At 31.8% G+C, this 63,980-nt stretch overlaps 1 protein-coding gene across 1 annotated transcript; it reads left to right on the plus strand.

Annotated features, from left to right (window-relative positions):
* The first annotated feature begins 10,983 nt into the window (after nucleotides 1-10,983).
* LOC134711677 (muscarinic acetylcholine receptor M2-like) lies at nucleotides 10,984-53,028 on the plus strand. The gene is made up of 3 exons (XM_063572440.1): nucleotides 10,984-11,401; nucleotides 39,572-41,660; nucleotides 52,476-53,028. The coding sequence occupies exons 2-3, from the start codon at nucleotides 39,857-39,859 to the stop codon at nucleotides 52,640-52,642; spliced, it is 1,971 nt and encodes a 656-aa protein (XP_063428510.1). The 5' UTR covers nucleotides 10,984-11,401; nucleotides 39,572-39,856; the 3' UTR covers nucleotides 52,643-53,028.
* Nucleotides 53,029-63,980: the final 10,952 nt, after the last annotated feature.

Below are 63,980 nucleotides of genomic sequence, written 5' to 3' on the forward strand. Positions count from 1 at the left end.
TGTAGTTTTTGCGTGCAGACGAACAAAATAAAAAAAATCGCAAGTTAGTTATAGGGAACTAATCGTTTTCTCAGTTCCTATGGAAATGAAAGTAAAAATTCTTTAAACCAATTTAAGGCAATAATTTATGACAGCATTAATGAAGCAATCTGATGTCTTCGACTATAATATGTTTTATAATTAAAATCTCTAATGATTAAGCTAAAACTGAACGGCAATAAATGCATCAACATCAAATCTTTCTTGACATCAGAATATTGTAATTATAATGGTATGGTTAACCATGACTTAATTAGGACGCCAAAAAAACTAGCACAGTAGTTTAAATTTGAAAACTGAACCAGATAATAATTCATGTGTTTCCTCTTTTTTGGGGATTACATAAATCTTCAATTTCTATGTGGAATTTGGTTTGTCATTTTTGTTATCTTTCGACAGTAAAACATTATTTACTAGTATATAAATAAAAAAGAAGATGTGGTACGATTGCCAATGAGACAACTTTTCACAAGAGACCAAATAAACTCATCATAGATACCAGGATTAAATTTTGTAATAACGCCAGACGCGCGTTTCGTCTACAAAAGACTCACCAGTGACAATCCAATCCAAAAATGACACATACATTAACAACGAGATATTAAAGTCCCTGAAATGACAAATGTAAAACAATTCAAACGAGAAAACTACCGGCCTAACTTATGTACTAAAGAAATTTAGCAAAAACAATAATGTCAACCAGCAAACTACAACCACTGGATTAAAGGTTCCTGACTTGAGACAGGCATAAACATACAGAACGTTACGGGGATAAACATGTTACCTGGATATCAGTCTTCCCCTTACCAACCTGGAACAGTGTGTAACAGTAGAACATAAGAAAATTATTGCGTGTATTAATTATTGCAATTTTGTCATTTCAGACTGAAATTCGATTTTGATGTTTGCGATGTTGAGAAAAACTCTGTTTAATTCATATTAAAATTTCAAAATGAGAGTATAAATTAAAAGACATCGCAATAATTTCTGGATTTACAGTAATCAGTTGAAAAAGGCTTAACTCATCAGATGGATACAAATAGAAATTACATCTTACAAAACCACAAAGTGGACGTGGCCGAGGACCTGTACTGTGACTGTACATCCCAACAACTAAAAAAACACTAAATCTATAATGAGTCTTGTGAAGGAGAAACGTGCATCCCATGGAAAAAATAAGTCTTAATGTACCTCTAATGAGTTTTATAATACCCTGATATTTTAGCTCCCTTTTATTCCAGCTCACAATCTATTGTGTAGCCATGTTATGATATTTCCGGGTTCTGCAAAAGATTCTTGTTTGGTTCATCAAGAACAAATCATTCTTATATAACAATTTAATTCTATTTAGTTAATAAGATAAATTTATTGGGATTTAGTTAGATGCAAGACCGGGATAATGCATACAAAGTTTCTTTATCAATAGTTTTTAAAATGTAATATAAACTTAATGAATCGTACGCTGTACGTTAGTATTACTTATACTGATTTAATTCAAGGTTATTGCAAATGCTTAAAACATTAAGCATGTTCTATACATACAAGTTTAAGACAATACAAAAGAAGTCTAGGCATTCATTAAAAACTTCATGGTAAACTGTTCATCAATTAAAGGATCAAGGTTACATTACTTTGCTACGTTCATCAATTAAAGGATCAAGGTTACATTACTTTGCTACATTCATCAATTAAAGGATCAAGGTTACATTACTTTGCTACATTCATCAAATAAATAATCAAGGTTACATTACTTTGCTACGTTCATCAAATAAAGGATCAAGGTTACATTACTTTGCTACGTTCATCAAATAAAGGATCAAGGTTACATACTTTGCTACGTTCATCAATTAAAGGATCAAGGTTACATTACTTTGCTACATTCATCAATTAAAGGATCAAGGTTACATTACTTTGCTACATTCATCAAATAAATAATCAAGGTTACATTATTTTGTATCGTTCATCAATTAAAGAATCAAGGTTACATATTTTGTTACGTTAATCAAATAAAGGATCAAGGTTACATTATTTTGTATCGTTCATCAAATAAAGGATCAAGGTTACATTATTTTGCTACGTTCATCAAATAAAGGATCAAGGTTACATTATTTTGTATCGTTCATCAATTAAAGAATCAAGGTTACATTATTTTGTATCGTTCATCAAATAAAGGATCAAGGTTACATTATTTTGTATCGTTCATCAAATAAAGAATCAAGGTTACATTATTTTGTATCGTTCATCAAATAAAGGATCAAGGTTACATTATTTTGTATCGTTCATCAATTAAAGAATTAAGGTTACATATTTTGTTACGTTCATCAAATAAAGGATCAAGGTTACATTATTTTGTATCGTTCATCAATTAAAAAGACCAAGGTAACATTACTTTGCTACGTTCATCAATTAAAGGATCAAGGTTACATTTTTTTGTATCGTTCATCAATTAAAGAATCAAGGTTACATTATTTTGTTTCGTTCACAATTATAGGCTCAATATTACATTATTTTGTTACGTTCACAATTAAAGGATCAAGGTTATATTATTTTGTTACGTTCAATTAAAGGATCAACATTACTTTATCAAAGAGAGTCGAAAACGACCAAAGGAACATTCACACATGATATCGGATATGTTCCTTATGTTGTAACTACAATACCCCTACCTTTTCACGATTGTGACCTACCGAATTAGACTTTTTATCGGATTTGCAATAACATGAGCAACCCTAACGGATTACCTAAGATCATCCCAGTTTTTGGTAGGGTTCATGTTGCTTATTCTTTAGTTTTTTATGTTTTGTCTTCTGTACTATTATTTGTCTGTTTGTCTTTTTAGTTTTAGCTATGGCGTTGTCAGTTTATTTTCAATCTATAAGTTTGACTGTACCTCTGGTATCTTTCGTCTCTCTTTTTCATACTCATAAATCGAAAATAAACTGATTACGCCATGTCAAAAACAAAAAGACAAAAATATTTGAACACAGCGTTTCTATCACGTAAAGTAATCAGTTTCTCATGGTCATGACTAAACAGTCTTCCAAAATATTCAGTATACTGGTTGTTTAAGAAAGATTTAATATTAAATAAAATGTTCATGTTTTTTTTTTAACTTTTGAAAAGCTTCACATAAAATCTTAAGAGAAATACTTGTTTGTGTCAAAAGGCAAATATTATATAAATTTGTGTGCGCAATTTTCTCCTTTTTTAAGAGTTATTCTTAGTTAATAGGATAAGACGATTATCAAGCACACAGCAGTCCTTATACAGTAAATGTATCTAATCGTTTGATCAAATATGCGTGTTGGGATTACTTCATTAATAAATATTTCTTATTTCAATTTTTCTAGACTCTGAATAATTGACTTACATATCATTGTTTTTAGATGTTACAAATTTTAAGATAGAGAAAATAACATACACACACATATTCTAATACATACATGTTGTTAATGTTGAAAATAACCGATAGCTATTATGATAGTTTTCAAATTTTATTCAAAGAAAAAGGGATAACAAATCTAGACCTATAGATATGAAGTTGTAAATTAAAAAATCAATTTCCATTTATATAAAGACTTAAGGAATAATCTCTTAAAATGCACAAATAAAACAGAAGAAGTAAATATGGTTATTCAAATCAAAGGCCTCGCTCTTTATTTAAGTTATGATGAAGTAGATAAATGGTCGATGGCATTGATTTTTTTTAATTTACTGAAAATTGAAATATTTCTTTTATTTGCTTTATTGGATATAGGAAAATGAGGTATGAGTGCCAATGAGACCACTCTCCAACCAAATAACAATTTATAAAAGTAAACCATTATAGGTCAAGGTACGGCCTTCAACACGGAGCCTTGGCTCACACCGAACAGCAATCTATGCCCAAAAAATAACTAATGTTAAACCATTCAAAAGGGAAAACCAACGGTCTAATTTATATAATAACGAGAAACGGGAAACACGTAGGACTGAACTACATAAACAAACGACAACTACTGGACAGGAGCAATCATTTGCAGCGGGATTAAACGTTTTAATGGTACCAAACCTTCTCCCTTTTCTGCAACAATAGTATAACATCACAACATAGAAAAACACACTATAACATATCAATCAAAAAAATTCATTTAATAAAATGTAAAACTTTAAAGAGACACCAACCCAAACAAAATATGAAAAAAAACTCTCATCAGATATTCCCGTGACCAAAAAATAATATCAATAAGTAACTGATGGGCTGATTGCATGCTCGGTGACTGCCAGTCCACCAACGTCGGTAAAGCGGTAAAAAACAAGTGGTAGTAGAAATTTATGCCAATTTCCCTGGATATTTGTCTACGTTGAGTTATCTAATCTGGTTAAATGGTTTGATATCGCGTATTTGTAAAACTAGCTTATGTATATGAGAACAAAAAAACAACCTTTATTTCATGAACTTTTTCTACCATATTTCTTTCCTGTGTTTTATTTTTTACTGGTACTTGATTTGACAAGACTGATGCTGCATGAGTAGATTAATCTATAAACTAAAGTTGTGCATGCTCAATGCATTTCATGAGTATATATGACATTTATGTGTTTGACAATTTTATCAACATTGCAAGACTTTCGTAAGAATCACCTTTTGTTCATTTACTAACAAATTTTTACTCTGAACAATCCATTATCGTTATTTAAATGTATAAATGCTAATTAGATAAGGAAAAAAGCGCTATTTGTCTATCGATTATAAAAAAAAAGAGATTTATGAAAATCAACTGTATTTTGTAAGGTATCTAGTTGACTCATTTCATCTGACTAAATACCAATAAAAAAGCTCGGAGTCATCCATTTTGTTTTTCGGGGTAGTTAAACGATCATTTTCTCAATATTATTTCCTATTCAATAAACTATCAGCAAATCACAGATGTATTTTGTTACATTATCCAATATAGTCACGACAAAATCCGATTTAAAAATGCACAAGTCAATCTCAAAAAGTTTATGACTATTAAATAGTGTTTTATGTCAAACTGTAGTTCTTTGAGCTGACAGTATCAAGATCATGTTGATATATGCCACTAGTTCTTCTAACAGGAATGACACGCTTCTGGGACGTTGGATAGAGGGGGTTATAAAAGGGCGCAGGTGTGGAATAAAGGATTTAAAATGTGGAAAAGCAAGATATAGGTGGTTAAAAAGTGGAATCTTGGTAAAAAAAAGGGATAAAAGTGAAAAGTGAGATAAAAAAAAATGATTATGGAAATGGACTACCCATGTCAACCCCTCTTTTCTATGTCGCCTTGATTTTATCTTGATTTTTTTTTCAGACTTTGAATTACGATGTTTTTCTGAAGTTGATACGTGCTTAAATCAAATTGCGTTAGTCATATCGGTTACATGTTATCGAAAATATCAAAATTAGTTCTGGATAGAAATTTATCCTCATTCATCATTATAATTCAAATATATTAATAGGGATATTGATTTTAGATTGATGTATTTAACAAATTATTAAAATAAAACCTTAGAAACATTACGTGAATTACGTAAGGCACTTATCAGATGATTTTCATGAATAACACAAGTCAAATAGCATGCCAATAATTTAACAATTATTTCTATAGACTCTCTCTTTCCTCAAAATTCCCTTTAAAAATACAAATTTAGTGATATTTAAGTATGTCTTCGAAACTGTAAAGAAGTGACAATGATAAATCGGATTGAAATTAGGTGTATGATTCAATTGTTATTATGTTTTTTTACATTCATTTGATTTACCTCAAATGCATTATTTCAATTATGGGTAATCAATTGTCAGTCCCTCGGTCAGTCCAGATGTATAAGTCGATATTACAGCCAGTGCCCAGTGCATGTCGAACAATTGTAAAACAGAAATCTGTGTCCTCTGTCAACAACAGGATTATAATACTAGTTAGCTGTGCTTTAGGTTATGATTATGAATAAAAGCCAGCGCTTTTTGGTACTTTCATGTTGAACAAGATCTGCTTCATAACAGAAGATAAATAAAGGCAACAGTAGTATACCGCTGTTCAAACTCATAAATCCATGGACAAAAAACAAAATCGGGGTAACAAACTAAAACCGAGGGAAAACCCGTTACTTCTGATTTCTTCATAAATGATGTGATATAAATCACACCATGTTTGTGATAATATTTATTTTTCTTTTAAAGTCATAATCTTAGTCTGTTCTTATAGAAATACATTTTTTTTGCTATAAAGTCATTTCGGACGGATAACGTCTAGTATGAGACGAATTGAATTATGGAGGTCATAAAATGATTATAAATCTGATCGTGAATTCGATTTATTGAAGGTCCTGAAATGTTTGCGGAGTTTATGGAATACAATAATTTGACTAGATAGTGCCCTATAGTTTAGTGTTCCTTTATCAAAATCTAGAATGGTGTCAAAGTTTCCCTCCCTACCCTTTTTATGATTTTCTTCATTATAACTTTTCCTGACAAAAAAAACCTCTTCTTTTCTTGACGAAAAAAAAATAATTATCTGACAGATTAATATTGGATTTGGAATAGAAAAAAAACTTGTTATATGGTGTCAACTGCATTGAAAACTGGATTATATTGATTAAAAATTGACCATTTGTTCATCATGTAGAAAAGCACACATTAATACGACCTCCGATAATTTAAATGAATTAGATCGGTTTGTCTTTTTTTATCTAACTAAGACATTTCAGTAAAAACATAAGCAATAAATACGTTTTATTTATATTATATAGTGTTATTGATGAATGACGAGGTTTATTGCTTTAAGTGCCTCGTAATGTGCTTCGTAGATGTCCAATGAACCTGATGTCTGTCTTAGCAAAATGTTTTTCACTCTCCTATATTTGCCATATAGAATTATGTCCTGATCGTGGGATATAGAATAAAGTATGTTATTCATTTCAATGTAGTAGTGGGCATAATCGTAAACGATTTGATTAACTATTTCATTTCAGTTAGCAATTTATGATAGCCTTTGAAACTGTCAATTTGTTTGTGTCTCATCGATTCTTTTCACGATAATTGATATTACTAGTTAATCGGTTTGTTTTTTTCTAACATTGTACTCTCCTAGACACCTTAAATTTCGCTTTCTTCAAACTTAACAAAACGAATGTCCTTGCAACCGGTGATACTAATCGTTGTAAATGTGTTGGCGCAAGCCATTGCAATGTTGTGTTGGGAAAAAAAAACACTTTTCAACTTACACAAGATAAAAATTGCAAGATGTAGGCTCATATATGTTCATACTAAAGGAAATAATCATTGAATACGCTTGCATTCTATTGAAGACTTATCGTATTAGCTGACGACCTTTGCACTTTGGTTTGGGAGCTTAATTCTTTTTAAGAAATATTGCAAATAGGGTTTTAAAATTTTCAATTTGGTTTAGTAAGAGCGAGCGTGATAACAAGTTGGCAATTAAAAAACACAAGTTGACGCTAATCAAACCATGGTCAAACGAAAAATATAGACTAGATAGCAAAAGACCAGATATATTACACAGAAAACAAGATAATGAAAGATGAACCTTACTATTGAAACTGGGGATGAACACCAGTTTTTTCGAAAGGTTCAGCAGTTCCTGCTCCATTAGTGATACCTTAGTTAATCCTGTTGAAATTATTTAATGAGTTTTAATTGATGATAAGGAATTAAATAAGAGAAGATTGAAAAATGAATATTGTCTCAATTAAAGAGATAATAATTATCAAAGGTACCAGGCTTATAATTTTATACCCCAGACGCGTGTTTCGTCTACATAAGACTCATCAGTGATGCTCAGATCAAAATAGTTATAAAGCCGAAGAAGTAACCAGTGTTTCAAACACTTTTATACATTTGTATTATCTAATCCTTATTTATGGCCGAATGTTCACATTTGAAATGGAAACCCCGTTTTAAAGACTTAATAAATATGAAATGAAACGCAAGCCAATGAATATCGTTATCAGCTATACAATATTACACAGGTGCTACCGAAAAGTTGCTACATAGAAATAAAAGGTTCACAATGCGAAAACTTGAAAAAATTTCTCTCTTTTGCGTTTAGTGTAGTTTTTGGAACGACCTTTACAGTTAATTTCTAAACGATGTCAAGATATGAATCAGAATTAACAGTATTGGTTGTGTCTCTTATTTCAAGTTCAATTGGATAGACGTTAAGGGTATCAAATTTCAAACCTAAAATAATCAATTACAGGTAATAATTTTATGCTTGTTAATTTATCTGTAATGTTTTAGCATTGACCGTCTGACCCAATTTGTCCATAAGATTTCATCAATGAGTTTTAAAATAAAAGAAGCAGAGCAATTTACAACATTCAACTGTATGCAGGACATCAAATCAATGAAGGGACGTTAGGCAAAACGCAATCAATCAATTGAATTCACTAACTTTATCGAAACACTGAGTAAGAATGTCCATTGTGGCGTAATCATGAGTTGATCACTTTCTATGCATTGTAATGGAAAGAGGTAATTTAAAAATTGTTATTTCGTTTGTTTCTTGGGTGTTTGAATTACTGCTTTACCATCTACCCCTCGATTTTTAGAATTTTGGATAAAAGAGTGTCAATATTTGGTGAAAGATTTACGATTGGGTTTTTTTCGATTATGACTGCACTTTATCTTTACATTTTATTTTGTATATTTGTGTTTTAGTTTGTAAACCTTGATTTGTTTTCGCTCAATCGATTTATGACTTGAACAGCCTTATCGTATACACTTATTGCCTTTATCAATGTGTACAAGAGGCATCAGTCACAGTGGCAACTGTCATATTTGTAACAGTCACAGTAGCAACGGTAGTTTATCGATGTTTAAATCTTGTAAAACAATTTTGTTATCCATTCGTTTGATGTGTTTGAGCTTTTCATTTTGCCATGTGATTAGGGAATTTCCTTTTTGAATTTTCATCGGAGTTCAGTATTTTTGTGCTTTTACATATTTATTTTTTTTAATATACAAATCAATAAAATTAAGCTGGAGAATAGCAACTCCAAACGGAGCAAGACCTGGCCTTGCGGTCTTAAAACTTTCGAGTGTTTTTTTTGTTGTACTCGTACTCGAAAATCAACCAATCAAAATGTTGGATTTCATGTTTCGGGCATAGTTTATATGCTCGGAGCACTGAGCAAAGTGTTATACCTTCAAGAACGTGTCTCCTGCTATGCTTACAGCACCCGCCATGCTAGAATCAAGATAGGTAATAGGAGAGAATTGGTAAATTTGCAGATAAGACGACACAGACACGTCGTATCAGTATACCAGTAACGATGTTGTGGTCGTAAAATTTAAGGGATAGACCTTGGTTCAGGGAGATAACTCTTTAAGTCAGTTACACGCCTGCAAGTTTCATCAATGTATTTTAATCATTTACCTGAACCAGATTGGAAATATTCTATGTAACCTTGGAGCTTAGAATATATTTATGAAAATGTTGGACACAAACGTAAGTTTAAGAGTTATTTCCCTTAATCTAGACCTACCGTCTTAAACAGTGTCGCTTTCAGTCTTATTTCTCATAGCCCAACTGGAGAAGTTTTGCGTTAGGAGCACATATCAATTGAGACATTGAAATGCCAAAAGGCGGATTTGCTTTTACTAAAAACGGAGAGTTGACAATGAGAACATTGAAACCATCTCCTTGATTAACTTTAACTATAAGATACCATAACAAGTCTTGAGTCTGTATTTGGTTTTGTGATATATTATTTTTTCTTTATTTCATTTTAACGTATATAAAGGTATGCAATACGATTTTTGAATGTTTATATGTATATCGGTCACATGTAAGATTAGACTGGAGTTACCCAATTTACTTTTGGCATCTTATGACTATCATGTATTCAACAGTTGCTTATTCTTTAGTTTTCTATGTTGTGTCATGTGTACTATTGTTAGTATGTTTGTCTTATTAATTTTTAGCCATGGCGTTGTCAGTTTACTTTCGATTTCTGAGTTTTACTATCCCTCTAGTATCTTTCGTCCCTCTTTTTTAATCGATGAGCGCAAAATAATTCAAAAAAGGAATCTGATGTACAGTAGTTGTCGTTTGTTTATGTAAATATATACGTGTTTCTCGTTTCTCGTTTTGTTTATATAGATTAGACTGTTGGTTTTCCCGTTTGAATGGTTTTATACTAGTAATTTTGGGGCCCTTTATAGCTTGTTGTTCGGTGTGAGCCAAGGCTCCGTGTTGAAGGCCGTACTTTAACATATAATGGTTTACTTTTTAAATTGTTATTTGGATAGAGAGTTGTCTCATTGGCACTCACACCACATCTTCCTTTATCTATCAAAAGACTATTTAATGAAATCTAAAAAGCCTACTGATTAGTTCTTAAAAATAGAATCTCAAATACAATTATTAAATGCTTAAATTGATATTATTTCAAAACTTGTCCATTCATATACCTTAATTTACACTTAAAGTTTGCTAATCCCCAAATGGTGACGATTTTCAAAATGCGTCCCATATTTCGACCCTTCGTTCAAATCACTTCTCTCTATTACAAAAAGTGTAAAATTTTAGTAGTGTATGATAAAAAAATCACTGTTATGTATTATTGGTATGCATTTATATAATGCTCTTATGTCATAAATCATAATGTTGATATAATTCTACGTGCTTACAAAAATAAAGATAATTCACTCACACAATTTGTCATTCTTGAAAGTCACGCATAGAACTATTTCATTATATACACAATAATTTAATGTTAAGTATTGTTGATATATACATGTACAAGAACATTAGGTATTTTATAACTCTTCACAAGTTTTATTTGCTTTCTGATTAAATAAACTTTCATTCAATACTTTTTCAAAGTACATTGTGCTTACTAATTGTCCATAAAATTTATTTGCTTAAAATTTAATTTAGGTAGAGAAAGTTTATTTTAGAATCACTTTCTTTTCACCTTTAATCCCATTAGTATTTGTATGTTTGAGATAAACTATAATTAACCGTTACGGTCAGACAAAAACGCTGGTTTATTCTTTTGAGAAAAACTATGATAAATTACATGTGATTATAACCAGAAAGTGTTTAAGATTTCATTTAGATATCAATTATAGTCACAATAATTTTGAAGTTAAGATTTTTAACGCGTTTTTATTTCGATTTTCATAGTTAAGGATGCTAGTATTCATAGTCCAGGTATTTAGTTTTAATTAACATTTTTGAGCTGTAATACACTGATGAACTAAGACGGAGTAAAATCAATGTGTATCGGCGATCAGTCGTTGTTGTGCAGTGATGAACAATTATCACATATTGGAACCATCTATCTGGCTACTCTCAATCATACAATTGTATTATTTAGCTGCTATTCATTACTACAGGTAAGAGATTATTTTTCTTTTATTACTTATCAATTTTAGCATTGTCCTAACCTTGTTCTGTATCTTAGTAATGTTTTTTTACTTATCAATTTTAGCATTATTTCAAACATTTGCCCTTATTTCGTTCTGTACCTTACTAATGATTTTTTTATTATTCATTATTTGTAAAATTTGCTTTTCTTTAAAACAAATCGTTGACATAATATGGAAATAACATGACATCTGTTTTAATAGTATGATTGATAGCATAATAAATAATCTTACTCTTAAGTTTGACGACAGCGGTCCACTTTTTTAAGGAGATTGTTCTTTAACAGCAAAAGAAAAAAATGATTTACATATTTTTACTACAGTTGGAAAAAATATAATTTTGTTATGTATTAGCGCTTTATTTCATTGTCGGATTGAGTACTTATTGGTTGAGTTACATTCCAAACTGCATGTCTTTCAGTGATGCAAAATTTTAATACGAAAATTTGTGAATTTCAAAAATCTATCAAAATGTCGTGAATTAATAAGAAATTTAATGTTTCTAAATATTTGAAGAAGTCAGGTTTTTTTTTTAAAGAATCGAGCAAATAAGAAAAGACATTTACCGTCAGGAAATATCAATTCCTCACTTTTTCCCTATTTTCATTTACAGACCAACAATAGTTTTTTCTTCAATTTTACCCTGGAAATGTCCTGGTCTTTAAGATTTAAAACCATTTTAATTCAAATAGGATGCAAATTTCCCAAATGTAATGTATACAACTCAACTGTTTGGTTCTCTAACTTATTCAGCAGATATACATGGCAGTAGTGTTAAAGTATTTGCTTATATAAAAGTTTGTGTTTTTTTTTATCTAAAATTGTAATCTAACAATCCGTAAAACAACACTGTTATTGAACTCGACCTATTTACATCAACACGACTTAATCCGATTGTAGTGAATAAATCTGAGTGTAAATGAAAATGGATTGAAAAAATGTAAAATGAAGCAAACCTTTGCATTCTAAGATTTATGCAATTTGATGAAGTAATATTCAAGGTTTTTTTCACCATGGCTGGTGGACCGTAAGTTGCCAGCGGTAGTATCAGCTCAGTGGTCTGTGTTTTGGTACTTACATGATTTTAAATATAGTTGTTGTAAATGAAAAATAATAACTTTCCAACTTCCTAGTACAGTGTTGTCAATGACATAAGAGGAATTTGGCTATTTTTTTTTTATTTTTCTTCTGGTCATACAGCTTTAACGTGTCTGGCTTTCAAATGAATAGGTTTGATTGTTTATAATGAAGGTTATTCTAGAAAAGCGCTTATGACGTCAAAACTTATGTTAGCCATGGCGTTGTCAGTTTAATTTCTATCTATGAGTAAGACTGTCCCTCTGGTATCTTTCGTCCCTCTTTTATAAAGATCTCTTTTCATTAAATATTTTAAAACGATATGTTTTTTTCTAAATTTTCGATACAGTCTAGCTTTTGTTTAAAAACATTGCGTAGTAAATCTATTGTATACATATTGCGTAACAATAACACAGGGTTAAGTCTAAAATGAGATTGGAAATTAGAATAACAATATAACCTGGTATTACTAATTATTCCTATACTCTTGTAAAAATCTTGCATCTTGAAGACTTGACAGAGACAATTATTATTGCTTATAATTGTAGTACGTATGCACATTAATGACATTGTTGTACATGTAAACAGTATAAATACTGTAGAAAATGTATTCGTTATAAATCATAGCGTAAATCTTAAGTGTGCTTCTTTATTGCGATGGGGCCAAAGTTATCAACTTGTCAAGATAAAAATAAGGAGATGTGTTATGATTGCCAATGAGACAATCCGTCACAGCTCAAATGAAGTGGATGTAAGCAACTATACGGCCTTCAACACCGAGAAAACCCATACCGTATAGTCGGCTGTTTTACTATGGTTTTGTTAATTCAATCTACATAGTTATAGTCCAGTACTCGTACTAAGGTCTACGGTTAACCACGAGGAACAGCTTTTTGTCCCTGTACAGAGCCAAACAACACTGAAAGAAAATGTCATAATTAAGGAGACATGATTATGGTCGATGATATATTTATTTATTTATTTATTTATTTTTTTTTTTTTTGGGGGGGGGGGGGGGGGTCATATTGCATTTTCCAACGGGACTGTATGTTTTTGGTAAAGATAACACTAACATATATTATTTAACATTTTTCGTTTTGAATAATCATGGTAAACAAAAAATAAATCTATTCTTTTATTCTGATAAAAAAAAACTGCAACCTTAAACTATTATAAGTAGGCACTCTTAAATTTCTCGTTCGGAAAAATGTATTGCACGAAACTACGATCCAGGGGGTAGCTTGTTCCAACTCCGGGGGTAATTTAATATTGGCTTAAACAAGTGTTAAAATCTTTTATTTATTTCAAAGAAGTTTAGTTACATAACATTTTGTATGCATATATGTCTTATACTCAAAAAAAAATTCTAACAAGTACATATAGCCTAACTAAAAATATATTTAAGAATTTCAAGGAGACTTTGTTGGCAAATTAAGATCTGTAAATCTTTAGTTTGTAACCCGTATTTGTTTTTCTCTATCGATTTATGAGTTTTGAACATCGGTATACTACTGTTACCTTTATAGGGACATACAATCGACCAAAAGCGCAGTTCTTAAATTTCTCATTTATTTAACGCCTTCTAGAGTGCAACTATACGTACAATCAATTTGACCAAGATTTTAAACTAAAGCTATATCCTATACAAAAATTACTTTGTGTTACACGTTTCATCTTTTCGTCGCTTTTTTTTACTGGCATTGAAACCATAAAGAGATCATTACCAAACAATGCTTCAAGTTTGTTTAAGGATGTGTCAATCATTTAAAGTTTTTAATGCTAACCCCTTCTTTTCTTTACATATAAATTTAATATCATAAAGTTCAAAAATTATTTTTGAATATGTCAATCCTCGTTATTTTTTCATGGATTTTGAAAGAAAAAATGTGCCCATGTTAAATTATGAAAAAATCATTTCCCGACAAATTTTCGATGATCTTCGATAGCTTATATCTCATCTGAAAAATGAGGACAATGACTTATAGTTTCATTTTGTTTTTTAAGTTCCATTTTTCATATGCTATAAATTATTTTCAAATAGTTTATAAAAAGCTTGTTATTTTAAAACTTATAATAACAAACTTCCTATAACATTAATGTAAGACATAAGTTCTGGTATTGATAACGGTTGGTAAAACGGATTAAAATATTACTTTAATTTGAAACTTTCATGAATATAATAACTAATGAATGAAATGTCTTGAATGAAAAACAAATGGTCCAAAGCTAACAAAACAAATTAATAAATACCCATCTACAGTTACTCGTTTGTTAATTCATCTCTGATGGTAGGGTTACTCGATTGATCAGATACCGCGGTATTCTGACAGGAAGAAATTAGCACAGTTACACTTAAGGATTGCAAATTGACATTTACAAGCTTTATGAAGATGAATGTCTGTATAATGTTTTGTTTATTTGTTTTTCTAAACAGTTTTACTGTAGGTTTTTTGTTCAACCTATTAATGTAACGTAAGATTTTGAGAAAATAATCATTACAAGAGGCAAAATCAGATACACATCCAACAATTTTAAAGTGTGAAGAGAGTTAATCGGTCTATTATGCCGTCCAACATAGCAGCTCTATCATGTGTGTTACAACTTGCTACTTCAGGGTTAAAATGCATTGCTTTGCTCATTGTTGAAGGCCGTACAGTGACCTATAGTTGTTAATTTCTGTGTCATTTTTGGTCTCTTGTGGACAGTTGTCTCGTTGGCAATCATACCACATCTTCTTTTTTATAGTGTATCTTCTTAAATGCTATAAAACTAAATATTAGTGCTGATACTGTCAAAATAGTTTAGAGATACGACTACCTAATTTCTGTCTTACTGATCATTTAACTATGTAAGCGATATATAAATATGTGTTTGGTTAAGATATTTGTGTTTTAGATAAATGTTTAAAAAATAGATGGACTTCCTTTGTAAGTGATTAACAAGTAGAATCCTACTAAAAACTAAGACTCTAAGTGTGTGCGTGGTATTGGGGAAAGGTTTACCTCTTAAACGGTATAGACTTACTGAATTTTTGACTTTCATGCTCTTTTAAAAATATTTTACATTTTTGGCTCCGATTGTACCCTGATGTGGTTTCCCCAAAACTCTTAAATCAGGTATCATACTTTTCTTATTTATCTAGTTTGATTAATTGATTGATTGATTAATTAATTATTTATTGTTGTCTGAATAACCTACAGATGTTAAAATTTCATTCTTTAGTCTGTACGAGGACACGAGAGTAATAAATCAAATAGGTCCACTCGATGAAGAATTGAGGGATTTTTACTTCCACTTTAGTATTAGACTGTGTTGGTTGTGGGTAGATATTTTGATGAAAGTAATCTTTAACCTGTAGAGACATATGCACTTTCCTTAAACAAGGTTTCTGATTGAATGTCCCCATTCCGACAATGCGTGGCTGAGTATTAATACATCCAGAAGCCCAATACGGGGAAATCATTTTCCTAGGCTATTTATTTGAATAAATAAAGTCTTTGGATACAGACTATGCGAAGAAAAGCAATGTTCACGTTTTTATTTGGAGAATATTAGTGAGTCGAAGAGGCTCTTGGAAGTTTTGATACCATAAACCAAGTTTAAATTACTTCTGTGCTTTAGCTATACTAAATCTGAAGTTATTATGTATTTTGATAAGCAGTAAAAGTTTTTTAAAGTTCAGTTCAAGACGTCTGTTTCTATGTAATTCAATTTAGGTTTATACAAGTACGTTTCCCCCATTATTTTAGTTTTTGTATCATTTTTAATAATACATGGATTATCGCTTATTCTGTAGGATGGAAAGTACGAGCAGCTTAACCCCGCGAACATCTGTAAAACACATGATCTTATAATAATTATTGTGCTCCTTACCATGGTTTATCGTTCTATCAAAACATCGAACTGCCTAAGTAGAAACATCTTTTCATACATAGAGCTCTTTGCTAGACTGATTAACAAATAAGAAGTAGTATGTCGATAATTTACTAGATGGTCATTCTAGCGTTCATGATTTTTATCTGATGACCCATGTTTGCAACAACTGCACCCACTTAAATAAATATCCGCTGTCTATCTTAAAAAGGGTCGTTTTTGTAAACAGTCTATATTTGTAGATACACTTTTCAAATGCTATATACTCTTTTGAATACATTTGTAACAAGATAAACGTCGATGAGATAACAACCCTAACAACACGTCAAGGTCACCAAAATAGAAACCCAGAGGTCAGTACCCGGTTTACCATTATAGACAAGAACACATACAATCGATTGTTATCATTAACTGTTCCATTATATATTTTGCGCAGTGTTATAATAATATCTCCCGCATTGTATAAATAAAGTGATATCTCATAAATTAGCAATGGTGTATAGACAACCTCCATCTTATCTATCTTAGTGATCCATTCATTGAATTTTGAGATAGTTTAAAATATTTTGGTGTTTCCGAAATTAAAAAAAAAAAGTGTTTGCCCTTAATCTAGTAAAACGTCCAGCTACATATAGTATATACTGTACTTTTAGTATTATATAATAGAATAAACTTCTATTTATAGAACGTGTGAGAAAAAATGAAATTGAGGATGTATCTCCCTTTAATATGTATATTTTCATTTCTTGTTCTGGTTTGGCTATACTTTTGATTTCTTTATTGTGTAATTTTAACTTTTCCGCATTTGTATTAGGAAAGTACTGGCCCGGCCATTCCCGAAGGCTTAATTAACCGATATGTGCATCTGGTGCATTTAAATTGTTATATTTGGATTTTATAAAAAGAAATTGCTCTGTTTATCTTATCACATGAAACTCATGGACCATCTGACCTGGCTGAATTCAAGACATTTACCCTCACCGAGTTTTTAAACGCATTATATGATTGCCTTAGTAAAGAAGGTAGTAAAACCCCACACGAAGTGAGTGATATATACATTTTGTGCACAGCTACGTTTCACTTTTTTGCTAATACAATTTAAATATTGAAGGACTTTAAATTTGCAAATCAATACTTAAGATACTAAATATTAAACAGTTTTAAATTAATTAACTTAATTATAAGTTTCATCTTGGGAGATGACTTAATGTATATTTGATACATTGCAGAAAATTTACATTTCATAATGCTTGATGCATCAAAGTGAGTTTTTTTTTTAACTTTAACTTCATTGTTGTATGTGGTATGGAAATTATTTACCAAACGTTAGCCTATTTGGTAAGATTTTTATTTTTATTTATAATAACTCTATTCTGATGTACACCGAATATTGTCAATGTCATTGAATGGAAAATGTAACCATAAGCGACAACAAATCTGTCTTTACAACAAATTTCACAACCAATTGTCTGTTTCAGATGTATAAGAACATATTCATGCCCGGTCATTAGATATAAGAAGATTTGGTATGAATGCCGCAATCAGGCAACTCTTCATCCAAGTCACAATTCATAAACGTAAACCATTAAAGGTCAAAGTACGGTCTTCAACACGGCTCTCACCGAACATCAAGCTATAAAGGACCCAAACAAATACTAGTGAAAAAACATTCAAATGGGAAAATCAACGGTATAATCTATATAAAAACAAGAACGAGAAACACTTATGAATTATTAGATAAAGTTGACTTAAAGTCATTTAAAGAGAGAATGGGTGTAAAAATCCGTCAAAAAAAAACACGTCCTGTTACTGAGTCCTTATGCAAGTGGTATTTAAGACCTTGATTGTTATGTTCTGTCATGGCGACCCTCAGATTTTTGTAAATTTATTATAAGTACAGTACCATTATTGCAATCATTCCAAAACACTAAAAATGAATGAATTTATAGTTTTGCTGAAAAAATGCATTGTTACTAATTTTGTGTGAAAGAAACTCATTGAAAGTGCTTCTGAGCTCTTCATAAGTGTTCTTGTAATATATGATAGGTAGTATAATTAGTTTACGGACGTCAAGGTTTTCTATTAATGCACACAGATGAAGTCGTGATCTTATAACATCTTCAACAGATAATAGACATAGCTATCTTTATCTCGATTATCAGAGAACACACACACGAAATCTATACTGGAGATCAACTTGTGATGCATTCTGGACTGTCCGTGATAAGGAAACCTTTTGTATCAGGTGTTGACATCACAAAACGTGCAGACATGTCGACTCGTTCTATATAGTATACACGCGTGTCGAACTAGACCCACAAAGAACATTTGTGTACAATTTGGAGTTAAGTATGGCGTTCATTATCACTGAACTAGTAATTATATTTGTTTGGGGGCCAGCTGAAGGACGCGTTCGGGTGTAGGAGTTTCTCGATGCTTGAAGACCTGTTGGTGACCTTCTGCTGTTGTTTTTTCTATGGTCGGGTTGTTGTCTCTTTGACACATTCCCCATTTCCATTATCAATTGTATTGTGATATATTGTGTTCATTGTCTTCCTATTGTTGGTTGTTGGCATTTTTTCGATTTATGTAGACAGGCAGAGGTCGAGATTTCTTTTATATATACCAGCTTAGAAAAGAGCTACTTTAACTCTTTTAATTTACTCTTTAGGGTACTAATAATGTAAATAATTATACGTCATCAAGGATCGCCAAATAAGGGGACACTGAAGTCATGTGCTTCAATTGACTAGTAGGTTAAAGTTTTAATAACTATATATGATAGATGGATCAAAACTTGGGGTTACTTAAAAAAATAAAACAGTAAATATACTTATTGATTTATTGACAAGGCCATATGCTTTGATTGTTGCGAAAATGGGGCTGCATTTGTACTTGAATGAAATATGAATGCTTCTAATTTCTATGTATAAATTTAATTCATTCAAAAAACAGATTTGCATGCAGTCAATGTGATTTATTTTACTGAAGTTGTCCGTTTACGAAGAAGATGAAAAGAGCTAGATATTTCTATATGTTATGACAAAAAACATCGTGTAATGATAAACTTTGAGTTTATCTGTATTGTACTTTGGTTTATCTTTAATCAAGATAGAAGGGTTTACTTGTATTACTTATGAATGAATGAAGGCGGTGTATCTGATCACTATAGTTAGCCAGTGCTTTTTACGAATGACCAATAAAACCAATAAATACAATAATGCATGTTCGTTAGATTTATTTCTTATTATAACAAGATTGATCGTTTATATAAATATACAGCGTTAATTCCCATAGTTTAACGCGAGCGTACATTTTAAATGAATAAAATGAATGAAAACTACGGTTCCTTATTTGTGCATTGTGATTAAAAGTTCGTATGTATAATTACTTTCATTTGTTTCTTACTCTGTCGTGTATTGTTCTCTTCGTAATATTGCAACTATTTAATTTCGTGACTGCATCAAGTGTTTCTATCAGTTTACCATAGTGCTATCACATGGTAAGGTTAGAAATCAATGGTAAACCCTAGTTTTAAGTGTTTTCATGTCCTATCTTACCGTTTTGATTTATTGACATAACTGCACGATCAGATTTTCAGTTAACAGTGGTAAGACGGTTTTAACTTTGAATCGTTGCGAGAGTTTATGTTCTATGTTGAAGACATTTGTATATAGATGGAATACAAGTACTTTTCCATTGAGTTTAGATACATGTCTTCTGTTTCTGTCCCTGACTCATGTTTTCTTTATTCGGGATGTGTAGTGCATCATGCCATGAGACATTGTTACTTGTACAGTGATGAACTTTCGTGCAGGACTGCTTTATGTTTTTTTTTTGGCATGGAACTCCTGACCAGACTATGACTTTTTGACTCTTGACCTATGCACTTTGGGTGTGTCATCATGATACAGTGTGTTCCTTTGTATATTACCTTGACATAGAAGTATAATTAAGAGATAACTGTATTGTATTTGAAGCTTTAAGGACGTCCATCGGTAGTTTTACTATCGCAAAATGTAGCATGAAGATGTATTGTCATAAGATGGCTAGTCTTGTGGCACGAGAAACTTTATATGATCTTGACATTTGCCCTCATTGTACAACTTGTATATTTTGTTTGAAGTATATGGAAAATCGTCTGATTGCACTCATATCCCATTTTCTTATATCTGTATTAAATATATAGATATATTTGTATGTTTTTGATTGTAAGATCGGTTTTATGTATTGGAGTTTGAACTAGTACACATTTTGTTAAGGGGCCATCTGAAGTCCGCCATCGAGCGAGGGATTTTCTCACTTTGTTAAAAACCCATTGGTGACCTTTGACTCCTTTTTGATTTTTTTGTCATTTTACTGTCTCTTAAACACATATCACATTTCCATTCTCAATTTTTGATATGAAGAATGTTTGAATCAATCTTTTCATTGCCGTGAAAAATTAGAAAGAATATTTACTGCTCTAGTAGCACGATGTGCTGCCAGTTGTGATAGCTAGATAATTCAAAATGGTTCAATCACTTTACCTTGGATTTCATGTCATGGACATGTTGATGTGGATAGTCTGTTTAAGCATCTTAAAAATCACATGAAGGTATACGCATATCAATAAACTGAACTCAGTGCGAAGAACCTTTAAAGTACACTTAGACAAAGAGCTCAATCTAGTGAAACACTTTTTTATGCTGGTCACTGTCTGTTATCAAACTGAACCGCAATCCTAAAAAAAATAAACAGCTGCGCCATGAGCGCATGATACACCCGACGTCTTGTGTGGAAGTTTTATGCAATAATCATAAAAAGTTTCTGAGAAAGTTTTAAGCAATAACCATATATTGTTTTTGAGACACGGCGGGACTAAATACTCAATAACTCAAAAATGAAATTTTTAATCATCACCAAAAAGTATACAGATCTTTAGATTAATATAAAAAAGACATGTGTAAAGTTTTAAGCAATAATAATAAATCGTTTTTGAGATATGGTGCGACATGTAAAAAAAAACCTCCCCCTTTTTTACAAAATACTCTATAACTCAAAAATAAAATGTTGAATCATCACCAAAAAGTATACAGATATTAACATTAATATAACTAAGAAGTGTTCAAAGTTTTAAGCCATAATCAAGAATCGGTTTTGAGATACGGTGCGACACGTGAAAAAAAAACACACCCCTGTTTTAGTAACAAAGTTCCGTAACTCAAAAAGTTTTAATCTTATTTTCACCAAAAAGTATACAGATCATTTGACCATCATAAGAAACAACTTTTTAAGTTTCATGAAATTTGGATAAGTCGTTCTCAAGTTACGGTGCGACATGTTTACGCCGGACAGACAGACGGACGGACGGACGGACACCGGACATTTGTATACCATAATACGTCCCGTCAATAATTTTGACGGGCGTATAACAAATGCAAGTGAATTCTAATAGAAGTAGAATCCAGAAGAAGTAAATAAACCGTTTACTGAAATAAATGAGCAATATGTCTATGGGCCACAGATGCCCCTGCTTGTGAAAAAAATGTAAACTTCCACATATAGAAACAGGATTCATGTAATTTTGACTGTTTAGTGACCATAAGCAGTGTGTATAAGTTTCAAAACATTTGGTTGAGGCAAACTAAAGTTAAAGAACAGAAACAACAGATTAAGCATCTTTCCTATCTTTAGTCTACGTGTTGATATTTGTATCATTAGTACTAGTACCAACTTCATATATATCTAATAACTCTTGAACAGTAACACCATCCAACATCGAACTTGATAGAGCTGTGTTATGGGGTAATAAGCATTACGTTTAAGGTTTATAAAATTTGATTGAGTCAAACTTATTTAAAAGAACGAAAACGCAAATTCAGCATTTTCTATGTTTTTTAAGGAACATGATAACTCTTGAACGGTAACGCTACCAAATTTCAAATTCAATTTTTTGTATGTGGAAATAACCATTGTCCCAGGTTAGGGGAGATGATGGAGACCCCGCTAACATGTTCAACACCGCCTTATTCAGTAAACATGTGCCTGTCGCAAGTCAGTGGCTAACATGTTTAACCCCGCAACATTATTTATATATATGTGACTGTCCCAAGTCAGGATCCTGTAATTCAGTGGTTGTCGTTTGTTTATGTGTTACATAATTGTTTTTCGTTCATTTTTTTTACATAAATAAGTTTAGTTTTCTCGCTTGAATTGTTTTACATTGTCTTATCGGGGCCTTTTATAGCTGACTATATGCGGTATGGGATTTGCTCATTGTTGAAGGCCGTACGGTGACCTATAATTGTTAATGTTTGTGTCATTTTGGTATTTTATGGATAGCTGTCTCATTGGCAATTATACCACATCTTCTTTTTTTTATACATTTGTCCATTTCTATCCTCGTTTGAATTTCGTTTTATCGTGGTTTTTTTCTATGTTGCGATGTTATAATATTGTTTCATCCGGCTGTAAATGTTTGAACCTGTCCTAAGTCAGGAATCTGATGTACAGAAGTTATCGTTTGTTTGTGTAATTTATACGTTTTTTCTCGTTTCTCGTTTTTTATTTAGATTATACTGTTGGTTTTCTCGATTGAATTGTTTCACACTAGTAATTTTGGGGCCCTTTATAGCTTTAGTTCGGTGAGAGCCAAGGCTGCGTGTTGAAGGCCGTACATTGACCTATAATGGTTTACTTTTATAAATTGTTATTTGGATAGAGATTTGTCTTATTGGCACTCATACAACATCTTCGATACATATTTGCTCATTGTTGAAGGCCTTATGGCGACATATAGTTGTTAATTTCTGTGTAACATGGTCTCAACTATGGCACTCATGCCACCTGACATAAGGTGAAGGGTGGGGAATCCAAGTCAGGAGACTCTAATTCATGAATTGTCGTTTATTTATGTGTTATATATTTGTTTTTGTTCATTTTTTGTACATAATTTGTCCGTTTCTTTTCTCGTTTGAATTGATTTGCATTGTCATTTCGGTGATTTGTATAGCTGACTATGCGGTACGGACTTTGCTCATTGTTAAAGGCCGTAGGGTGACTTATAGCTATTAATTTCTGTGCCATTTAGTCTTTTGTGGAGTGTTCTTATTGGCACTCATGACACATCTTCTTTTTTATTTGTGTATAAGTTTTGTAGTATTTGGTTGAGGCAACTAAAGTTAAGAGAACGGAACCCCCCCTTTTTTTTACGTTCGGGACGAACGGACTAGAGTAACTCCGCAGTTTATGCCCCTTTTCTATGGTACCAACACACGGAAGTTCTGACTAGTGTGCTGGTGCTACGTATTCCACCAGCACTGTCATTAACACACACACACACACACAATTTTATTATAAAAATATTCAATCTTCATTTTGATTTGATTCTTTTTGGCCTATAATGATTATATGCATGCCCTAATCTCACAAGTAGTATCAAATTTGACAAATTTATTGTACATATACACTTTTGTTATATTCTATAACTTATTTTACAATTAAACTTAAATTGATCATCACTTTTTTATATGTCTTTTAAGATTCCGTTTTGAACAAAACGATTTGTTACATATATACTTCACACGTCTTTCTATCAAATCTGACATTATTACAAAGCAGCTATTAAATAAAATGCATTCGAACTTTAAATGTGCATTTGAATAGATATGCAAGTCGTTAACTGGTCAAATGGCTAGATGCATATATCGTTGGCCAATTGAACGACAGGTCTCCAAATTTTGTTGTTTTAAAACGTCTAGAAATATTAACGGAAATAAATAAAAAACAGAACGACTGAATTAAATAAAAATAATGTTCGATATAATGTACCATTTCGATTTATTTTTAAAATCTAAACGATGCTTGATTTTATCTAGTTTCCTAATTATCAGAATGAGAAAATAAATACCTTACAACTTCTTTTACCGTCGATCCTGAAATGATTAATGTTATTAAAGCAATTTTAGCGTCTTTGACCTACTTTACCTTTTTATTCGGATACTTGTGGTCATCTTCTCCAAGTTCAACGGGAACATTAGAACAATCTAGAATAGAACCCAGATGGAACCAAGAATTCGGGTTGCTATAACCAAACAACCCGGATGTTGAACCAGTTACCATGGTTTCGAACCAAAGAACCAAGGTTCAGAACCAAACAACCCAGATAGAACCAAGGTTTAGAACCAGAGTGCCCGGATAGAACCTTATTGCATTCGGAATTCTCATGACTTTTTATAACTTCAACGTATTTTCCAAATCATTTATTTATTTAGTATATTTATATATAATATCAAAATAGTTTCGCCTAACACCTTTTTATTTGAGATTTTGGAATATTTGGTAATTTGTTTCTGTAAAAAGGTACTCAAGTAATAATACCGATAAACTTGTAACTTCTTTTCTTTGTATCAAAAAGTGACATTGTAATAAGAAGCTGTAGTTTCAATATTTTTGACAAAATGTCCCCTGTAACTTTTTGTCGTTTGTGTTATATGAAGCGGAGCATATTAATGGAACTTGTAGCTGATTTTACGAATTGTTCGAATCTGTGGCGTATTTACAATAATTAGTTAGGCTGCATATAAAATGAATATGAACATGCAATCTTCTGTCAAATGTATATGTCAAAAGATTGACGTACATTAGAACATTTGAAATGGATAGTAACCAGATGTCAGTCATAATATCATATATTAAAGTACAATGCAACAAACCTCAAAATAGAATTTACACTTGACGAAGAAAAAAACTTTTTAATTAGTTATCAAAAGTACCAGGATTATAATTTAGTACGCCAGACGCGCGTTTCGTCTACATAAGACTCATCAGTGACGCTCATATCAGCATATTTATAAAGCAAAACAAGTACAAAGTTGAAGAGGTTTGAGGATCAAAAATTCCAAAAAGCCAAATCCTCAAATGTGCCAGCATCATATGCCAAGCTATTGGTAATCTAGAGCCTGTGTAAATACAAAGAATACGACAAAAACCTTTATCAATATCAGCGTACATTTGTTAGATGTATGACACAGTCAACATGTCTTTTGTGAATTGAGACACTGTAACATATGCATCTAACAACAAAATCGTGATGTGATCTTAGAACTTATTAAGTAATAATTCCTGTACTTGTCCTTTATTGCCCTGTTGGAGTATATTTTGAAGTATTGACAAGACCTCATCAGACTGTAATATATCTTTCACAAAAATATGCGTCTGAATGATTTTTTTTCTCTTTATCTCCGCTATATCTGTTTTATCCCCATCGGGGGGAGGGGAGGGAGCCGTTAGTACTGCAATACCAGGCTTTTATATAATTATTTTGTTTTAAATACCATTTAAAGTAAGTATGTATGTAACTTAAAAAGAAATCAAAGAACGAGTACCATAAGCCAAAACACATGTTTATTTGAGTATAGTCATCGACAGCAAACATTGACCTTTTCTTGATACATCTTTTTTATCAAATAAATCAGATATTGCAAATCAACTTCATCAACGATTAATAACATTAATTTGTTTTGTTTGTTCGGATGTGCGTGCGTGCGTACGTGCGTTGAAAGTGATATTTATATATAAAACCGAACTGTAATTTTACAGTCCTAAGATAAAAACTGACGTATTTGCCAACACGTCAATACATGGATCAACAATTTGCAGGCGATCCATAGAACTTATTCCAATATTTTATGCATTAACAACCTTAATTAATATTACTCCCCACATATTCAATGGTTTCAGATACTAATAACTTCTCTGTAGTCATTCAATGCTGGTTTTATTCTAAATTCAATAAGTGGAAAAAATTCCCAGTCGTCATTGATACCCTTTAAATCTAGATCTTTATTAATATCGTATAATTTGAAATTTGTTTAGCAACTAAATAGCTGTTTTTCGCATGAAATTAAAATAGTAAATAAGGAATATATAGCATATTTTAAAGGTATCCTGCAGCGATGGCGTTTTTTATTCATTAGATATTATTGCATTACAGATTTAATTTATCAATGTTGACGTTATTAGATGGTGATTTCTTTTGCATTCACCCTAATCAATAACAGAATGTTGATGGATAGCAATGCGCTCGTTCTGACGTGGGGTGGGCATTAGATCTAACTCTCTTTGGATCGAAAATGAAAGAAGACATTATAGGTAAATGAATTGTACCGAAAAAGGTCGTGTTATCTGACTTCTTTTGGGAAGATAGCACGTTCTTATAGGGTCGAACAAAGTTTAACTGTCATTCTGCATATTTATAACAAACTACAGAACTAATTGAACAAAATAATCATAGCTGATAATCCTGGTTTGTTAATTTGTTATTCTCTTTTTATAAGATTGTGTGTAAATATCAAGAGGCAAATGACACATACAAACCTTTATTGGTTGTGTAAAAAAAAAGCATGTAATGTTCATGACCATAGTATACAGCAGTTGATTTTCCGTCTTCTTGTTTGTCCATGCTTTTGTTGTCTACTCTTTGGTCGGGTTATTGTCTCTTTGGCATATTCCCGATGTCGATTCTCAATTTTGTATGGTGTTTATGCTCACTGGTTTAATTTCCTCTGTTGTATAAGAGTTTAATTTCTGGTAAGTCGATTCCTTGATATCGTTTAAAAGGGATTGCTCTCCGCGATGTAGCCTTATGCGCGGATGCAATCATCAATTAATCAATTAATTGTTTTGTTTAAGATGAGTGTCTCTCTGGCATATCTCGTTTTGTGTTTCGTACATATGTATTCAATTACATTTGCATTTCAAGTTGTGAATTTTGTGCAAACTAACAAAATTTGCTTTCACAAAATTGGCCTGGACAATTTAAGAACGTATTAAAAGATCAAAGGTTTACAAGTGCATTAGTTTACTTCCTTTTCTAGAGCTAATTATTCTAAACCATATTGACAAAAGCCTGACAAATTGTGTAGATTTAATTACAGCTGAATTTGTTGTTAAGAAACAATTTCAGTTTCTCGGTTAAATTATGTTTTACACAAATTATACTTATGTATGTAACTTTGATAAAAATGTAGTTTCCCTTTTTGTAAATTGTACAAGTTAATTAAATACAAAATAATGACTTTAATATTACATGTTTTATATTCACTTTCATTTTACTTTCATAGTCTGAGATTAAAAAACTTCATCTTTCTGTTTCTGTCAGAGTACTTAATTGTAATGATGTAGTGTAGTAACATGTATTGAAGAACAAACTGACAAGACGGTGCTAGCGTATGAACAGTATAATCTTTTGAGTGTGTTGGGTGTTTTGGTCATTGTCTTAGGCCTCGAAAATTGCATAAACAAAAGAGAAATTAGTCATTGTTACGTCTGTTTAAATTATTTTTGTGACAAAAAAAAATACTCGAGAAGAAACAATTGGTAGCTTCCTGGTAGAATTTGTGAAAACATTTAGATATTGATTTTTACCTGATGAAATTACCTCGTAATTTGTTATTTGAGCGATGAAGATAAGACTTTAAACTAAACTGTGAACAGGGATAGCACATATGGTACTTGTTGTTCTTCCAAAAATTAATCTGTTCATCCATCAGGTGTAGGCGGATAATTATAACTTATACTGATCTTCATGTATAGACTTATCGCCTTCTCATTCTAGTAGTGTATATCAGATGTTAACCGTTTGCCGTGGTACTGTATTTGCATTAACACTAGTCATGAAATACATCATTTAAATTTGTCAAAGAATATGAACCTTAACCAAGTACAAGGTAGAAAAAAACATTTAGCTATTCTTGGAAGTGGGTTGCTTTGTATGTAAGGCCACCAAACGATCATTGAATGATGGCCAGTTGAATCTGGTTTGCAAGCTTAATCTTTTTACCACAGAGGGGACACTGAGAATAACCATTCTCAAGTCATGAAATGTGCATGTATACCCTGCTGAAGCACCTGGTCCCTCTCTGATTAGTTTGTTTTCACGCAAGTATTTTTCTTTTCAAATGATCGCCGTTTTTATCAAAATCGTTATACGGTTATTGCATGTATATTATAACCAGTTTCTGCGATTTCAATGCATTTATCAATCATCTTTTAATCGCTGTGGTTTTACATCAACATCAGTTAATTTGTAATGATTGGGATTTAGTCAAAATAAAACAGAATCTTTTCAGATGTACCACATTTAGCATCGCTTTCAGTCAAACTGATATTATAAGACATATAAGTGAGAAAATTGCAAAGTCATAATATGTATTAAAGGATTCATATAACTGTGAATTTAGTATGGAGTTTGCTTAACCACTTCTCGAACCTCGTATCAATCCAATTGATAAGACATTCTGCCTTAATTTGCTCTTAACGTAAAATGTTCTCACGTGAAAAGGACCTTAACCTAATAAATGATGCTCCATATATACTCTTTTTTCTCATTTGGTTGACCAAAAACAGCTGCGGAATGTATTATGCAAAAAAAATCCATCTTTAATTACGGTTCCAATAAAAGTGCAATTGCTGATAGGCTTCCAAGAGAGTCGGCACAAAAACACAATCTCACAGAAACTAATTATTTTCAAAGAATATGTTAATTTAAATTAAATTAGATTGTCTTGTCTTTTCTTCCAGCTGATGTTTGGTTAATATCACAATAAAATTGAAGAAAATCTATAGGGGAGTAAGATCAAACAAGTAAAGAAGCAATAATGCACAGCTATATAGTATAATTATAAGCCTATTAAAATCATACTTGTGTCAGTTAAGTTATTTCCCCCCACACAGGACAGCGTTCAACTCCGGCAGCTTCACGTTATTACTACCCATGAAGAATACTATTTTCTAGTACATTTTTAAAAACAGCAGTGAATTAATAAGACTAGTAAGCTTTCAAAAGTAAACATAGTCTTTTGAGCTTTATTTATAAACGTTTCTCATGTTAAAAATTTGAGTCGGTTTTATTTCGTTTGATACTTCGATATTATTATTAATTTTTGATATGCAATGCGTCTTGGGTTCTACCAGTTTATTTGGTGATCTTTCAATTCTGTGAGCGTCTGAAAAGACAAATTTTGATATTGATAAAAGGGATGTGTGTTTGGGTCCCCGACCAGATATATCTAAGAACCTTAAAACTTGCTGTTGCTTAAGCTTCTCAGCTAATAATCGGACATGGAGGAGTAAAAGCAAAATAATGTATCAAGGTAGGGTGACGTGTTTTTCTGCAGACTGTTTTTTTGTGATGGTCTAGTTAACCAAGCAGGGGTTATTTTCATATTGATTTACAGCAGAATGCATTGAGTGTGTAGGTAAAGATATAATCTTTGGTTTAATAGCTTGCTTGTTAGCTGAACCGTGAAGTCACTATGAGTTAAGTATAATAGTCCTACAGTCAGATAGATTGGTTATCTTTCGACCTAGTCTATGCTCTTAAAAGAGGGTTGTTTGTCTATTTATTGATGCATAATTCAGTAATGTGTTTGAAATCAACTTTCTTCTTTGATAGGAAAAACAAACTGAAACGATTATTATGCCTTACAAATGTGTACTCTATATAAAACGTACAAATGTACAAATGGAATGTTTACAATGGGAAAAATCAAATTCTCTGTTCAGTTCATTTTCCATTGAACCAATGCAATTGCTAGTTGGAAGTTAAAGAAGGAAGAAGACTGTTATATTTGTTGTATCCCTTTCTTATAAATCGATGGTTTAAAATCAACATACTATTATTACACGCTTACTATGTTGATTAATCTAACCTTTCTTCATTCCTGGAATCTATGTTGAATATTTACCTTTAGTAAAATATTATAAAGAGATACTCAACCTGTCGATCTATGCTAACCGTTAATGGACAGCTGAGCAAATTCCAATTAATTATGAGTGGTGCTGATTCTGATGACACATTATAGCTGTTTCCATAGAAGAATATAATCCTACCTTTTTCAGTTGATACCAAGTTTCTGTTGACACGATTTTCCTGTCTACTGTCCAATGAAACAGCATCTTCTGTCAGATATATGAGATACTGACTATATCTGCCTGATCGATCTTGCTCAATAATTGTTGATGTTTACTTTGTTCATGTATCTTATTATAGACCAGAGCAGTAACTACCTATCTAGTCTTCCTCTGTTCATGTAAAGAATATATTACAATTAGTTGACGTCAATACATGGAATTAAATTACCAGGTATATATGTGAGCTGTAGATGCAACGAGAAACTTATCTATTATCTAGTTTCATTTCTTAGTCACTTGAAAAGTTTTACTATGTTGTATTATGACATGCTCAGATTTGCCACCATAGCAAAAACAACTGAAATTGTTGTCAATTGCATAGATTGTATATATATTTTTTTTTATCTATAAGGCCGGGGAGCTTGACCAAAATCAAATGCTTGATGAACTTTTATCGCGAGGAACACCAAGTATATTAAAAAAATATACTCTTAATTTTTATCACAAAAGCACACATAATACGCAACAATAAAAGAGAAAAGCAGCTTTTGTTCTTTGTATTGTAGCTGAAACATATGTTTAAGTAAGACATGAGTTAATTGTCTGCTCGATGTCATCCGAAGACATTCGAATAACTTCTGATCACACGCTTGAATACAAATACAATAATATGCTGTCAGATTGCTCAGACTAGAATCAGAAGGTTTCAACAAAGCGTGAGATATAGGATTGGTGATATAAATTGTTTAAATATTCTACAGGCTGTTGTTCTTAGCCTTTCTAACATTAACAACTGTTCATTAAACAGTACGTATTTAACTCTCCTCTCTATCATATTGGATTTGTTAAATTAAGGTCCAGAATGTTATATAACAGAAAATGTTGAATAAGACTGAAGGATTAAAAAGTATTTCGGATTCCGAATACCCGTTATTTTTTTCATGAATAAAGATTAAGGCTTCTAGTTAATGTTGGTTACTGTTAACTTGTTTGGCTCGTAATTGAGACTAACTACTGCGTCAAGTAATTCGTATTTCCAATAAGGAAGCATTCGAAAATATCTAGATAGAAAGATTGCATGTCATGTAGCACTCCCTTTCTTTCATACATGCGTTAATTGATTGACAGTTTATAGTTTCTCAGGACTATATTTGTTTCAGTATATTTTTGTCTTTCTGCATTCATATTTTGCCTAAAAAGAGTTATATATAACTTCCTGGAGAATGTGCATGATGCCATCATAGGATGTTGAAGGTATGTTAAATTCTGGTCAGACAGATGATTTTTAGATTTTTACGGAATAAAACTGCAGCTCAGTCTAGCCAGTCAATTTTTGAAAAATGTATTCAATTTATCTTTTGGTATTTCACTTAAAAACTCGAACAAGCAGGAGAGTAGTGTTGCCAAAACCTATTTTACCACTACGGCATGCAAACATAACTAAACATATCATGAAGATGTGGTTTAAGTGCCTATGAGACCACTCTCCATCAAAGTCACAATTTGTAAAAGTAAAACATTATAGGTCTAATCCGGCTTGTAATACAGAGCATTGGCTCACACCGACCAGCAAGTTATAAAGGGCACTAAAATGACAAGAGTAAATCCATTTTAACTGTCCAGGAATAGCGAAGTGATTTTTTTCAATCTTTAGAAGATTTTATTTGATGGCAGATATTTAGTAGTCTATACTTTTATTCATCAAATTATGGTTAAGAAATTTATCTATTGTTTTGGAAAGTATGTTGAACTATGTTGTACATGTGTTTTGTGTATAGTTGGCTTGTCATCTCAATGACAATTAGTCCACATCTCATTGTATTCATCAAGATAAATATGCTGGAATGCATGCATTATATGCTCTCATTTTTCATTAATATTGAAGACTAAATATACTAATTGAGAATTTCATAAAATGGGAGATGGTATAGAATCAATTCGACGGAAATATTGTTAATAATATATTACTTGACTAGTAAATTGATCTGATAAGAATTATTTGGTCGAAGAATGAATTTGTGACAGGAAAGTATAATTCATGAGATTATGCAGCTTTAATGAACTCCCGGATAGAACTTCAATGCACTGATCAATAGCTGGCCTTTGAAAATTAAGATGCTTAAAATTTAAATACACATAAAATAAGTAAATGTCCTTTTCCTGGTTCACGAGGATGCTCATTAGCATATTTTATTACAGAAATGATAATTAATTTTGTGGAACGAAATCTTGATTGTCTTGAAATAAATACATGATTCCTATGATAAAACTGCATGTTTTTATACAGTCAAAAATACCAATATAGGGTCAAATCGATAATTCCACTTTTGGTTGTTCAAATACTGCCACTTAATGAGATAAGACGGAAGGGAAACAAGAAAAGTTATGCGGCAACAAATGAACATCTTGATTATCAAATGTTATTTCACGTTTGGCTAAATGTTTTTCTGTTGTTTGTTTGTTTGTTTTTCTTTCTTTATTTTTTAGAGGGAGTTTCTTCCTAGTGGTCTATGAAGCAAAATGTTTAGTTTATATAAATTTGACACCTGCTGTTTAATAAAAATGCCAGGAAAATTTGGTGGTGGTTGCTAGAAACCCGCAATTTTAAACACACACGCCGTACGAAATGTTGTTCCGGTTTCACTGCCCATGTAATCTAAAAAATAAGATTTTCCAGAGTCAAAGAAATAATGATTTGCTTAATCTATGTGTTTTTTATGCCCCACCTACGATAGTAGAGGGGCATTATGTTTTCTGGACTGTGCGTCCGTTCTTCCGTTCGTTCGTCTGTCTGTTCGTTCGTCCGTCTGTCCCGCTTCAGGTTAAAGTTTTTGGTCAAGATAGTGTTTGATGAAGTTAAAGTCCAATCGACTTCAAACTTAGCACACATAACCCATAATATGGTCTTTCTAATTTTAATGCCAAATTAGAGTATTTACCCCAATTTCACGGTCCACTGAACATAGAAAATGATAGTGCGAGTGGGTCATTCGTGTACTGGGGACAAATTCTTGTTTTCTATTATGTTATGTTTCCTAATTTTCAAAGAATCTTAGCAGAATTATTTATTTTGGAAATGGTCAAAATTTGATGATATTAAAACTTGTTCGTATCCAAATTAAACATTGTTAGAGATTGATATATATTTAAAAGTACATCATCATACTATTTTATCACGAATTCGATATTTCGATTGATCTTTGACTTTTACAAGAATCTGTACAGACAAAGAAGATTAAACAATTCGACATTTAGATGTATATTAATTAAGATAAGCTACAGAGAATAAAGACGATGTCTGGAAATGAACCTAACACGAAATGAAGGGTTCACTGTAGTAATATTATGATAGTTGGGTTTGCTGCATTCCATTTTGTTTATGTCACTGTGATATTGGAAAGGGGAAAAAACGGACGAATAACAAAAATGATATAAATATGTGGGGAAGTTTTACTTTATTTGGTAATTGCTAAGATTTGTGAACAGGATGTATGTAAGTTCTGTACCAAAGAGAACTCTCTTATATGTGTATCAATGTGGGTTATCTTTGCCTGGACCTTAGCAATGTGTTTTTTATTTGTTTTCTTTTAACTGATGATCCTCAAGGAATGGGTCGAAAATGGAGTTCGTTAGTATCGATACATTACGACTGGTAGATGAATCGAATCTTGCCTCTGCTTTGGCAACTGCTAAGAACCTATCCAATGGATTGAGTGCTCATGCACTGTATGAGCCGTATAGTTTGTTTTAATATAATAATGTTTGACGTTTAATCCATATCTCGTATTTTTTTTATTTTTTTTTTTTCATTTAAAGATTCCAGACAGCGAAACAAAAATCTGTCAAAATTTACTTTAATGGTCCGGTTTAAGAGACGTTTGAGTTCCATTTTTTTAATGTTTGACAATGGACACAGGCTCTATCATTATCACTCTCGTCACCTTTAATGACCTGTCCCATTTTCACCAATTAATTGAATTCTAATATTAACGAATCTATTGGTATGGCAATACATCATTATTTTGCTTTTACGTATTTTAACAAAGCAACACCTGATTGAGATTAGATGATAATTTGAAATCCTAGAGAACAACACAAGATAAACGAGGCTACATTGATTTTGAAGTTGTTTTAGTGTCAATCTTCCATATCGACAAATTGGTGGTAAAACGTTCAAAACTAGATAACATATTTTCCGTTTAATTTTATTGATAAGATTAATATTCAAGACCGTCATATGCTGCTAATGACGTTTTTATCGGTTACATTAGAGTAGAACGAGTAACGCGTTAGTTCTCTCGATTGTTTATTATCTTTGTTACCTTGGCAAATGCTCTCTTAGCATTTGACCCGTTTCATATCATGTATATTTATGATATGATTTTTTCTTCAACTTTATATATGGAACATATAAGAGGATTAAAATAATCCAACCATAATGAAAGTTTGACGACTGTTGTTTCACAATCTTAAAATTATAAAGTTTAAAATAAAGAATTAGAACCAAGGGGACAATGAAAAATCACACAAGTCAAAGATAAACGGAAAAAAAAGAAAAAAAAGACAAAAAGTATAGACTGAGCAACACGAGACCTGTCAAACATCGGAAATGATCGCTGAAAAATCGGAGATAAGTAGCATTCAGTGATGTCATAATCAAGGAAAATGTGGAATTGCGGCTGTCAACCAAATCATGACAGTGTCCGTCAAAATTTTGAAGAAATGAACACAACTTGACTTATAGGAATTCCCGACTCAATAGTTATCTACAGCAAACTTACAATGAAAAGTAATGCAGGAAACGCAAGCAATCAACTGTGAGGTATATACTCCTCGTCTTTGGTGTGGTGAATAGTAGTCGCATTGACAATCATATCACATCTCCTCATGTATATACATGAGACGTCTCTGTTGGAATGTAACATACATAAGCCTTGCCCTCTGAACAGTTATTTCAGTGAATGTAAAATAACATGAAGCAGAATGAGTAAAGCAGCATATTCCCCTATAATCAAAAGAATATACACAACGATGATATTAATTGCTATTGTAGTGGTCATTGTTTACATGATCTGATGAAGCTATCATAGAAAAATATTGATGTCTACAACAATGAATATTTAGTTGTCTTATCAAGGATCAGATGATACAGACATGCCAATTAATTAGTGCCCTTTAATAGATTGGGTAAACTTCTGCTTTAAAGAATCATAAAAAAAGTACATGCAATAGGTCTGCGAAGTGTTCCAAAACATGTCAAACTTCTTTGGATTTTCTTATCCCAGGCAAAGATAATCTTAGCCGTATTTGGCACCACATTTAATTGGGTCTTCAATACTATTCAACTTTGTACCTTTTTGGCTTTATAATTTTTTTTTATCTGAGCGTCACTGATAAGTGTTATTTAGACCAAACGCGCATCTGGCGTATTAAATTATAAGCCTGGTACCTTTGATAACTATTGAACGTAACGGCACAAAGCTAGTTGTAGTTGATCGAGCAGCGGAAATCTCTTTATTTTCAGATTTTATCATTCGTAAAGCTGTTCATTTTAAAAAATTCCACCAAATCAAAGATGTTTCTATTCGTGCTTACTTTCATTTATTGAGTTACCACAACGAATGGAAATAGGCTTTGATTGTTAGTTGGGTCACTAACAATCATACCACATCTACATAGTGTTTATATTGTGAAGGTACTGACTACTAAATCTCTTTGGCAACACGAAGTCTAACTACAGCGGAGATATCTATTAAGTAATGTATTGACATAAAAAGTAGATATATGTTTTTTGAAGGTCAATTGAGTTCCATTTCTGATTCCATCACAGATAAGATTTTAAAGATTATTGTTTGTAAAGTAGTTTTTTGCGTCTCTGTATTCTAAAGCTAATTAGAACGAAAGTTCTTTCCTCTAATTGTTCGTGAAGAGGTAATTGTCAAGATTTTGATACATCAGGATGATTGAAAAATTTTCTGATTCGTTTATTTTTTTTCGATGATAGCATCTGAATTAATGGGTTTTGAATTAGTTAGTTCCAATTGTCTGCGAGTTAATAATATAGTGCACTAGAATTTACGATTTGCTCTCAAGAATTCTTTAGTGCTGTTGATTTCTAGCTCTTGGTACCATCTGCCAATTGACATTTCCAGGAAATAACTAGTTCTTGTGAATTATCTTCTCATCTTGTCTTTACTGTTATTAAAATTATACTTTTGATGTTTATAATACTTGGTATTAGTAAGATCTAATGCTATATAGTTAGTATTGATAGTTACGCAATATAAATTGTCCTTGCATTGATTGACTTCAGTTGATCGTAATTACATGATTGATATGGCATGTTTAATGGTATTAAGTTTTGTCAATGAATTAAAACGTCTATTTTATAGTCGTTGTGATTTAAAGCAAAAGGTGGGCCATGCTTAGTTATTGAAAGACGTAAACTTGTACATTATATATTTTTGAAAATATAAGATGTGTACTGTGTTTTTATGCATAAAAATCCTACACCCATCTTTTTCAATCTTCGGTTCAAATACGACAGTTCGACTTCCTTGTAGCTTCGACAATTGCTTTTAAACATTTATTTTATTTTTTATTTATAAATCGTACTAATTGATTTATCTCAAGTTTCTTTAAAGTGCAGTGACCTATATTTCGTGCATAATCAAGACAAGAATCTTTAAGACCAAACAATGAGTTGATCCGAATATATGAACTGTCACAGTGATAGTTCCTGGTGAACATGATTCTGGATAAGTCGATGGACTTAATTTAAACTTTGTGTGAAATGTCTCCTCAATCTATAATACACCGTTGATGCTGATGAAAGTACTTACAACATTTTGCATAACTTAATGTCTAATATAATTTTTATAAAATGGATGCAAAATAAATCAATTTAATTTCCCTTTCGTTCTTATGTAAGAAAAAAGCAAAGCATACCCCCTCCCTGATTTGCAGTAATTAATTTCCCCCACAAATTGACAGCAATTTATGAAAATGAACTTAATTTGTACCCTTTTAGTTATTGCAATCTAACTCGTATAAAATTGATGTATGAAATACAAGTGTTATTTCTTTTTTAACAATAGTCAGATAACATTTCCATGACATTGACGAACTCAGTATCACTCACCACAATGATTAAACTTTTAAATTGTTGCCCAGTTTTTATCATTTTTCACCCCAAAAAGATATCTGTAAATTCCTATCACTGTTATTTACATTAAGAAATTCTTCTTAGAATATCTAAAATAATCTAATGATTTGGATGAAATGAAATTCGTGTCATTATTTGAGTATTAAAAACAAAAACAAAAAGTTTTCCTATTTACAACTTTTTTTTTTGCTGGAACACGATATGTTACCCAAATTAAATGTATATCTCTCAACAACACCTTCGCGAAAGAGTTTAATAAGAACGATGTACAGGTGTTATTTTAATTACAATACCTGCTGTTAGAATAGTTTGTTTTATATTGTTTTGATGCATCGTGAGCCTTGAATTTAACGCCACATTCAGACTCTGGGATAGCTATGTATTTCTACGTCCCACACCGTTGTACATACATCTTCTCAGGTTCTAAGGACTGATTTTTTTTCAGAGTTAGTCAAGGTTGTCATTATTTTAAATCTAAGAAACCCATGATGTTTAAATCTCTTATAAAGGAATATTTTATGAGGAATTTTGTTATAACGGATGATGTGAATACGAACCCTTTACTTACTCAATGGATACTTTTGTTCCTTACTTTATGCATATAAAATTAAACAAACCTAATGTCCTATGATAGTGCTCTTTTAGTACTGCACTCACTCAATGGATACTTTTGTTCCTTTTTTTATGCATGTCAAATCAAACAAAACTAATGTCATATGATAGTGCTCGTTTAGTATTGCTATTTATGATGGTAAATTGTTGTCAAAGATCTGTATGACATTTGTTGCAATCGTTTATAAGACTGAATTGAGATTGTTTTGATGATCAAATCTTTTTCTTAGTGATTCTTAGTATAAAATGTATTTAATATTCATTGAAATGGGTATATCAGGTTTAAATATTTTCCGAGTTAAACTATAAGGTTGTTCTAGTCCATGTCATTGTAAATTCTGAAGTATGGCGCCATAGACAAAGCTGGCATTGCCGACGGCTAAATAAGGCTGTTTTTATATGTATATATGAATTATAGTCATTCTAAACGTTAAGATTCTGATACGACCAATCATTTTTCCAAATATTTGTAGAAATGATTTTATCTGAATATTCTTTTTGATCCTGTATATCAGAAAAAGCCTTTGGGAATATATGATTGGTCAAATCCATTAGATCTTTCAGTAAATGTTTTAAATGCTTTATTGGACCAAATTGCTATACTAAGCACTTTTTCTAAAACTGTTACCATTCAAAACATCAGATCAATGTCAGTTATGCAGTATAGTTTTCAATTTGATAGACCATTATTCGAAAAAAAGACAATTTACCAAGCTTTAATTACCTGCACGAAAAGTCAGATTATTCTTAGAACCAACATGTTTTCATTTATCGGATATATGTGAGTTTCTTTTCTATGGTAACAGTTGTTCTGTTTTCATTCGAGATTTAATAGCATCTTTCTATCATTCCTAAAACTTGATGTTTTTCGTATTTGAACGGTCAGCTAAAATCTGAATTTATTTTGCTTTGGTCGAGTGCTTTTTTGTTTACTAATTTTCTTCCAAAGACATTGTGGCATCTCTCTTTTAAGGGAAAAAGGAAAATATATGGAATGGTTTTGGCTTGTTTTGTACTATAAAATGTAAGTAAAAGTTTTGATAACACAATCTTTTGAAACAAATATTTACTGTCATGGACAATTTGATACTGGGTAATCTTTGAACGTGGTGGATTTGAGTCAATTGTTATGTCGTTTATCAATTGAAATTCTGTTTTTAAGCTATAATAATTTAAACTAATACTTTCTATGCTGGGAACAAATGTATAAACAGTTCACTAGATTACATAATTCTATTGGTTTAGAAAGAAAAGAATAAGGAAGCATTTTGTTAAAAAGTATGTGCAGTATTACATCAACAATCACAGAATGCAATTGAGAAATTAAAATAACGTGCAGCGGTTGTTATGATTTCAATTAATTTCTAAGAAACATTGCTGCCAAACCAATCATAAAATTTGTATTTGTTGAGTTTGTTATCTTTGCTTGATGTTATTCCTAACGTCAAATCTTGGAATGATATTACCTGATATTACAGTCATTATTGATCACTAATCATTTTATTTTTTACTTCTAGGTTTGAAGTCCACAACTTGAATCTGTTTTACAAACTTTAATTAGAAGGATGAAAATAAGCCCTTGAGAATTACACTTTGTGATGCATGGATTCAATCATGACAAAAATTCTTTTGGTTTTAATATGGATTAATAGGAAGCATACTATTTTTTAATGTGACATTTTCATTCACTACATCCAAAGTCACTTGTCGGTAAGTTGAAAATCGCCGTTAAAATAAAGGTCAAGTCCACAATCTCTGTTAAATAGTAAAAAGTGTAACAAAGTCATGGGAAGTTGTGTATCATGGGTGTAGATAATGTCACCACGGAGAAATGGAACACAAGTAAAACCTTTGCATCTGTTATTCCAACTTTAACTGATTCACACATCGATAATTTTTCTCAGTTTTCTAGCAATTCGTTCATAGCATTCACAGAATTTTCAACCGCCAACATTTTAAATGTTACAAGCAACTTTTCAGAGGGCTTTAATAACAGCCATGTTGAAAAGTCATTACTAGAAATAATTTCTGTGTCGATTGTTGTTGCTATATTGTCTGCGTTGACTATAGGTGGCAATTTGTTAGTTATAATTGCATTTAGGATTGACAAACAGCTTCAAACTATCACAAATTATTTCTTACTAAGTTTGGCTGTGGCTGATATGGCGATTGGCGTCATCTCAATGCCACTGTATACTGTTTACCTGTTAATGGGACATTGGCCGCTGGGTACTTTACTATGTGACATGTGGCTTTCATTGGATTATGTTATGAGCAATGCTTCCGCTGCTAATCTCTTAGTTATAAGTTTTGACCGATACTTATCTGTAACACGTCCTCTAACGTATAGAGCAAACCGAACTGGACGAAAAGCTGTTCTAATGATTGTGCTTGTGTGGGTTATTTCTACTCTCCTTTGGACACCATGGATATTTGCTTGGCCACATATCGAAGGAGAACGGACAGTACCCGATGATGACTGTTACATACAATTTTTATACACAAATGCTTTTGTAACTATAGGAACACATATCATTGCTTTTTGGTTACCAGTCATCATAATGACAACTTTATATTTAAAAATATATAGAGAAACAAAAAAGAGACAAAAACGCATGCCAATGCTTCAAGCTTACAAAAGTTTCAAAGAAAAGAAACTTGCATGTTCGATTGAAGAGGATATAGCCTATCACCCGAAATATCGTGAATCTGATGGAGATATAGAAGGACTGTATATTCCTGAAATGGAATTACCGCCGGAGGATAGATCATGTTGGCAAAGAATGATGTGTTGCAAAATAGATAGGGACTACGAAATTGAAGAGTCAAGTTCAAGTGAACCACTTTCTCCGGTCGCTAATTCTTTTCCAGATTCCAGTCAGCAATCATTCAAAAGCTATCGTTCCGGGTCTTATAAATTTAGACACATATCGCGATATAGTTTTGGACGATATTCTAAGCGTAGTGATTCTTCAAATCTAGTAATTCCTTTAATGGCAGCCGAGACGGCAAAAACATTAGTGTCTCCAGATTCAACTGGTACAATTCAAGAAGAAAATTCTTCGCCGTGTATAGAAAAGGCTTTGAAAAAAGTTGCTAAAGATGAGGCTAATACTTTATATACAATTGTGATTGACATTCCAAAGAGCAAAAATGGAAATTCTGAAGTTCATCCAACAATACGGATGATCGACGACAACGAAGAAATTAGCGATGAAAAAATTGTTCCAGCAAGTCCTGTAACAAGTAAAGCCAATGGAACACATAATGGAATTAATTTCGAAGAATCTTCATTTAGTGAGAACATTGACCGGAAGTTTAAGAGATCAGCTTTAACACAAATTGTTGGTACTCCCGCTCTTGGGCGGCGCACACGTTCAAATGACGCAAACAAAAATGCACAAAATGTTAAAATAGCTACACATGCAGCATATAAACTAGAAAAGTCAAAACGGAAACGTTCAGAAAAAAAGCAAGACCAAAAAGCAGCCAAGACTCTAAGTGCAATTTTGCTGGCGTTCGTAGTAACTTGGCTTCCTTATCAAATTGCCACAATCATCGAAAGTTTTTGCAGTGGATGTGTTCCGGGACTATTTTACCAATTTTGTAAGTAATTTAAAAATGAATATTTTTTTCCAATCTAAGGTGATTATATATGTGGTAAGCTTATAATTAGTTTAAATCCAATATCCAAATCCTGAAATTCCGTCTGAAAGTTACATATCAGTTACTGAAAAAATACAAATATCAAGCAAAAATGGAACAAAAACCTAGTAGTCATATTAGTTAAACCTACATTACATATTCCTACGCCCTTAATAAGTGTTTTATTGGTGGGCGTGATTGCTGTGATAGTTTGTACTGTGCACTTCTATCGTTGAGAGACCATGCACCAAGAATTTTACAATTTTGCATTTTTTTATGATATTTTTGTTCAAAGTATGATAATCTTTACAAGATAAAATCATTCAGATGTTCAAAAGATAGTCTTATAGAATCAATGTATGTCATTTATACCATGTGTTCGCTCTTTCATATATGGAATAACTAAAAAAAAAAACATTTAATTTGAACATTGTTCCTATGGTAGCCAATTTTCATTTACAACTTTGCCGAAGAAAAGATATTTTGCCTAAGGATTTCGTACACAAATATGATGACATATCTTTTTTCCGTGAAGCTACTTTGAACGACAAAATTATTTAATATGTATTCCTGTGTGACCTTTACATTCTCTGACGTAAAACACGTGAAACAATTAATGGGGTTTTTAAATTTGATAGATGATTTTTTATAGCATTTTTGTTAAAAATTTGTTTGTTTTGTTAATATATAATGGAATGTTTGCGCCTGTCACACAAGTGTGAGGTATAGCGCTTTAAAACCATGTTCAATCCACCATTTTCTACATTTGAAAACGCCTGTACCAAGTTAAGAATATGACAATTGTTGTCCATTCGTTTGGTGTGCTTTTTCATTTGATTTTGCCAATTGATTCCATTTTGAATTTCAGTTCAGTATTTTTGTGATTTTACTTACACTTTAAAACAAAATTCAATTTGAAACACTTTTGAATATCGAATTTGGACATTGCACAACATGGGAAGCTTTCCCTGTCGACGCACCTGGTCTAGATCCTTTTGGATTGCATGCGATTCCCTCATATTCTGTTTGTCTCTTCTTCGTCGATTAACGAGATTAAAAATGTCCTGTACCAAGTCAGGAAAATTATTATCTTATAGTTCGTTTCTGTGTGTGTTACATTGTCTTTTATTTTGTTGCACTTTAGTATTTTTGTTGTTTCTTTTGTTTTCCTCTTACATTTGATATGTTTTCCTCTTACATTTGATATGTTTTCCTCTTACATTGATATGTTTTCCTCAGTTAAAGTTTGTAAACCGGATTTGTTTTCTTTCAATCGATGTATGCCTTCCGAACAGATATACTCCTGTTGCCTTTATTTGATCATCAGATAACTAGCGTCGTGTAGAAAAGCCTAAGTATTTCCAAAAAAATAATTTATAATATTTATTTATATTTATGACCATATCAATGATAATTCATCTCAACACAGTGCTGATTACTGAGGTGGTGATACCCTCGGGGAATAAAACCTCCACCAGCAATGGATCGTCGTAGTGCCGGTTGATGTTTTATTCCCCGAGGGTAATTCTCAATCCTTTTAATATCTTAATGAATAAAATATATTTAAAATCAAAAAACAAAATCGTTGCAGTCGAAGTAAATAAATTCATCATAGCATAGACACAAGGATTGAAATTTTGTATTTGCGCCAGACGCGCGGTTCATCTACAAAAGACTCATCAGTAACGCTGAAATCGAGTTAAAAAGGCCAAATAAAGTAAGAAGTTTAAGAGCATTGAGGACCAAAAATTCCTAAAAGTTTTCTCAAATACAGCTAAAGCAATCTATTCCTGAGGAAGAAAAGCCTTAGTATTTTGAATATTTGAATTTTTGTAAACACTTAATTTATAATTATGACCATAAGTGAAAATGGTACTATATATATCATTCGCATGCATATTGAATGTGCAGGTCAATAATCCAAGCGTTTGATAATTTATTATTATGTCTTCTATTAATTGCCGTATAAATTATTTGAATGGCAAGCCATGGTGACAAACAGTTTTTTTAGTATATCTTGAAAAAGAAACACATATCACATCGCCCACACTTTCATATTCATAGTCGAGATATATTGTCTAAATCCGCGACGAGACCTACAACCCTTTAGTACTTATCTATTTGTTTATAAAGTCTTATCAGTTGCTTAAAAATTTCTGTTTTTTTCCTTGTTTTACCACGTTTGTTTATTCTTCCACTTTTTAATCTTATAAAGGTTTGGGTTTATTCTTTTGATTTTAAATAATCCACAATGTTCTCAAACAATATTTTTTTGCAACCATAAGCTTAAGAAAAACTGCAAATAAATTATAGTTGGAAAAAATATTAAAGGATATTGTGGGAAATTGGTTGTTATCAAATAGAATCAACTCATTTATTCAGCGCATTGGTTTAATTGCAATATTTTTTCATTAGTATCAGTAAAAAGTGATGAAAACGTCGTTTATTACGTCAATGACGTGTACCAAGGTCCAGTTAATCATTTTATCCAATTGACTATGTCCTACCATATCAATAGGATTGTTAAGCGAATAATTACATGATGGGAAATGACAAATTCATTCATCATCTAAGTGACGATGAAGTGCAGCGGAAAATTAAACTGAAACAATGATTAATACAAAAATCTATCTTCACATAATTATCATAACTTTTTTTCTTCATATTTTTGTCTAATATAAGAAATACCAGATTTTTGTGCCATTCACAATCTATTTATACTGCTCCTGCAGAACATCTAATATACATTTTATGTTTTACTTCTTTTTTAGAGACCATTAAACTTGCTTATATATAGTAACATTTATTACTAAACCCTAAGTGCTTACGTCTCTATATACATAGTAAGTTGCGCCCAGAGACATGTAAATGAATTTTGACCCATTACCCGAGTTTTAATAATTGATGATGTATCCTTTCCATATTTTTTTATCTTTATAACTGTATCCCTTTCATTCAGCTTTGATGAAAATAACTCTACTCCATATAAATCGGTTGATATTTGATAACAGAAATAATTTAAAATAGATGTACAATGTAATAAAATCATACTATAATTGCATTATTTAATAGCAAACAAGTACATGTATGACGTACTTTTACAATTTTAATTGATGGAACACTGGTCTCTCTGTTAAACGAGAGAAAAGAAGAAAATAATTGTGTAAATATAATTTCAGAAATATTTCTTATCTTTAATTTCACTTGTGTAAATAAAAATTAAAAAGACACCTATATGTGTCTAATGAATAAACTCATCATAGATACCCGGATTGATATTTTCCTTATGTTTTATGTTACTCCTCTGATTGAGATCAAACGCGTGTAGGATCTCAGACACCTATTCGCGAGTTAGTTCCTAGTCAGAAACTTTGTCAATGGTTTATTTTCTCATTCTATAATTCAAATAAATGAAATCTTGATTGAAATCTTTATTTCTTCCGTTAAATCTTATCACAATTTTTTTTGTTTAGCTTAACGTATTGTGTAAACTTTTATTATTTTGTAAGACAGAGTGATGTCTTTTGGATTATTCTGTCGAGAAGTTGGCATAATATTTACTGCATACCTTACATCCCCTTTAAATATAATAACAAGTCAAGAGTATTTTACCTTGGGACCTACTCACACTTTCCGTGACCCAGGACAGGTTGCATACTACACGAATGTTTCAGTTATGAACCTTTAAACTGGATACCAATGATGCTTGAAGACAAAATCGCATCGTTAAAACATAAAGAAAGTACCTCCAGGCTACTGTTTTCCCATTTATATATTCCTTTGTAATTTCATAGATGATGTTAATAATTGCGTGACCTCCAAAAGAAATCAAATTAGAATCTTTCAAATTATTGCAGGCTGGCAAGAGCACATTCATATACACAACCCCAGTCATGCGATGTTTTTGTTCTCGTTTTTCGTAGGGCATACAAGAGCTGTAGATACAAAGTCCGTCATGCGATGTTTTTGTTCTCGTTTTTCGTAGGGCATACAAGAGCTGTAGATACAAAGTCCGTCATGCAATTTTTTGTTCTCATTTTTAGTAAGGCTAGAGGGCTGAAGACACCACGATTGTCATGCGATTTTTGTCTCGTGTTCAGTACAAAATTGACGTATAAGGAAACATCAATTTAGAAAGATTAAGTAAATGGTCAACTAGAATATACATATTTTGTTCATAATTTAAACATATTATCCGCATGATCATGCTGTGTTGTTGTTAGTTGTCGTCTGTTGTAATTGCCTTTCGTTTAAAGGTATTATCTTGAATCAGGTTTTCTTTTTTCAATTGGTCCACGTTTTCTTATCCACGAACCCCTTTAAAGCTTTCTATGCGCTATTGGTTTAACTCATTGTTCAAGGCCGTACAGCGGTAATATGTAATGTATCCTTGTCTTTTGTCCTGCAGTTGCATTGATAAGAATACCAGAACTCTTAATTTATAAAATCTTATTACCTCAGTAGAAAATTTACCGAATAATTCATATAGAAAATGATTGGTTACTGTATAAAAACAATGCGTGTTTTCCACTATTTCCTATCAAAGGAGATAAATTACAGTATTAGCAGTTTAATTTAATATCATTTTCATTACGACCTTTATTAAATACAAATACTTTAATGAGCTGCAAAATGTATCGTTCAACAATAAAATATCGTTCATTATTTCCGTTTCAGCTGCATAAATCTTTAGAGAAAAGCTTTGATGCTCGTTTTGTGTGTTTTGAAATTACCTAATACATCAATTGATTGTTTGTATGCCCAAAGGAACCAATTTGTCTTGTATGTTTATTGTTTTAGATTGATATGCCATGATTTTGTAAGGCTTATAATTACTCTACCACGCTGCAACGGAGTTAATTGAAAACAAAACCACCTTAAACTATTTTTGTTCAGTAATGGGTGCATTTGAGTGAAGATGCAAAATTTCTATCACAGCGGGATATGCTCTTTTTCTGCATTTGAAATTTACCGCTTCTTTTTGAATACATTCCTAGCCATTTTACAACACAAAGTGCCATGGTGCCTTCACTCAAGGCTCCCCAAAAAAGAAGCGCTTTCAGGATTTATTTTCATTAAGAACGCTTAAACCAACGTTTGAAAAACTAAACGAAATGACCTATATGACGAAATTTGGCCTAAAACGACTGGTAAAATTCGGCCTAGGAAAACTTTGCATGAGGAATTTGGAACCTTAATTACTCATTAATATCTGAACTAAACCTGGCAATTTTCGAAAAATCTGTTTAAATCACATCAGTACCAAATCAATGACTTTTGAGCTGATAATAACTTCGGAGGCATACAGTCCGATCGCAGTGGTATTGAACCAGAGTTAGTAAATACCATTTACATTTTATAATTTTGTTCGTCCAAAGCGCTTTTCTGGGTTTACCTTCATAAGGAACGGAAATGTCCATGTGGTTCCCAAAGTATATGTTCACATGGAAAGTTGACGAGCTCGTCTAATTGTTTTCATCTTGGTTTAAAGACCAATTGAAAATAAATCTCCCTCGGATTCACATTTTTGATTTCAACCTCTCGTGATGGCAAAGTTAAAAGAAATATAAAAGCATAAAACTTTCTCATTTGTAAATAAGTTTTTTTAGATTCAAATTTACCACAATTGAAAAAAAAATCAAAGATACATATTGAGTTTAAATAAAGAAATGGGATGCAGTAAACAATTTGTCTACAGTGTTATATTTTGATATTCAGTAAGTTAAGATTGATTTTTTAACAATTTGGTAGAAGTATCATATTTAAATATACTTCAAAAAATAAAAATGTCAATATTTAAATAACTAAATATTTATTCCAAATTTTAATTCTGTATTAGACCAAAAAATATTAAACATTTACACGTTGAGTCATTTTGCACAATATTTGTATCCCGACAATATCAAGGAATTTAGACTTGAGTATTAAAAAACGTTTTATACAGTTTTAACTTTTTTTGCATGTGCTATATGTTTATCAAATTGTATAGTTACATGGAAATAATTTGTGACATCTCTATTTAAAACAGAGCAATATAAAATTAATTTGATAAACTGAATCGGTTATATATTAACCTTTGAACATTACGATATATTGATAAGAATATTAGTCAACCGCTTTGAAACTATAGTGTATTCTTTCAGTTATATTTGTCTTTCATCATACAGAGCTGTCGGAAAATATTGAATTTACATAAATAAGATATTATTATAATAATGAAGTATTATTCATATGTTATTTACAATAAACGTACGATAACAAGGCTATTAGAGAATTGTGACGTATGAAACACAATAATTGTTTAAAACAGCTAACAACAGTTCATGCAGTATTGAAAACTTATTGAAGATACCTAACTTACAATTTTGTACACCAGATTCACGTGTCGTCTACGAACGATGCATCTACTCGGCTAGCTATACAATCAGGTTTAATCCCCCATTTTCTATATAAGATAATGCCTATACCAAGTCAGGAATATGACAGTTGTTATACATTCGTTTGGTGTGTTTGAGCTTTTTATTTTGCCATTTTATTATGGTTTCCGCTTTGAATTATCCTCGGGGTTCAGTATTTTAATGATTTTACTTTTCCCCAACGTACTAAAACAGGCCTGGTGATATCATTGGAAATCCAAACGTTCACTGAAAAAGGCTCTATATCGACTCAATGGTTGTAAACACTCATAAGTTATAACAGTAATTAACGCAACTTTGATTTTTTTTGATGATCATTTTATTCGAGTGCCACTTTTGAATCTTATGAGACTGACATTTTGTTTAACAAGGCAATTAAGTTGCGTTAATTACTGCTTACGCATAGGGATATTAAAACCTTAGTGTTTCGAATGATTTAACATCAAATAAAACAGAAAAAAATACAATAAATGAATACTTCAATGATATTCCACGTCAACAGAAAAATGCATGCGGACGGGATATATGTTCACATACAGTGGCATCCACCCAGTGGTTTGTTAAAACTGATCAAAGATACTAGGCTTACATTTTGGAACTAAAACAGCATTAATTAAACATCATAATGGGAAAAAATTCATGGTATCATAATTGAAACTTACAACACTGATATCATTCCCCAAATACATTTTGTTTGCCACGGCGAAAATATTAAAACAACACACCGACAAGTGATAACAGATACATTTTTGTTTTCACAATTTTTGTTTTTTGAAATGTTCAAATTTTATCAAGAAACAGAAGCAGAGGGATATACAACCCTTTTTGAAATAATTTAGAATAAACGGCGGATGTTAAAGAAAAAACTGTAAGTGATAACTGAAATTTAAAGTACCAAAGACACGGAAACGATGAGACAATAGGTAATTAAACTCCCCAGCTAACACGACAAGGTTCAATAACGCGGACAATCAAATTAAAAACCTTTCTACTCTGAAAATTCAATCGGCAAGACATTGGCGAGTAAAAGGACATAAGGAACAAAATATCACTCTCGACTATTGTTAGAACGATCTTATAAACTTGGTACTAATCATCAACTTTACAGATATATTGGTCATGAAACAATCGCGGAAATTGAATAGGACATCATAAAAAAGCTAATTTAATGCAAACTCATAAAACAAGTTTTTATCAAAATACCAAATGATGCCGAGGTTGGAAATGATGCAAAACAAATTTGTACTTTGCTTTCATTTACCTAGAAAGCAGGTGCTAAATGTCAGAACATTTTACCACCAAAAATGACTTACAAATATATAAAGGAAAATTATACGACGAGAGAGAGAACGAACATCCAATCATCACATATGTAAATCTTTGTATCTTGCATTTCCAATTGTAAGTTAAAAAAAATAGTTTTGCTGTATCATGCATTCATCATTGTAAGCATGTGGTAATTTGGAATTGCTTACAGCATAAGCTAATCAACTGAAACAACAAACAGTGATTTACTTTGTACAACTAAATCAGGCTGGAACATTAATCATCAATTACTTTTATGTTATCCATTTTATAATCATAATGTAATAAAACATTATGAATAGTGGAAATTGTAACAAAATTCGATAAAACTGCCCCTTTGAAAAGTGTTTTATCTTAATTCTTATTTGATAGAGAATTATTTTTTTTATGACTACAGGTGATAAATTTACTACCACTTATGACATCGCTGATCTGACACAGTTTTAGGTCTGGGCTGATCTTTTTGATGGCGACAGTTTAGGTGGCACGGTAGTATTTCCTGGCCCATAAGTGATAATGATAGCCTTTTTAGAATTTTCACCACTTTCTAACACCGCAAAAAAATCTACATTCACAGTTAACTAAAGTACCGGTACTTTCATTTTACTATTCAGAAATGAATTTGAATATGTATCATCACCGTTTACTTTTTTTGCTACTTTCAAAAATCTAAGGCCACTAGTACTTTTAGGTCTTTTATGGTGCAGTTAATACAAAATTAAAAAAAAAAAAATCATCTGTATGTAAAATTATTTCATATTTTGTTACATCTGATTCATCCCTCAGTTTGGGAAAGTATGTTCAGTTGATACTGTATATTTGTCCAATCACACTGTTTAGATAAATTTACCTAAGTAGGGTACACAAAAGAGCAACCTAAATTCTGGAATGCAAATACTACTGTGCCACCTTTAGACAATGTGTGAAAATAAAAAAAAAGCAAAAATACCGAACTGCACGGAAAATTCAACATTGAAAGTCCCTAGTCAAATGACAAAATCAAAAGCTCAAGCGATGTGATACACTTTCAATTATTTCCACGCTTGGGAAGTGTTATGTCAAGCAGACATCCAATGACCCTGTCTTGATGGTGTTCGTAACACATTGACTTGTTAAAAGAACACCCAGCTGATCAACAATTACCGTGGAACCAAGTCAACCGCGCAAAGGCTTTACAGCCAGTCAAGGACGATTAAAACTACCAAGTAGTGGCTTTCAAAACTTTAGTTTCTAGATTTCTAATTAAGATAATTCTAAAAACGTGTATTGTGTATATGAAATTAATATACCCTTTTTTTCGTACTTGGTCGGTACCGCTCTTGATGAATTATTAGAATACGAGAGCACTGTCGGCCTATTTGTGAACGTTTTGATTGTTGTGTAGGAAAATTTAACATAATGTGCATACATTTCATTTCTTAAAGTTATGTAACTTTGTTAAAACTAAAAATGCAGGTCCCTCTGTAACGCAAAATAAAATAACTTCGCAATGTTGTATCGCTACAATTCTAATAACACGATTAAGTTCATGACTTTTTGAAGAAATATATTATAAGGCAAATTGAAAATAAATATTCGACATACTTTGCGCAAACTTTTCAAAAATATTTACATTTTCAGCGACCAACCATGATACTTATTTCAGTATAATCTCTTAATAATTAATTATGAAATGTTTTGATTTGTATATCAACTCAAGTGTTGCTAAAACATCACTTCGTATTTGTTATTTTTACTGTCTTTAAGATCCGCTGGTTTATGTCAGAACTCATCGTTCTGTAAACAAAGAAAAATTGTTATAGTTTTTCCAAGACTTTCTAACAAAACAGATGCATATAAATTATAAGAGGATTCTTATCCTGTAAAAGTAAATAGGTTTTTGTCAATGTTTCAGTTGGCCACTTCATGAAATGAATAGGGATTTGCCTTCATATACAAGATTTATTAGCTCAGAAGACAATACAATAATACCTGGAATATAATGGCGTAATGTAGGATTCTGTAGGGACATGCCTACTGCGATTTGTTCTCAATGATTCCAACAAAATTAAACTCTAACATAGCTTTATATCGTTTTGCTGTATAAAATAAACATTTGAATATTCTCGGGAGCACCATCATACAATTAATTCTGTCCATTATGCACTGCAAAATAGTTTATATAATTGTGATTACATAACAGGGACAAAACTTTGCATACATAAATCATTGATTGTCTTGGGCTCTCATCCACGGAATGTCATATAGTACAAGTCAGCCCTTATTAAATCTATAATACTTTATGTTTGTTTGTGATCTGTTTTGCGTTGAATCATACTGTTGCTCATATTTTACAATTTTCTACTTTTACATCTAGTTGATTTCTTAATAAACCACAAGAACTTTTGATCCTGTCGTCTTTTAATCAAAACTCGCTGTCTTCCAAAATTTATTTATGTCAGTACGGAATTTAATAACCGATTGAAATATGACTTGCTCTTAGATTATTTGAGCTAAACTTGACATTATATTAACGATATGGTTCTTATCATTTTTGATTGACTTAATATGATATAATCAATCTGAATTCTTAATTTATAGTGTTTTGCAAACTAGAAAAGTACGTTTATTTTAAGAATTTTTTATAATCTTTCTTAGGAATTACCGCAAATATTCACAGACAGGAAAACAAACTCTGATAAAGCGTGTGTGGTTGTAAAGAAATTTCTAGTATATTTAGATCATGATTCATGTTCAATTGAAGCCTAGAATAAAAAGTAAAATCACAAAAATACTAAACGCCGAGAAAATTCAAAACGGTAAGTCCCTAATCAAATGGCCAAATCAAAAACTCAAACACATCCAACAAAAGGATACCAACTTTCATATTCCCAACTTGGTACATGCATGTATTTATGTAGAAAATGGGGGTTTTGTAGCTAGCTAAACCTCTCACTAGTATGACAGTCAATAACATTTTTGTCTTGGACTTTTCGAGAATATCATATGGTATTCAAAATACATTCGATTTCATTATTTTTTTGAATACATATTTACAATTAATATTCTTTTCCAGCTTACTGGTTTTGTTACATCAACAGCACTGTAAACCCTATGTGTTATGCACTTTGCAACGCCAACTTCAGACAAACGTTCTTAAGGATACTAAAGTGTAGTTCCAACAAAAGAAACCGAAAGAACCATATGGTGTCATCGTACTCGTTTAATTGTGGACATCGATGAAAGGAAATCAAGTTTGATTGATGACGTCGACTTATTTGCATTTATCGGCTTAGATTTAAAGCCGGCGCAAGAAATGCATATGCAAGGAGTTGTGAGGAAACGACAGTCATTTCATTTTTTATATATTGAAGCTGACGTATGCTAGAGATGAAAGAAAAAGATTACAGACAACATGGATAAGTGATCGTTATTTTAACACATTTCAAATAAAAAACACATAATTCGAATCTTTGAGTCATCATCAACATAAAACATTAGCAGACGTAATAATATTGCCAATATTAACGTCAACAGCAGGAGAATATTTATTGTGTTTCCATTTGTGTGAATTACTATGACGTACATCAATATTTGAATGTGTTGTCACGAAATAAAAGTAAACTATTCTTGTGTTGATTGCATGCCTAGTAACTGTAAAAACAGCCACCGAATTATTACTAACAATTAAGGAAAAACAAAGACTCAAACAACATAATAGCAGCAATCCTAGTCATATCTTTAGACTTTATATAATATATGAGCGTCACTGATGAGTCGTATGTAGACGAAACGCGCGTCTGGCGTACTAAATTATAATCCTGGTACATTTGATAACTATAAGTCACACATAAAAAAGCCTCTTACTTGTGACTAGAAAGGTCATACAACTTTGTTTCTCTAATTTTTGTGCTATTTTCACATTTCCTGACCGGTGTGAGAAAAATATTTTTCCTCACTAGTGAAAAATCTGTTCTCGGCAAATGATTAGTCGAAATTTGATTATGTCGTCAAATGTTTTGTTTTCTTCTCAATTTTCCTATTGTGACGTCATGAAAAAAGGCGACCTTGCCTGATGACGTCGCATATAAAGAGCACAATTTTCTGAAAATCTTTGAAAAAGAACGATAAAAAGCATAAGAGAAACAGATTCCGACACTATAACTTGTGTGTTACGATATTTCTCCACTCTCGACAGTTAAATTTTATTATTTAAAGGGCTCGGCAAGCCTCGCGCTTTAAATGATAAAAAAAAATGCCTCGAGTGGAGAAATACGTAATACACTTGTTGCAGTGTAAGAATCTATATTTCTCGCATGGTTTGGGATATGTATCTCATATTATCATATTTCTGGAAATTAAATCAGATTTAATTTTACATTCACTATCTTGAGGGATATTCACTTTTGTTGTGGAGGAAAAATAACGTCTTGCTAGTTTAGATGCTTTATGATCGTAAGATAAAAAATATACGTAACAATAACGTTACGTTACATTAACAATAGTGTGCGCGAAAGTACGGGAAACAATTACATAAGAAAACGATCTAAAGTCTCTTGGCCTATATTCACGACATTCTGGGGGCCTCAAAATGCATAAGAAATAAAATTATTTTAAATGATAAATAATCAAAACATTAAAGTTCTATAAATATATCACATTGAACGTTTTTTGTAAGTTCACTTTGCGTTAACTGTCCTTTACAAAAATCCTTTAACAGTTACTATAGTTCTAATGGATATAACTTCACAATTGGTCGTGTGGTAATAAGTCCTCTAGAAGTCCGTACTTTTGCTGCTCAAATAGTTTGTTTGCTGTGATCGTATCAAGTTGTTGAATATTCGCGTTGTGTTTGTCGTTGTGCATCTCTGTTGTCGTAATAATCCTCCCATGTAAAGATGAGATGTATCCTTGATGTGTAGAGGTCCGGTAAAATCTATCCCAGATGTGCAAAATGGTAGGGTGTCTTTAACTCGATCCTTTGGTAGTAGTGGTGGTTCCCAAGGTAGTTTTGCGACATATTTATTTTCCTTAAAAATTATGCTACAGTTTTGATACTCAAGCATTAGGTTTTGTACTTTTTGTATGGTTTCAACAGAATTCGTCTCTAATCCGCTCGACTCAATTTCCCGAAATTTCTGTAAATTGCACTCCTCGGGTTTGTGCACCACTAAAACATTCATCATTGTAGAGTTCCATTGTGTATTATCAGTATCTGTGTTCAGCGGTCCTGATAGCAAATAGCCTATTTTGGATTTAACAGCTGTTGGTCCGTCACCTCGAATAATTTCATCTTGTACTAACGACCAGTAGTAATCTGCTCCAACGAGAAGCGAAATATTAAACTTTTCATCCTGCGTAACTGGGTGGGCAAGTTGTAATCCTGGTAAATAGGGCAAGCTGTTAATGTTTACTCGTTTCTTCATATGTATCGGTGCTGCAATTTTTGGGACAATAATTACTTCCATTGGAATTCTTTCTTTTCTTTCGGTCTCAATCGATAATGTCGCTTTCTCTAGGTTGCGTACCTCACCTTCTTTCCCGCCAAATGCAGAAATTTGCATGCTTACTACACCAGTTGGTTTGATATTGAGTTTTTCTACTAGTTCCTGAGAAATAAATGAATTCTGGGCGCCTTCATCGAATAGAATGTTAGGCATTACACTTTCATCATGGTACCATACGGGCGCTACGGCGGTTTTCAATAAAATTTCGGTATGTATATACAAATTTCTTTCTTTATTGCTTTGCGTAAACTTGAAATATCCCAATCATCATTACCGTGGTCTCGAGTAATATTTTGTCTGACAAAACATGGCAGTTTGTTGAGTATAAGCGGTATTAATAGGCTTCCGTACGAGTCCTGATATCGACCCATTCCTTCTAGTTCACGTATATTACTTTCTATTGTGTCACTGAACGATTTCAGTCTCCTAATTCCGGGCGTTGGTGCAGGCAAATTTAACAAATTTTGTATGTATGCGTTTACTATTTTGTGTTGTTGGCCAAATCTCTCGTGTAGAATTTGTATTGCTTGATTATAGTTTGTATTAGTCATTTGCATTCCCGAAATACACTGGCTAGCTTCTCCATAAAGTTGCGATTTTAAATAATTAAATCGTTGCACGTCACTCAATGAAGGATTTTCATGTACAGAATTATTATAGGAATCCCAAAAGGCTGACCATTCTAGTAGATTTCCGCCGAAAGTTGGCAAGTTGAGTTTAGGCAATTTGTTATAATGACTTGACACTGTGGAGGTGGGCATGTTTGACTGGCTTAGGCTTGTTTGCTCTGAGTTGAAAATTATCTGGTTAGAATGTTCTTGCACGCTTGGGTTATTGCATATAAAATCTGATGCATTAGGGTTAAGAGCTGATTGATTTTTAGAATGACTTACTTCTTTTAGGATCTTCTCGATTTTCGTTATTCCAATTTGAATATCTAACTCGTATTTGTCAACTTCTTCTATTTCTTGGTCGAGGTCTTCTTCTTCTTCAATAAATTCTAGAATCTTCTCATTGAGGTCAGACAATGTCTTCTTCTTGGTTTTGATGAGCTCCATCATGGATCTGATGTTGATAACATCTTGTTGCGGTTCTTCTGTCGGGTCTGCCTTTTTCAGTAGCTTTATTACTGCTCGTCGATGTGCGGCTCTTACTGTTTTGAGTTTCGAACTCATCTCTAGTGGTTTTCGTCACGGCACCAATATCTTGAGGGATATTCACTTTTGTTGTGGAGGAAAAATAACGTCTTGCTAGTTTAGATGCTTTATGATCGTAAGATAAAAAATATACGTAACAATAACGTTACGTTACATTAACAATAGTGTGCGCGAAAGTACGGGAAACAATTACATAAGAAAACGATCTAAAGTCTCTTGGCCTATATTCACGACATTCACATTCCTATGGATACACATTCTTTATAGAATCCAGATCCGACGACCAATTAAAACATCTCTTTCTACGGGATTAGTTAGAATAAGTGTTGATTAGAATTAAAACTTGTGAACACAAACGATAAGTGACATAAGTGATAAGACAGTTAGGATTCTTATCCTTACAATCATATGAACATATAAAATCAGAATTAAATGGTCGAAAAAAACTAACAATATCGAGACTTCAACCAAAACAAAATTACCAAACACCAAATTTAGAGACTATATTGAGGACAACTGTTACGAGAAGTACACGCAAAGACAGTAACACAGTCAATTTAAAAGGAGCAAATAGCAGACTGAAGAAGAAAAGGCTAGTAGAGATATAATTTAAATCAAAGACTACTGAGATACAAAAACAAAGACTTGTACGAAAAACCAATAGACAAACAAGGAAACAACCATAAAATACAGTGACTTTCACAAATACAACGAATCTGTTGACAATATACTTCCATACAGACACTTGTCTATTGTAGAAAAATATAAACAATTAACAAAAGACAACAGTTTACGAGGTTTTATGTCTATAAAAATAACAAACAAAAATAATAGATAATAATTAGAATACACATTAATTATTGAAATCAATCTAAAACTTATAAGCGAGCTGATATGTTTTACTGCACTCTGCAATTGGTTGGTGTACTTTGGAAAGATTTGCCATGAATAGTAAGGATATGCCAAAAATAGGTTTCTACAAAATGGCACTAGTGACATCATGTGAAAAAAATCAGTTAGTCTTTATTCAAACAAGAAATTTTACTGTTTAGTTTTTTCATCCAAAGGGGAAAAAAACACAAAACAATTTAGGATTTTTTTCGAGATTGCATGTAAGTTACTTTAGTGCGTTACTAGTTTTTATATTCATTGGTGTTTGTCGTTTATATAATATGTTTGTTGTTGTTCTGCAGTTTACATTTTTATCGATTACTAGTAGTTGTATTATATTAGTTGGCTGTACGTTTCTCTGTGATGAATGTACTTATGTGCGTTTGTGCTGTATTTCTGTCACGTAGTGTTTATCATTTTAGCGATATTCTTATCATTGTTATAAAGCAGTATGTTTGGTTAGCCATTAAATCAGGTTCAACCCATAAATTTTGTTTAAATGTCCTGTGCCAAGTCAGAAATTTGGCAGTTGTTATCAAATAGTTTGTTTATGGATATTTTGGTGTTTGACGTTGTCGCACTTCAGACTGTGTGTTGTTCTTTTGTTTTCTCCTTATAGTCGATGTATTTTAATCCTGGTACCTTTGATAACTATATTCACCGGTTTAAGTTTGTAACCCGGATTTGTTTTCTCTCAATCGATTTATGATTTTTGAACACCAGTATACTACTGTTGCCTTCATATAGAAATAAGTTTATTAAACCAGACAGAAAGTTTAAAGTACAAATCCTATTATAATATAACCGTACAAAGTTGTATGTGGAATAACAATTTTATCAAATCCCTGCATGAAGAATCTTACACGGCTTATTTATGATGAAACTAATTACACATTTCGGTAAGGATCTTATATATGTATTCTTTTTAATACTTGTATAAACATTACGCCCATTCAAAAATTTAACGCCAATGCAAACACTGTCATATCGACAACTATTGATATTAAAGTTGAATCAAATTAAGATAAGTTAAAGTAGACATGTTCAATTTATAGGTTTAAAACCTCTTGATTGTTTTCAGTGAATATGACGAGTCAATATCCGCACTTATTGTTTTAAAAGATTAACAAAAACACCTAACTCCAAGGTAAATGCAAAAAAGAGAAATCCATAAAAAACTGAAAAAAAATCAAACTATGTACTATATCAACAATCTGAACGAATGGCAAACAATAGTCATAATTCTGTCTTGTAACAGGCAAATTCCGACGTAACTGGAAGGTTAGACCTGGTTTTATGATATCTCAATGGTATGACAGTTGTTTATAGTTCCGTTATATTGACTAATATGGTGAACAACCAAAACAGACATAAATGGTAAATAAACTTTTATTGTGATCGAGCTGCCAAAACCGTAAACAAACATCACAGACATGAAACACAACTGACAAAAACAAACATGTAAACCTCTCAAGCGGTTTTTGTCATGTGAGCCTTTATGAAGTTATTGTCAAAACACTTTAGGATCAACAATGTTATAAAGGGTTCACATTTGTTCTAATCGGAATACCAATTATCTGAACGAATGGAAAACAATAGTCATAATTCTGTCTTTTAACAGGCAAATTCCGACGTAACTGGAAGGTTAAACCTGGTTTTATGATATCTCAATGGTATGACAGTTGTTTATAGTTCCGTTATATTGACTAATATGACATAAATGGTGAAATAAACTTTTATTGCGATCGAGCTGCTAAAACTGTAAACAAACATCACAGACATGAAACACAACTGACTAAAAAATAATAAAACAAACATTAAAACCTTTCAAGTGGTGTTTTGTCATGTGAGCCTTTATGAAGTTATGGTCAAAACACTTAAGGATCAACAATGTTATAAAGGGTTCACATTTGTTCTAATCGGAATACTAATCAGAAAAAATATTTTCCAAAACAGTGTTCATTGAATATGTCATGTTTTAATGAATTACAAAAGATATTGGTATGATACAATAATTTGATATCATACAAAGAAAAGATGTATTATTTTTTTATATGATATGTTTAAAGGTTTTAAAAGTTATCTCATAATTTTAAAAAGATGTCATAATTTATTTCTGAGAATTTTACTCTTAATCAAAAATAATTATGGTGAATCACCATGTCCGAGTACACAGTTATTTCGTAGTGCATTTCTTTTAGACAATAAATGAAAGTTTAAAAAATCCCACCTGCGCTTTCTCAATAATATTTTTTACAGTGTGTTGTACTACTTTTGGGACAAATGATATCAAAATTAGAGAAAACTTCATCAGCTCTAACTCAAAATATGGACAATTTTATATTAAGGGGGTCTTGAAATCTTTTGACAGCTTCCGAAGTGCTAATTTTTTACCTTTTTCAGCTGGACCTTATCACTACTTTACATTAATATTTATGACCCAAATTTTTTTTCAGTGTCATTTCATCCCCCAACTTGCTATATGAGGCATAAAACATGGAGAAATAAATTTGAAAGGGATATAACAAAAATTGACAAGTAACACACTGTCCACAATAAGGACTATATTCGTGAACAACGAAAATCAAAGGACGATAACTGTGTACTCGGACCTCCATTTTAAAAAGAAGGTAGTTTTTCCCTTACTAATGTGACCTCAATTTTGTCTAAAAAAATATTTGCATTTCAATTGTTGTTTTGTATTAAATTTTTAATGTGGTCAAAAACTCTTTGAAATTCCTATAATTAATTTATTAATTTTCCTCACTTGGTCACTGTCCTATAGATTTAGAATTGTGTTTTATGTAATTAATTCTGAATCTTTTCAATTTGATAGCGGGAAACTAAGATCCCATTTCACATAATCACAGCATTTCTGCAGAATCAATTACATGCTTTTGTATTGTTTGAAATTATATAGTTCTCCAATTACCTTTTCCTATGTTTTTTTCCTCAAATCTTGTAAATCAGCTGTACGAGTGACAGCCGGATATTAACACTTACGTTTCAATAATTTACAACTACATATATATAAAGAGAAGATATGTTATATGATAAGCATTGAGACTACTGTTCAAAAGAGATAACAATTGAAGCGAATTTAAACAACCATTGGTCATCATTTTGGTATTAGTCATGTAATAGATAAAAGTATTTTCGGCGTTTCTAGTGAAAGAACGGCGAAAAATATCAAAAGGATAGTAGAACTCATGAACTAAGAATAAACTGACAACTGTATGGCAAAAAATATCGATCAAAAGATAAACAAAAGCACACAACACACAACATTAACAAGAGTAAATATCTAAGCTTAATGAACCCCATCAAAAACTGAGTGTGATCTCACACGCTTCGGAAGGATGAGAAGGTATTATTTCACATTTGGCACCCGTCGTTTCACTCATGTAACGATACTAGCTGTTTTGAGTCCTATTCGGCAGAATACAATCGGGGGAAGAGGGCGGTATTTCAGTTACGACAATTGGAACATTTCCGTCGTCACCTGTGAAACAGATATTTCATAACGGTCAATCAACATGATATCGTTCGTGAAAAGTACGATTTCGACCTCACCACTTAAGACTACTTGTTTAATACCCTGCTTGTGAACAGAAATCCTCTATCAGGGAAAACGGGATAGGAAAAACAAGCCCTGAAATATCGTATCAACTGGGAGATATATTCTCCCCACTGCTGAAAAAGAGGGGCGAAAGATACCTGAGGGACAGTCAAACTCATATATTGAAAATAAACTGACAACTGTTATGTTGCTGCTCAGAATTAAAAAGTTCATAACTGGGATACAAAAAATCATCTCTTTGTATTGTTTCTAACATATGAGATCGACTTAAGTGTACTTGTTGTATCCTCTGGGATGAGATAGATGCGTTAAACGTAGTAAGTAGTTGATATGTCTGACTTCTTAAACTTTTTCAGGACTTTTAACAACCATTTATATTCAATTAAACTCATTCGCATCAAAATAAACGAATTTTGGTGTACAAGTAATTGTTTGATGATATGTTATATTTGAAGTGAAACTACCGTACAATAACTAATTTCAAATTTCAGTTTTGAAGATTATTAAGGAGTGCATTTGGTAGACATAAAAGGTATTTAAGATACTTCTACTTTAATTCTGATTCATATATTTGTACTAAAAGAACAAGACTTCCTTTGATTCCTTCATTCCTTTAAGAGGATAACATAAACGTGTCAATGACGTCAATGGTCATACTATATGTCTTAATCACTAAATAAGCATTTGTTAATTTGATTTTATTGACCCCGAATATACGTTATAATATATAATGGACTTGCAGCATACATTAGGCATGTTATTTAACTATAATTTCTTTATTGAAACAAAGTTAATTACACCTTCGAAACAGTTGCATTTACAAGAGCCTGATAAGTGTGTTGCTCTTTTTGTATTTTCCCTTTCTTTCATCTTGTCGAAAACTTTGTGGTCAAATAATTCAGCACTATGTCTGTAGAAGTATTTACAACTACCGTTTTGCAATTAGTACGCATTATACATATTTCTTCTTGTATCACAATGCAAAGATGTAATGTGTATGCAGTAGTTTTTATCGTGTTGTTTGAATTCTGATTTGAATTTAATTATAATCGTATGGGATTTTATTTTCTTTCGTATGAATGAGTGCTTGGTTGGTGCTAGGCGGATAAAGTTTAGTACTTAATTTAAATACAAATTTCAACTGAATTTAATAACTATTTCCAACTTTATATCCGAGTTTTATCGAAGTTTAAATGTCAAATTGTTATACTAGCCAAATATCATATTCCAATTACCAGACCACCATTACTGATCACTGTGGCTCAAATATTGTATCCAACGTGTACTAAAAAATATTCACTCCACTCCAACTTAAAGGGCATAACAACAAAATTTAACAGTCAATTCAGGAAATGACTTATAGTGGTAATTTAAATCTGAGTACATCCTCTTCTATTGTTTCTTTGATGTGACTCTTATTGATTTAGGTAGGGAAATAAGTATATCAATGCATAGAAACGAAACAAATAATAACAAATTTTGAATCAACAAAATACATTAGCACAATTACATAGAGAATGTGGATGGCATACACATTTGCTTTCATAAACGATATTTTTTTCTTAAACGTTTAAAAATGATGTAACAGTGATAAGAATTCACTGTTAATTTCAATTAATCAGGTCGACACACAAAACAAAAACAAAAAAACACGAGACACCAACTACCGATCTTAAAGTAAATTCAGTTTCTGAAATCTAGTTCTAAACCGATTTCAACTATTGATTAACCATGTTTTCATAGACGGGAAATTATATCAGTACACACCCAACGGATTGAGTGTAAAGACATTACAAACAGTCAAAAAAAGCATCATCTTAAACATTGCCAAAATCTAAATGTATCGAATATCAATTTTGTTATACTTCAATTCATGAAAAATAAAACTAATATGTCAGTAAAAATAATGATAATATTAAAAGATTTTACTTCAGAGTTTTATTGATGACCTACAAATCAATTGCACAAGATAAGACAGTTTTTTCCGAGAATCAAAAAATTTACATGGAGGTGAATAAATTATCGGTTTCCATCCGCTTTTAAGTTGTCGAAAATATGATTTATAATGTATTGTTTGATACACGTGTTCAAACACATTACTGGCAAGTTTAAATTATTTATGTGGTTTTTTTTTGTCTATTCACTTTTTTGTTACTATAAAAATCACAAAAGATATGAAAACGTTTGTGTTTGGTTTTTTTTTCATTCTGGCATTTGCAACATGTGAACTAAAGCAGTGCTGCTGACCTATTGGATTAAGGCGGACACGTGAAAACAGATATACGTGTTGTTCAGTCGTACTATTAAAAATACCAGTTTTTGTTTTCACTTGATTTGATAATTCCGGTTACATGGAATTGATAAACCGATAATTTTCCGGATCAAAATTGGTTGTTTACGTTGCAATCTTTAACAGTTGTTCCAGAAAGAGTTATTTTACTTTTAAATATTTTTTGTGTTCTTTTACACACAGCAGTGGATTTTATTTTGACATAGCAAGTAGTTTTGATTGAAAATTGTTGCTAGATGTTCTTGGCGTTTTGTATGTTTTTTTGTATCATTAAACATGTTAAATTGGTAAGAAGTCAAAAATTGTGCTGACACCTTGAACAATTAGCAATCTTTCAATTCGACCTTTTATCTTTATCGGTAAAGATTACAGAGTGTTAGGTGAGTGAATAAAAATAATAAATTATATAACAGATTTCACTCAGCCAAATAAATGATTTGATGAAACAGGACACATGTCTTATTGGCCTTGGAGAGAAAATGATAACTGCTTTCGAAATGTAAACTTACACTTTTCAATTTTATTAGCACTAATTACACCGTTTTAAATATACAGGTAAAAAGCTAAATCACAAAAATACTGAACTCAGAGGAAAATTTAAAACTGAAAGTCTTGATCAAATGGCAAAATCATACTATAAAACTTACCAAACGAATAGATAACAACCGTCATATTCCTGACTTGGTACATGCATTTTCTTATAAAGAAAATGGTGGATTGAATCTGGTTTTAAAGCTAGCTTAACCTCTCATTTGTAGTCCCATCAAATTCCGTTTCTTGTATTTTGATAACGATGCGTGAACCAACAGACATAGTTGCTGCTTATATTGAAATTTTATTTTTGATGATAAAACTAAAACCATCCATCCAAATGGTTTACAGACGCTATCAAGATTATGCCACAACATAATGTGTCACATATGACCACTGATATGATCCTATTGTCGAAACAAGAGTTTTTGTTTTTTTTTTCGCCTATTAGAGGTTTCTCAACATCTTACGAACGAACGAAACTCTACGAACGTATCATAAAGGAGCAGTAATTTTGTTATAATACAATCCTTGACACATGTCCACCGATATTGCAGTGTGTTGAAAGGCAACAGTTAACAATTGCGAAGTCTTTTTGCAACCTTGCATTTTTTTTTTTTTTTGG

This window comes from Mytilus trossulus, chromosome 3 (assembly GCF_036588685.1).
Source record: "Mytilus trossulus isolate FHL-02 chromosome 3, PNRI_Mtr1.1.1.hap1, whole genome shotgun sequence".
NCBI classification, from domain to species: domain Eukaryota; kingdom Metazoa; phylum Mollusca; class Bivalvia; order Mytilida; family Mytilidae; genus Mytilus; species Mytilus trossulus.

Excerpts from the sequence above, each read along its gene's own strand:
- LOC134711677 (XM_063572440.1), top strand. The coding sequence starts at position 39,857 with ATGGGTGTAGATAATGTCACCACGGAGAAATGGAACACAAGTAAAACC. Across the intron at positions 41,661-52,475 it reads GGGACTATTTTACCAATTTT|CTTACTGGTTTTGTTACATC; the intron begins GTAAGTAATTTA and ends ATTCTTTTCCAG.